At 43.8% G+C, this 67,340-nt stretch overlaps 2 protein-coding genes across 5 annotated transcripts; one reads left to right on the top strand and one right to left on the bottom strand.

Moving 5' to 3' along the window:
- Positions 1–23,684: 23,684 nt before the first annotated feature.
- On the bottom strand, positions 23,685–40,801 carry URB2 (URB2 ribosome biogenesis homolog). Of its 2 annotated transcripts, none has more exons than XM_030236083.2 (10): positions 40,679–40,801; positions 40,332–40,497; positions 39,007–39,183; positions 34,378–37,750; positions 32,805–32,965; positions 31,502–31,612; positions 30,349–30,591; positions 29,878–29,968; positions 28,172–28,311; positions 23,685–24,404 (listed from the first exon to the last, which is right to left on the bottom strand). In XM_030236083.2, the coding sequence occupies exons 2-10, from the start codon at positions 40,455–40,457 to the stop codon at positions 24,207–24,209; spliced, it is 4,620 nt and encodes a 1,539-aa protein (XP_030091943.2). In that variant the 5' UTR covers positions 40,458–40,497; positions 40,679–40,801; the 3' UTR covers positions 23,685–24,206. The 2 variants fall into 2 exon arrangements, with proteins under 2 accessions (XP_030091943.2, XP_050827938.1); XM_050971981.1 differs by having other exon boundaries at positions 40,648–40,777.
- A 73-nt stretch (positions 40,802–40,874) lies between these two features.
- On the top strand, positions 40,875–60,420 carry TAF5L (TATA-box binding protein associated factor 5 like). Of its 3 annotated transcripts, none has more exons than XM_050971982.1 (5): positions 40,875–41,082; positions 45,154–45,298; positions 49,830–49,934; positions 52,617–53,341; positions 58,204–58,358. In XM_050971982.1, the coding sequence occupies exons 2-5, from the start codon at positions 45,157–45,159 to the stop codon at positions 58,249–58,251; spliced, it is 1,020 nt and encodes a 339-aa protein (XP_050827939.1). In that variant the 5' UTR covers positions 40,875–41,082; positions 45,154–45,156; the 3' UTR covers positions 58,252–58,358. The 3 variants fall into 3 exon arrangements, with proteins under 3 accessions (XP_050827939.1, XP_030091724.1, XP_030091725.1); XM_030235864.2 differs by lacking the exon at positions 58,204–58,358 and adding an exon at positions 58,405–60,420 and having other exon boundaries at positions 40,880–41,082; XM_030235865.2 differs by lacking the exons at positions 40,875–41,082; positions 58,204–58,358 and adding exons at positions 41,144–41,373; positions 58,405–60,420.
- The last annotated feature ends 6,920 nt before the right edge of the window (positions 60,421–67,340 follow it).

The following is a 67,340-nucleotide window of genomic DNA, read 5'->3' on the forward strand; positions in this document are numbered from 1 at the left end:
CTGCTTTTACAGCAAGGTTACTTGAGGACCCAGGTAGCTGAATGATTCATGCAAGGTTGTTGGGAAAACCAAACAGAGGAGTGGGGGATGGAGTTTTAAAGCTCTGAGTTCAAGGCCCCACCAGGGACTTGCCTGCAAGTTTTACAGTTCAGATGACTGAAGGGAAAGTAATGCTTGCTGAAGCCTTTCAGCCTCTCTTACAGGGTAATAAAGGACTCATGCACTTGGTCCTGGCACAGGTCCTGTGTCCCAGTGTAGCTTTAACGATGAGGGGGTAAAGAATCCCCCACTGGAGGTGCAAGTTGGTACCAGCGTTACCCTAAGGCCAAGGCTGGAACAAAAGCATCAGAGAAACAGCACCAAACAGCACCACTTGGGCTGGAGGACCTTCCTCACCTGGGAGCTGAGAGTTATGCTGCGAAAAGCTCAGACCAGACATCAGAAAGGATTTGAGTTCTGTATAGTCAAAACCTGTGTGCCAGTGTGTCCCCAGTCCCAGGAGGATCCATCTGGCCTTGCCCATTGCCAGGAACAGAGGAGAACCCCTGCATGAATCTACCAGAAATAAGGAATTTAATGGGGACAGAGGTTTTTTGTGATTATAAATTACCCTCTCTACAAGCTTTCATGCCATGACAGACTCCTCCATTTTTTACCTTATGGGGTTAACTTTGGCTGTTCCTAATACATGGACCCAAACTACAGGCCTGAAACAACTTACAAGTCAGGGCAAATTAGGGATGACCCCGCTGGATGCCGCAGCGCCTCGGCTGCTGGGAGGCAATTCAGACTCTGCTTGCCTCGCCAGGCTCCGGGGCATTGATCGATGCCCGCTCTGCCAGCGTGCCAACCGTGCTCTGGCACAGCAGGCACTGGGGCAGAAAGTTCAGTGGCTGTGTCAGCCCCAGGAGGAGATCTGTGCTCTGCAAATGGTTTTCAAATATGCCATTCGACGTGGCTTCCCAGGATCACAGAGCTGGCAAGCTGCAGCCATTTTTCACACAAACGTGTTTGCAGTGTGCCTTCTATTTTTCCTCCCAGTAAAACTGACCAGAAGAGAAACTACACTGAGACAAGGACTAAATTGCTCTGATTCAAGTCTTTCCCATTTGGAAGGGGCATTATTGGAACAATGGACGTAATAAAGTGATTCTTGTTTACATGACTTTTCCATTAGCAGAGGAGGATTTGTGGGAGATGTAAGCTTCTCCAGACATTCAATTAGAACTGTTTAATGAAACATTATAACCAAAGCATCAGGGTATAAGAGGGTGATTTACCACAGCTTATTGCTTAGTTAGAGGAGAACACTTTAAGTGAGTGAGATCAGGAGATGGAGCCTACAGTCTCTCCCTATACATCACAGTAGTTAACAGCACACCCAATCTTCTCTGACCAGAGAAGACCAGAGTCATTATTTCCCAGACCACAGTCATTATTTCCATGAGGTCCATGGCATCCCCACTAAGTCTGCTCAGAGAAGGAAAGGCTTCACTCAGCAGTCTCTGGTTACATGGCTGGGTCCTTCAAGGGCAGCAGTGTCTGTGTTGGTGAAGGCATCATTGCTATGTAGCAATGTCACGTAGTATCTTTGGCCTGAGCAGTGGAACCTCTCTTACTGAAAAAATAACAAATGTTCGGCTAAAAACTGCAGTAATTTCTTCCCTCTCCAGCAGAGCCACTTCTGCAGCAGGGAGGTGCAAAAGGACTATCCATTTACTCTGCTACCAAAACATTGCTTACCTCTGAAGGAGCAATAACTCCCTATGGCTGCCCTAAGACAGTCAAAGTGGTGTGCAAACAAAAGTTTGTCACAGGGCTTAAACAGCAACATGACACCCACCACTTGGGACCTCATTGAAGGGATTTATTGTGCCCTGTTCTGTCCAGCCAAGCCTGTTTGGCTGCTGAGTAAAGACAGCCCTTAGCGTTTCTTGGGTCAGTGTGATAGCAGGAAAAAGCTCTCTCCTACAGCAACAGCATCATCTTACAGGGTGTGCCAGTGCTCATTGTAGGGAAGGATGCCTAAAGCAGGAGGAATTTGTAGCTCACCATATTGATGAACTTATTGACAAGGCAGCATGCTGTGGAAGAGCCCAGAGCAAAGGGAAATGGAGTCAGAGTGGGTCAGCATGCTCCCCTCATGGTCTGAGTACCAGAAGGCACAGATAGCCACCGTGCTACCATGTGGAAACATCATTTGCTGCAGGTCAGTTATTGATCCTTCACGTAGCTTCTTCTTGTTTAATTAAGTCTCTGGAGATGATAAGGGAGAAAAATAACTTCAGAAATGAAAAGTAACAATAGCTGCAGCCGAGGTTCTGAAGAGTCTTATGAATTCAGAGTGATGGAATAATAAACACCATGAGCTTCCCTTGTAGAAAAATTTTGTTCATCCATAAAAAGTCACCTGGAAGTCAGATTTGGGCAACTGCTACTTCAAATGGAGTTATAAAAGGGAGAAATTTTACCTTTGGGAGAAATTTAGTTTGGCCTTTGGACATATCTTTATACATTACAAGTTCTGCTGAGAATATACTGGATACAGCAGCCCATGGTTGGTCCTGCTTTCCCTGGAAGGGCAAAGGTGTTCTGCCCTAACACTCACACATGTTTCAGACCCTCCAAGCAAAACTTCTGGGGCCTCTCTTTCAAGCAGTTTCCCACTAGAGTAACTCAGTTCTAATAACAAACTTGAACTGCAGCATCACCAGACTGAAAAAGTCTGCATTTCTATTCTAAAAGCCCTGGCTTTTCCATGCCACTAAGCCAGCAGCACTAATAGCTGCCATTAGCTAATAGCACTTGGAACATCTTTATGGGTCAGCTGTGGGTTTGTGCATGGCATCCATATGTGATATGAGGAAAGAAGTTCCCTGTATATGAAATTAAGAGGGGAAAAAAGTGAAGAAGAAAGCAATATTGGAAGGAGAACACATACAGGAAACGCAAATGATTAGGTGACATCAACATGGCCAATGTAGTTCTCACTAATTTTGAAGGACTTGGTGACCCCACAGTTCTTACATTTGGCATTACAAAACTGGGAAATGCTGCCACAGGAAAAAATCTTAAGTGCACTAAGATGCTCTCAGAGTAAATGTATGAATAGCTTGATTTGTGTTGATGGATGGATAGACATTGTCACAGTTCACTTCATCCGACAGAACTAAGACTCATATATGGTACAAATTGATTCAGAAAAGAGAAGACTGTCACATGCTATTACTGCTACATTTGATCTTAATAACTACATACTATAAACAGATTTTGGTGCACGGCTGCTTCCAAGGGAAAAAATGAGGAGTAGCCCAGCAAGAATCAAAAGCTCTCCTGCATATGTTCCCCTTTGCACACCCTGAGCACTTTGAAGGGTGGGAAGAATCCAGTAAAATCTTGTTCTGCTTTCCCCCTTTCATCCACCTCATCATCACTGAATTAGGATACTCCTAAAGGATTTGCTAAGGCGAGGGAAAGAAGGAACTCAATCTGTGTTGCATGTGTCTCCCTGATGTTAAAACCAAACACTCAGACAGCTGTTAGTTCTTCTTCTCATGCCCTGTTTGGAGAAGAAATTCTGGGGTTTGTTTATCTCCTCATGCAAGAAAAGAAGGATGTTAGGGCTTTTCCTATATTCTCCAGCCACTTGTCACAGTTTCATATCCTGGACATACAGAACGGCTGCATCCCTAAAGAAGAGGAATTTAAATAAGGGGTATCATTGAAGAGTAAATGTAAAGCTCTCAAATGCAAAATCTAACAAAAGAGAAAGGAAAATAGGCAGTGACAACACAGAAGCCCAGGTAGCAACCTCCACCCCCTCACTCACTGCATGTCACAGCAAAGGCTGGACAGAGGAGCAAATTCTGCAGCTGGCGGCATGGCTCACTGCTGGGAGATTTTCCAGCAGCTCAGGAGAAGTGTCCAGCCTGGCACAGAAAGCCCTCCCCTGTGTTCAAAGAGATGACACTCTGTCCTTGGCCCAGCCCAGCACTTGCAAGGTGATTCTGGATGCATCATTGCCTGTCTCTTTGCCAGCAGTGGAGCAGCCTCCCATGAGGAATGGAGGGAAAAAAGACGTATTTGTTTTTATGTGATCAGTCACTGAATATATTCGCTGCTTTATTTTTCATTTTTCTCATAAAGAGCTCTTATTTCTTCCTGGGTACTTCCTGCCTACAAGAGCAGAGGAGGAGAGAAACAAGGTATAATCTGAGTGCTAGCAAATGTCACCCTTTGTAATCAGAAAAGCCCTAAACATCTTCCTTTTCCTTTTTTCTTCCTTTTCTCTTCTGAAGCAAACAATCAAATGCTATCCACCGGGGAGTGTGATTCATAATAAAATCTCTCTGTCTGATCAGCATGCCCAAAAAGACTTTTGTCTTCTTATAATTACATGGAGCACAGAGGTTTTAGCAGTGCTCTTTCCCAAGAGCACTGAACCAAGTGAAACAACCCTTTGAGTCCCACAGCCCCTTATCTGATGGGCAGCCTCATTCCCCGGTCACAAAGCAGAAGTTTAAGTTGGTTTCATTACTGTCAAGGGCAACTGGTCTGATTCCAGAATATCACACTTCTCCCCACTTCCTACTCCTCTCCTCATCCCAACACTTGTGGACACAGGTACAGCTCCACTTGGACACACTTTCCTTTTCTGTGTGGCATATCACCACTGGATCTTGGCACCTAAAGAGGCAGAGGCAGTGAGCTGGGCATCTCTACCAAGAAAAGCACTTAGCTGCAGCATGACAAGCTAGAAGGTGAGGGAATTGGAAGGACATAATGAAGAAAGCATTGGCAAATGAAAAGATGGAGTGGATAAGTGAAGAAGAAAGAGCCTTTAACAAAAATGCACAGCAAACAGAGGAATGCGGAAGATTGTTTCTATGGCAATGTAAGTAAGACCGCGAAACTGCCGCCCGCAAGCAAATGTATTTAAAATGAAACATAAGGTAACTGAGGTGACAGAGTCTGTGTCATTAATGGCAAGGCAATTTAGCATCACCAAGTCTTCAGCGTCCCCCACAGCTTTGCCACAAGATGCAGTGTGACCGCCCAGGTTTTAGCTCTGGGGACATTGTCCGGGCAGCCATGGCCAGGGAGCAGCACTCGGGTCACAGGTCAGCAAGGGCAGGCAAGAGAAACGAATCTACTCCCACATGGATCAGGCTTGTGTCTTGATCCAGCCGTGCTGACTTGAATAATCCCTTCCTGCAGTTTTTGGCAATCTTAAAAATTGAGCATTTTAGACTCCTGTTGAATCCCTGGTTGAATGAACTCTGTAATGGGATTTACTCCTCTCTCTCTCTCTCTCTCTCTGACTGCTGCATTCTCAGCCAAACCCCTGCTTGTACCTTGTCTCTGGGGCCAGGCAGCCCTTCTGGAAAGGGGTGACAGGACCGGACAGACAGGGGCAGGTGGCCCCATGAAAACAGGAACCGCCTCCTCTCTTGTGACCCCAATGCCATCAGAGGGACCAGCTCCCTGTTGAGCCCTCCCCTTAGCTTGCCTTAGGCAGCTGACAAGAGATTGTTAAGATCTTGAAGCTGTGTGCACATATCATACTATAAAATAAAACATGGTGTTCTTTATGTGGTAGATTAGGATAATTTTTAGGTCAAATAGACTGAAGTAAAACCTTAAAACAGAGGGGAAATAAATTCCAGTACAACTACCTGGCTGTATGAGCCTGTTCCTAACCTGCTTCAAGGAAGGCAAGATTATTAAAAATTAAAAATTAAATCAGCGTTTGCTTCCATATGACCTTTCTTTGAGACCCTTGTCATTCCTTCCTGGAGACATACAAGACCTTCCTCTCCAAACCAGGACTCAAATGAGAAGCCATGCATGTGCTGGGAGGCAGCTGCCAGCAGCCCCAGCTCTCCCAGACTCTCCCACTCACCCCAGCAAGCTGTCTGTGCTATACCAGCAACAGAAGCAACAGGCCAAAGATGACAGGTACACTTGTCTAAATTAAATGTTGCTGAGTGGTTCTCAAGGAAAGGGCTCACAGCAAAGTGTAAGATGTGAATTGAAGTGCAGAGAGAGTGCTTCAACAGACGTTCTTATCAGTTGAGCTGCTAGACGCCCTTTTCAGCTACGTGACATTTCGGTTCCCTAAACTCCATTATGCCCCATTTATTTCCATTTTCTGAATAGTAGAAGCTGTAACATAGCACCTCAGGCACTGGTCTGAGGCTTTGGAGAGTTGGGTCTGGCTTGTTGCTGTGCATGCATCATGGCAATGCCTTTACTGAAAGAACAAGGATAAGACATCCATGCTGCAACTAAATCCAGGTTATAAGAGCCTCATATGAGGACCCATTGAGTGCTGAGAGCTTATGGTGCTACACATATTGTTCTTGAATTAAACTCAACCTTTTTTTTTTTTTTTATGTAAGACAGGTTATTTACTCTTAGTGCTCTTATTTGTGCTATGCCAATGCCATTTATCAAAATGCAGTTGGTATCAGCTGTATTTCTCTGCTGTCAACCTGAACAAAACAGCATTGAATGGGGCCCTTTCCTTTTAATTATCTGCCTTTTTTCCCCAAAAATAATCTATATCTGGATAAAATTTCCACTATATTACTCAAGGGGTACAGAGCCTTCCCACTCTCTCCAAGATGTTGCACAGACACCACTTAGCTCCTCTGTCCGTTTCCTGCTCCGTATGGGAGAGTTCCCATGACTATAAATCAATTATGTATGCAAGGAAGGAAGCCATGCTGGTGCCTGAAACATTCTCAGGTGAGGTGATACCTGCTTTTGCTTCTCAGTGATCCAGACTTTTTCTCACCCGTACTCTTCCCTCCCGCCTTAAAAGGCAAAGCTACCCTCAGCCTGGTGGTAGTTTAGGCTGAAAGACACCTCTCCTGTTAACATCAGCTACCCCCAGTTCTCTCTTTTCATCTCCCCTTCAAGTCCAGGGTTTGTTTTGGTAGCTGGGGTTTTCTGTTTAAAAACAGTCCTGGAGGAAGCAGCCTGCTTGACAGCCCTGCTGGCTAAATCTGCTGTTTATCCACAGAATGGAATATTGTGGGCCCCAGAAGCTTTCTTATTCTCATCACCTACATGCCGCAGGTCTGCTCTGCCGAAGCACCTCTAGGGGTGAACGCACGCCTCTGTCTCCAAGCTAAATTCAGTCCCTGATCTCTTTGCAGAAACGAACAACAAAGGGAGAGAGTTGGCATGACTGATGGGAACCAAATGAATAATTCATGGCAGATCATTTATTTTGATGAATTTTATCCTCTTTTTCTGTTTGCAAATTGTCTGCAAGTAGCTTATGAACATCTCAAATGTATATGGGATTTGAAATTAACTGCTGGATACTTTCCGCAAATAACTCCAAGCTTGTAGATTGCTCATGAACCATTCAACAGAACCATCTGAAATTTCAAATTCTAGCCACATCGATTAGCTTTGATTGCTTTCGTGAGCCAGAAGCTCATCTACAGCTCTGGTGTAAATGCAAAGGAATTCTGTGGACCGCACTGAGGCGTGACTCCAGGTTGACATTGGTGTTCCTAGCCCCAGGGTCTGTCCAGAAAACATTTCTGTTCTCTGAGCAGAAGGCAGCATTTGAAATCAAGCGTCCTCAGTGACTGGCAGAGGGAAAAGTAAAACAAAATATTTTTATGTTTGCATTTATTTTACATGAAACATAAAATGCTTTGTTCTAGAAGCAATCCCTGCCAAGTAAATATCCACATCTTTAACATGCCTGGCTATCAGTCATGAAACCTGTCAGTTCTTACCTGTTTACCTGATGCATTTCCCATTAGTTACTATGACATTTCCACTTCTAGAAATCCATTCAATTAGTTTGCTAAAGCAAATGCAGGACTAGATTCACCATCAAAATGTCACAGCTCCGTGCCAGTGGTGCTGCATTGAAGTCAGGGGTGTAAAACTGGCAGGTTACAACAGAAGATTCCAGTGGGGGAAATAACTTTTATTTTAATATTTATCAATAGCCTTGTAGCAAAGCAGAACGAGAGAGCTTTGGTTGATGGGATGCTATTTTGGGAATACTCAAACCTCTCATTCAACTGGATAAATCTTGATCTATGCCCATTTAGTGAACGCTTATGTGATATTCATCGGAGCCTGGTGGTAGTTGTGCCAAATTCCTTCTGGCTTTCTAGGGAGCACCATGTCTACTTTACACAATGTCATAAATGCCCAAGCAGCTGGCAGAGCCTGTCAGCCCCCGTTACGCTATTTGTGTGGAGTACATCTGAACAAACACCCCGGCAGTGAAAGGCCAAGTCACCAGCTCCAGACTCACTCACAGTTGTCAGCCAAGAGTACAGAAATGAGTTTGTCTTAACTTACAGCCGAAAATCAGACTGCAAATCCTCTTCGATCACGTTCTCTCGCTTCAGCAAGATCCCGGCTGCTCGAAAGTCAAGACACGCTATCACGCACATCAAGACACAGCCCATCCGACCTCTGAGCGACAGCTGGATATTGGTTTTCTCCAAATTACTCTGGCTGCAAGCACTATGCAGCACAGTGAGGAACAGGGAACTCTTCATCAATGGGAATTAGCAGCTGATGCTGCTCTCTCTTTACCTTTCTACATCTCTGCGTCCCTGAAATCCCTGACATCAGACCTGCTGCCAGCCCCCGAGTACTTTTCCCTTACTGACACAGCTGTGCTTTGCCGGGCCTGCTGCATCATATTTGTTTTCTCACTCTGGTCCTATTGCATCAGAAACCCTGGGATGGAGGAGGACACAGGATGACAAACACAAGTACCCTTTGCTGCAGCAGCAACAGAGGCGGAGGAAGGTGCTGTGCCAGGGCGGGGGGTGGCATTTCCTCAGGGCAGAGTATAAATTGTGTGGCACTCCCAGCCCACCCCACATTTGTGTCAGCCTTTTGCTGAAATACTTGTAAGCTTGTCATCGCTGAAATCTTTTTGGCAGCCAAGTCTTAAATATAGTCTCTAATCACAACTGCACATGCTGTACAATCAGCCTAAAAAATGATTAACTTTTGTATAAGCTTATGTTCAAGGGGCAATTCAAGATGTGGAAGCTGGCAGCAGCTCAGGGTCTGAGACTGTGTCTCCTTGTCATGCATACCATAAAAACAGAGTATGGCAGACTTAAAAGAGAACCAAATAATATATAATGGGAAATTAAGAGGGAGAACCATGAAACAGGCTTCATAAATTAGGTGGACCATTGGGCTATACTACATATATATAATATATAATCTGATGGAACGAACTGCTGTGAAAATGCTTATTTCACCTAGGAGTCTCCACATGTTTTACTATTCAGTAGGTTTTTTTTTTCACAAACAGGAAGGTTTTTATTTAATTTTGAGAAAAAAGGCAGGAAGGAGAAAAAAAGCACTCTGGTTCATATTGTTTCTGTAGAAAGACAAGGATGGTGTGGGAGAAGGAGGCATTTGTACTTATCCAAGCCCACCACCAAGGCACCCTGCGAGTTCAATTCAGACACATCAGGGGAGATGCCAGTAACACAGCTAGTTAGGACAGTAGTCATACCTCATGACATAGCTGATCTACAGCAAGGTCTACAGCTGAGGTCCAGGAAAATAACTCCCCTCTGGAACTGGACTCCAGAGAAATCTTCACCTTTGCTTGAAAGATTTAGCACTCACCATGCTGGGAGGAACAGAGTTCGCCTTGATGGGCTTTGGTCTCTCCTGGTTCTTAATTTGCACACTATGCATTTCTGAGCAACTGGACATTATTTTCCAGGCAATCCTCTCTACAAAAATACCCCCTTTATTGGTCCATAGTTCCCACTGGTCATATTTCATATCCCAAGTCCCCAGTGCTTCTCCCTGCCCCTTGGTGCACCGAAAGTGAACTGTAAAGCAGCTAGTGTTTGAACAGCTGCCAGGAAGAGCTCCTACTCGAAGGGCTTGCTTTCCCAGGCAGTGGGTGCTTCATCTTTAAAATCAATCTGATGCATTGGCACAAGCCCAGAGAGTGCTAGTCCATCTGCTGCCTAACTCTCCCGGTTTGTTTGCAGAGGCTTGCTGTCAGCTGTTCAGATCCCTCTTTTTCCCCTCCAAGGAATTTCCTTTTTTTTCCCCCCCAAGCCTCCACCAGGATCCCATTAATCCCCACTTTACTTTCACTCTTTTAATCAGCTTCCTGAAAGCCATGGAAAGAAGCTTAGGAGTACACAGAGCAATTAACACCAGGTCTTATTCAGCTGGCATGGTGAGCGCTGCACGATGGGGTAGGTGAGGTAGGGGAAGCTCAGGTTTCTAAGTCAGAGTTTTGCACGGTCAATCCCCAAGCCAAACACCATTTCCTTGTGGAGCTAGAGAACAGGATCCTACATCCCACACTTTCCTCCCACTTACTGCAGAAAACAGTAGACTTCACATCACTCCTGGTAAGAAGCCAGAAGGCTCTCACCTGCTGCCTGGTGGTGGTCTCAGACAAACTCCCACCACTCGGGTACTTGGCTCAGACAGTCAGCTACTGCAATGAGTAAGGACTTCTGGGGCTGTGGGGACGAGAGCACTGCTGATGGATACAGCAACGTGTTCTGTGGCAGCTAGCCACCAGTCTGAGGCCATGTGCTTTTCACAATCCAGAGGGGCCTGGAGTCCCTGGGGAGGGACTTTCCAAGCTGCTTGACAGATTAGCTGCCTGCTAAAGCAGAGCCAAGCCTGCTCCAACAAAATTTGGGATGGCATCCATCACTTAACACCTGGCTGAACTCAGGTGTCTGCTAAAGGAACAAGTCTCTGCACCACACTTGACTTTCTGTGTCCACCCCTACCATCCTTCACCACCTTCTGAAGGCTTCATCGAGGGAGGAGACCATCTCCCAGGCAGGTTAGATTTAGGACTCTTCAATCCCTTGAGTGGAGCCCAAGTAGCTGCAAGAGCAGGATGCAGCTTGTGCATGCCCTGGCTTACTCCTGACCGACCCCTGGCCATATTTCTCTGGGAAGAGCTGTAGCCAACCCCTTGTCCCCTTGCCAGTGCAGAGCAGAAGTGAAGACCAGCATGGACAGGCACTGGCCTCAACCCCACAGGGCAGCCACTGGAGGATGGCATTGTTTTCCCTTTAGGACATCCCAAGGCTGCCAAACACCTCCCTTGGACAGGAGGAGACATGGGGCCAGCTATAGCAGCAGCCAGTTCCTCTCTCTCCACACCTCCCTTCGGTGGCCACGCTGTGTGGCACAGAGCTGCAGCCCAGGCTGCAGCACTCCTGCTGCCCCAGCCCCCAACAAAGGCAGCCATTCAGCCCCAGTCTCTAATGCTACACATGAACATCCACCATTGTTGCCAGCACTGCAGCCCAGAGAAATTAAATGCAAATTGTCTTTGTTCCCGAGCACAGATCACCATTTCTTCAGCCCTGGGAGCCAAACAAACACCCTCTGTACTCCCCATTTTTTCCCTGCACGTCACCTGCTTGTCAGCTAATACAGGATTTAGCCTTGGGCACAGCCTGTCCACATGCAACAGCGTACAGATAATCTTCCAGGGCTGTAGCTGCACATGGATCTGATACACTGGGATGCATCTCAAAGTAAAAACACCAAAGATCAGTCAGGAGGTCAACAACGATACATCTAAAAGGAGAAGATTTCCTGCTTGTAAGGGCAAGGCATCACTGCTTTGAAGACTGTCCATCCACAACTCCTCCACAGCAGTGACAACAGTGGTACTATGCCTCCAAACCTCCATGCAAGAAAAACTGCTTCTATTGCCATTGTTCCTTTTATCCAGAAATAAGAGGATAAAATTGAACCAATGGACTCAGGCTTGAGAACAAACAAAATTTCCCATGACAATAATGTTTAAAGGTAGGAAATAACTTCCAGAGGATACTGAGAAAGCCCTGGTTTTGGAGTAGTTAATCCTGTGACAGAAAACAAACAGCATGCAAAAACTCCCAACTTTTGACAGAACAGGTGACACGCCACGTAATTTAAAGAGCTTGGTCTGCCAGGATGCTTCTGATGTAACGGAGACATCCATCTGTGAGACCCCTGGATACACAAATGCCTGGATTGCCATTCAACTGGACTTCTGTCAAATCCTCTGAACCTCTGCCTACTGCAGCTCTGTCTCCTTGTGACTGGATGTCAATTACCACTGAGACTGTTCAGTGGCATGGTAACAGCGATGTGCCCTCCACTCACGGTTCAGACTCTTGATTAGCTGCTGCAGCTCAGGAGGACACTCCTTATCAGCCAAGCTGCAGCAGCACACTGCTCACACGCCCAGCCTATCACAAAAGTGAGATACAAATGTGTTTGCTTAAATCTTTTTCATTGTGGCTTATGCAAACATGCTTCACCTCAGGTTTGGTCACAGTGCACTCACCTGCCTGAGCCTCCAGCTCATAGCAGGTTGTGCTTTTAGATCCACAAATCTCAAATTCAAGCCTAGATGATGGTGATGCCTAAGGCCATGATTTACTAACAGAGGGCACAGAGCTGACAGCAAGACTAAGGTTTGGATTTTATATCTCCATGGTATCTGATCAGCTCTATCCACTCCCTGCTATCACTTACCTTTGTAAAGCAACAACACTCAGCTTTACAGTTTGTGAGCAATGAGGGAGACAAATCTCTAGTTTAGAACAGGTGAATCTCCAAATGGCTGATGCATAAAACAAGAAGCTTAATTTAAAACAGCTAAATATGGGATTTTCCCCCACACTTAGAAATCTTCATCACCTGCACACTACCTCGTTATCTTCTTCAAAGACACATAGGTATTCTATCTCTTAATGCAACGAGGGAAAACTCCATTTCCATGAGTCAGTTCCTGGTAGAGAGCACTGAGAGCTGGATAGTCCTCTGCCAAGAGGAAATGATTAAAGGCAGAAATCAGCCAAAACCATATGGTTACAAAATGTTGGGGTTCCCCATCCTCCCCATAAGGGCAGGGCAAAGTTCTTGCAGATGTTGAGAATCTTTCCTTGGCTCACAAAATGCAGATGAGTGCATCTGATCAAATCTCAGCTGTGAAAATACCCAAGCCAAGACAGGAGGAGCTAAAGGATGAACACAGTAGCATCTGGCTTGATTCAGATAGCCCATCATCAGACTGGCAAATGGCAGAGCTTATAATTTTCATACCACTGCAGAAGACCCCCAGAAGTTGTTGTCAGCAGAACTGGAGAAAGAGATGGCATTTTGGAAGGTGCACATTGAAAATGAGTTAAAAAAGTCGAAATGTTCAGAGCAGGTGAAGCTGCTCAGAAGTTTGCTAGAGAGGTTGGCTTCACCTCAAGTTGCCTTACCCACCACATTCATTTCTCAGACCAATTTAAGTTCTCAGAAGACTGATAGTTATGGACATAGTTACCACATCTGGCTGGGGCAATATTTCACCCTCAGTACTGAGCTGCAGCTTCACTTTTATTTAACAATCACAATAGCAGCCCACATTTCTGGAACCTAAGGAATGCTGTAGAGCAAGGAAAAATTATTTCTGTAACCACTGTGCAAACAGAGGAAGTGCATGAAGGGGTGAAACACAGCAGATGCTGGGACATGGCACCTGGGAAGGAGGACAAGGACAAGCTGCCTGACAGGGGTGACCCTGCCCAGGACTGAAGATCAGCACCTGGGCAGGATGAAGACTCAGGAGCAGAGCTATCCACAGGAGCTGAGCACAGAGCCACCTCAACCTTTGCTGGGTCAGAGAGCAGTGGAAGGCATTCCCTGTAACAAGGCTGCAGCACCAGGAGCACATACCACATCCCAGCTCGTGCAGCCACAGCTGGATAGGGCTCCCCTCGAGTGCTCAACACCTTGAGAGGGAAAAGTGCCACATCCTGTGGGAACCCAAGGCAAGGATAATGCAACCACCCGTACTGTAACATACACCACACAGTCTTCAAGAGCTGCTCTTCAAAGCTCTACAAGGCCACTGCTCCAGCTGTCATCTGCCAGCTGCAAGAAATTTGTCTCACTGTGGCCCTGTTCACCTGCAGCCTACATTGGCTCCAAAAGGGAAGACTAAAAGCCCTACCATGGCAGGGCTTTTTTGATTTAGCTTTTTAGCCTTAACTTTTCCCATTCCATACTGAAATTCCCATCCCAGCCATCTTTGAAAAAACAAAATAAACACATTCTTGAAGTACTATGAATAGAAACAGCAGGGCAGACCTTGATTTGAACTGAGTTGCACTGGTGATTTCTTCCAGGGAGCTTTTGACTTTAACAGTTCCTACTAGCTTTGAAACAAAATCCTGAAGCAGACCTGCATCTGAACTTGTGAATGTTTCCTTTTTAAGTTGTCCCAAAAGGATGGACTCCCGAGCTGTCTGGTTCCTAAACAACGAGGGTATCATCACTGAACCTTGAAGTAATGAAGCCTTAGTGGTTTATCTCATTCACTGAACAAGGCTTAAAGCTCAGTTCTAGCTACAGAGGCAAACTGCATTACAAGCCCTTCAACCATAAACTTTATTTTTCTCTGGTCCAGTTTCACTCCCTTATTTCTCTTTTGCTGCAGAACAATTCCCATGTTGCTCTAAGAAAGAGAATCCATTCTGATGTGGAGTCCAAGGCAAGGCTTTAAAGCCAAGGCATATCTGTTTTGCCACCAAAGGTGTAAATAACTGCAGTACATCTGGCTATCCTTTGGCCAGCTTTAAACAAAGTGTTGGTGATGGCAACCCTGAGGTGCCAGGGTAATGAGAACTAAAGGGAAGACATCACTCCCATAACCTCCAAGGCAATTAGTGGCCAGGACTGAAGCTTCACTGTTGAGCTTTGGCATCTGTGGGGAAACAGCCAAGGGCTAGTTTGCCTGCTGGTGCTGTGCATGCCTCCATCTGCAGCACACACATAGTGTGGGCAGAGTGGGAGCTGTGACAGGGCTCAGCTCCACCTGGGGCATGCAGGACCAGCAGTGCCCTGGCATTCCAGAGGCAGCTCCTGTTGGTTGCATTGACCTAGCTGCATCTCCTTCAGGTACTACCTTGAGTTTCACCAGATGTGTTTATCCTGCCTGTGTGCCAAAGACAACTGTCCCACAGCAGGGACAGAGAGAGCAGAAGTGTGTTACCTTCTCTGCATCTCAGCATGTTATTTTTAACCATCCTCTCCAGGGCTTTGGGGTAATAGATCAGGCTTGGAGCTGCAGGGTCTGAGTCAAGACCACAGCTTTGCTCCACTGATGCTGCCATGGGGAAAACAACCTCCAACTGGGTGCAGAGAGATTGATACAGCCCTGCACTGCTCTGGTTAAACCAGCTGAAGCTTCTCCATCCCAGGGCTGTAGGAAGCGATCGTGGCGGTGGAGGGGGGCACCATTCCTGTCACAACAAATAAACTCCAGTCACTTCTCAGTGCACATGTTCATCTCACCCAGTCCCTTTGCAGCCTGCCTGCAGTCCATGGCAAATTCTAGACAGCCAAAGGCAGCAAGGGGAAGAAATGAGCTCCTCTGACAGCCAGGCAGGTGGTTAGGAAGGATCCTTCCATTCCCATCACCCTGTCCTGTCACAAACACTTCTATTTTAAGTCAAGGTTTTATTCCTTCAAGATTTCAGACTAGGTTAGCTCTTCCAGTACAAGAGGATGCTGACAAACATTTCCCTGGTCTGACAGAATCTGAGCAAAGCTGTGGGCATGTCAAATCCACATTAGCTGAAAGAATTCTTACCAAAAACCTCAGCTTGCTCCACTTGGCCAGCCACTTTTCATCAAAATGGCACAGGCAGACTCCTTGATCCCTAAACTGGGAATTAAGAGATAGAAGAATGGTGCTGATTCTCCATGTTTATTAAAATCTACATTTGAGACTCAGAGCATTTATCCTGCATGCTATTAGCAGTAACATTTTACTCCCTTACTGCTGTATGGAGGTCAACGTACTCACAATCTGCATTGCTGGAGAGCAGCTCCTGGCTATGCTGGTTTTGGGTTGGTTATTTTTTTACAACTTCCTCCACTGCATTAAAGAGCCCTTCCAATAACTGGTCTGCTGCTCTGCAAAAGTATTTGCATACCAGAATTGAAAAGCCAACTCCTGGTCTCGTTTCTGAAAGCTATGGTTCATATACAGTGGCTGGATTCACATTTAAAAAGAAAATTCAAAACAACACAATCAACCCAACAAGCTTAACCAATAAAATATTAATAAATTTTATGATTATTAACATTATTGGTATTACCTTTGGTGTTATTTTTCTTGGTGTTGATACTGGTTTAATAGCACTGCTGAGAACCTCTAATTAAAGCACAAATAGAACACAACTCCTGCCCTGAAGATCTTAATGTCAAAAATTTGGCTTCATGGAAGATATGTTGCAACCACCCACAGGTTATTGGGTTCACTACAGCAGTAACTACATCAAGCTCAATCGACTGTGATGTGATACACAAGAAGTCTGGCAAGATGATCTAGTAGTCCCTCCTGGTCTTAAGCTTGTGAATCTAAATAAACAAGACAGGAAGAAGACAGAGGTGAAATCACTTGGCAAATGGCAGAGCACTGCACAAAAATCACTAAATCCACAGTGCAGCATCCCAGCCACTAAGTCACCGAGTCTCTGAACTTTTTCAGGAGCATGTACTTTTTCAGAGAAAACCTTTTACATCCTTCCGCCAACATTTACTGTAAGAGTATGAGCAAAACTGCATGTGTAGGATAGCAACCACACATCATGCATTTGTGTGTGCTTTAAGAGCAACAATGCTTGAAGGATAAAGATGGAGAAGGATTTAATTTGCTTTAGAGGACAGCTTTCAACACCTTAAACTCCCTGACATGACCTTCCTCCACCCCTGCAATTCACTTGCTGTGAAACACTGCTAGATTATACCTGTTCTCATAAAAACACCTAAGATACAAGCATATATAAAAGGCAAACATTCACATAGGCTTTCTTCACCTTGCAAGTGCAAGCTATTTTCATGTTCTCCTTTTCTGCAGATCCCAGTCATCCATGACCTCCTTTTTCTTTTTTTTTTTTTTGTGTGGCATTTGCGGGTGCTAGCATAAATGTTACATAGATGTGCGATTCCATGTAGCTTAGGGAAGACAGAAGCAAGAAAGCCTGCACAGCTGTCAGCTGGGAATTGCAGGGGAGGTGGAGTTACACCTAGAATCAAATTGTTCCTCTCCTTTCACAGCACAGCTTAATTTGCCTTGGTCTCCTGTTCTCACCTCCCTGTTCTTTTTATGTCTTTGCTCTTAAAGTTATTAGGAAAATTATTCATTCAATTGCTGGTAGAAGCTGCCCAAAGATAAATACATTCAGCTTAATAAATCTAGTTAGCAGGATGGAAGGGGAGAATGCCTAATTAATGCATTAATGATTATAATGCCCTTTGAAGATGAAAAGTGCTGGGAGTTCTAAGGGCAAATTTCTGCCCTCTGAAGTCCCTAGGAATCATGTGCAGAAGCTCGCTCTAAACATTACCACTGCTGGAGCGTGGCAGTGAAAAAGATGCATGTACCTCAACCCCTCCTCAACATCCCAGACCTGGATGCAGAGGTGAGCACATCTTCCAGACACTGCCTGCATTTAGACAACACAGCTGCACAATCTCCTCCAAAAACAGGATCACAGGAGTGCTGCTATTGCAGGGAAAGGCATGTGGGTCAAAGGAGCCTCCCAGCTGGTGAAGTTTCCATGGCTCAGAAACAAAACTATTTCTACTCCACAGGTTTATCCTCATTCAGACAATACAGCACAAGCTGAGCTCTGAAGAACAGATTTACCTCTTGCTGCAGTAAGAAATCTTCCTTTACAGCAAGGGAAAATAAGTTGTTTAGAAAGCCCCTTAGATGTCACTGCACAAACAAAATACAAGCTGCTAATAACAGGTTTCTTAGTCACACTTCCTTTGCATGCAGTACCAGGAGGCACATACTCTAGGCTCTCTGTATTATGGGCTTAGGTTATGAAAACTTTCAGGAGCATATTTTAAATTTCAGTCCGAAGGAATCAGGTACTAGCCACTGACATTTGCATAGCTGTCTCCTGAAAACAGTGAATAATCTCAACAAAGCCCAGAAAAGAGAGTAAAATGCAGACTAAAAAAACCAGTAAGATTCACTTACATTTTGTAAGTAGACAAAAGGGGCAGAAATTATGCAGTCAGTCAATATATTTTCTGGTCATCACTGGGGATACTGTGGATCAGCTAAATAATGCTGTATCACTCATCTCTGTAGCAGTTTAAAAAAACATCTCAGCTGCCTTAGACACCCACAGAGCATTAAAAATTCTGCAAACTTCACAAATCTCTTATGGGGAAGACTCCTGCCAAAGAAGGCGAGGTCTCAGCAAGTAAAGCACACAGGTGACTGCACAGGTGCCACACCAAAGCCACCACAAAACCCCGAGCTTTACTCCCAGCCAGGGGTGCCCAAAACCAGGTGCACTCCTGAGCCTCGGGAGCAGGAACAAGCAGCAGCCACTTGCAATTGGGCAGACCAGCTGTGCTCAAGTGGCAGTGGTTTTTTGCCAGGCTAAAATCATCATCTGCTTGTTCTAGTGCCTCTCCTCAAGTGATAAACACGGATGGCTACTTTCCCTTCAGGGGATTATGGGCTGACAATTACTGGATGTGATAAATCAGCCTTCCCTCCATGAGTTAATACACTCTCTGATAAAGCTGAGGCTTTGTTTGCAAAGACCACATAATTTACCAATGGCACTACTGATCAAATTCTCTGTTTTGGATTTGTCTCTTATGCCCCAACATGAATTTTTTTTTTTTTTTTTTTTTTTTTTTTTTTTTGTAACACAGTCCTTTACTCTTCCTTTCTTTTCCTGGAATATTAACAATCCCCAAACCCAAGAATACTCTTCCCTGGGGTTACTGGAGGGAACTCCCACGTGCTGCTCTAAAACTGGCACAAAAAACTAAACACAAATCAATCACTTCTTCCTACAATGTTGTTTCTTCTCCCACCCACTGTCTCTCACACCTGGCAGTGTGTTGGGACAGCGAGTGCCTGCTCACAGTTCACACTACCGCACACGTGGTGGCCTGTTGCCCAGAAAGGTTTCTAGGTGCTTGGTGCAGACCAAATAAAGCAATGGATGTTTAAGATGCACTGGAAATCAGGAACAGCCTGGTTTTAAAAGCTGCTCTGCTTTCAGCTACCAGAAACCTCCTTCTGCCTTGTAAGCTGCTGATTCCTAACCAAGCCATCTCAGCAGAGTCTTGATAGTAGACTGGATGCATCCTAGACCTCCATTCTTGCTCTCCGTTCCCACAGAAGAAGCAGCCCATGGTTGTCATCCTTAGGACAGCAATGTCTCAGCTTTGTGCACATTCCTGAGCAGCCCAAGCACAGCTCTTTGAAAGCCTGGAGAACCAATCCCTCAAGCAGAGGCTATAAAAATAAAAGCAGGGACACCTGAACCTAACAGAAAACTTGAATGAACGAATGAATGAATGAACAGGGGACCTGTCCCCAGTTTTCCTCTCTTTTATTCTTTGTTTCCTTTCCAAATCCTCTCTGCCAGCTATCAGCAAAAACACCCTGTCTTCTGGTTGTGGGGAAGAATCTGAAAAGACATTACAGTGACCTCCCAGCTGGAAAGAGGGCCCAGGCCCTGCAGCAGCCTCCACAAGAAGACAACTAATTCAGAGCAGATCATCTGTGGAACTTCTTCCAAGAAGCAATTCTGAATCCAACTTCTACAAAATGTAATTGAAATAATGACAACTGCTTTGGGGCAGAAATTGGTCTCCACCAATCTTAAAAGAGAAGCCTCAAAAGCACATGTCAGAATGAAGCTGTCCTGAAATAAACAAGTCTACACCTAGAAAGGATCAAGCAGTCACCACTTGAAAGCCACGGCAGATCTGTTCCTCTTGCCACTCTACTCTTGCATTAGAAGATTCCTACAAAAGACAAAACTGCTTTGGTCAATTTTGTTTTCTACCATCTTCAGATATAGGTACAAAAATGTGAGTATCCTTCTTTGGAAGTAAAGGGATGGCAACACAGCACAGTCACTTGGAGGGAGTTCATTTATTCTTCCCAGATTCTCTTGAAGAACTGCCAACAGGTTTGCTGGAGGGCTCTCCTAGACTAAAACTTCTGAGAAGGTCACAGGGACATGCTTTCTTTCCCAAATTTTCCAGATTTTAAAGTCGATTAAAAAAACAAAAAAAACTTTCATAATTTTTAAAAAAGATATGTGAATACAAATCAGTACTGCTCCATGTAAGTCAGGTTTCACTTCCCCTTGTCTGAAACATAAATATTACTGGTAGGTACAGTAAAAGGAACCTTCCTTTCTGGAAATTTTGACTGCTTGCAGAATACATCACTGATCATTCAGCAGCAAATGTCAGTACTGCCTACAATGGCACTTTTGCATGTTTGTCATTGAAAAAAAAATCAAGCAGTCATTTAGTTGGAAAAAAAAAGTTCTATGTTGAGGAATCCACTATTTCCCCAGGGAGATTGCTCCAATGGCCAATTGTTCTCTCTGTGAAAAATTTTCCTCTTGCGTCCAATTGGAATGTTCCCAGTTTTACCATTACCCTTTTTGTTTTCCATGTGATTCCTTGCAAAAAGGGAGTCATCTTCTTTGTAGCCACCCTTTAAATCCAGGAACACAGTGATAAGGTCTCCCTCTAAACCTTATTTTCTCAAGGCTAAACAAACCTAGTTGTCTCAGCCTTCCCTCACATGGAAAGCTTCCCCATCCTTTGATCAGTACTGTAGCCTTCCCTGGACCTTCTCCAGCCTGTTCATATCTCTTATGCGTAGCAAGGAATAAAATTATTCCTGACAAGCACTGAATAGAGTGGGATAATGACTTCTTTCCTCTGTTGGTGATGCCCTTGTTGATGGGATTGATGACTTTTTTCCTCTGCTGCTCCCCACATGGGCAGATCCCAGCCTGTGCTGGATTCTTGGATTATGTTTTCCCAGGTACAAGACCCTACGTTTTTCTTTGTTGAACTTCACAAGGTTTTGTTAGCCCAGCCATCCAGCCAATCCAGGTCTTCTTGCAGCTTGGCTCTCCTGTCCCAAGTGCTCACTTCCCCACTCAGTTCAGTACCATCAGCAAACTGTGGCACTGGAGACATTTCAGTAATACTGGTGTAGAAATCTCTCCAAGTACTCCTTTATTCATATTATTATGTTTTAACCCACAAAGGCAGCTTTGGAAGGAGCCTTCTGTTATCCAGAAGCTCCAGAACTGCATCAAGTCAACAAATAGGAAGCTACTGATTCATTTCAAGCTTAAAGGAAAGTACACAGTCAGTACATAGTCTGAGTACATAGTCTCTTTAAAAAAGGTATGATCAGGAAAAACAATTTTTTAATAAGTAACACAATTTCTAACATCTTAAACTGTCTCTTTTTTTGGCATTTCTATCCACAATTTCAAGGTAAATCAAGTATTAAGCCCCACTGCCAGGCAAGTAGAAAAATCAGCTGATTTTCACAGCAGCTACACAAAAATAAGGGGTAAATAAACCCAGCATGATTTTTGTTGGTCTTGACTGTTCTTCTTTCCTTTCCTGTTTCTTGCTATTTGAGCTAGTTTTGGCACAGCCGGCTTGGGCACTGCCCATGCACCAGGAAAAACACCACACACAGAGTCACAGGCTGAGCCAGTGGCACAGCCAACAGGACTCCGAGATCCCAGCCTCCGAGCTCTGCCTACGGGAGGAATTTCTGTCCATGCTGCAGCAAGAAAAGAGGAGATGTGCTGCATCAACAACTGGAAACCTGGCCAAGAGTATGTGTTGCAGAAGCCTGTAAGGCCTGGAGATTCACACGCACAAAGCAACACTCCAGTGAAACAAAGGTCGTGATTCCTGGCCTTTACCCGAGACGGTGTTTCTTCCACACCCTTTACCTTCCTGAAGAGCTCATAAACTAACGCAGCCTGGGAGGGAGGGCTCCAAAACTGATTTCAGACGGTGCTTTGTACCCTGGCAGGATGGCCCCATCGTGTGACAACAGAGGAAACTGCACCCACGTGGGAATGCACTCGGGAGTACAAAGCCTGCTTTCTCAGCAGGTGGTCCTCTGCCAGTGATTTAATTCATTCTAGCTAAAAAAAAAAAAAAAAAAAATCCGGAGCAGTTCTTGGACAAAGACCTGGGATTAGCAAGTGAAAGACAGCCTTCCTTTTAACCCCTTTGCTACTTCTACACAGAAACGCTGCTTTGTGCTTCAGAACTCCATTGCTTTGCATGGAGCAGGAGGGGGAATGTGGGATAAGTGGCAGTTGCACAGGGTGTTTGAAATAAAGGTTTAATTGTGGCAGGATTTCAGATTTTCATTCATTCAAGCACTGTGCCCTTTTGATAGCGGGGGTTTGTTAATTCCATCACCCCTGTACATCTAAGTCAGTTACACATTTTCATTTCCAAACCAAGAGGGTAAAATTGCTAACAATTTAAAAGTTGGTATTAATGAAATAAAACTGATCTCAACTCAACTAGTTTACCTCCTCTGGCTAGCACTATTTACTGTGGTCTGCACTCAGAAGCTTTTGAGCTGTGTGTGTGGCTTGCACCATATGGCTGCATCAGGGGAGCCTTGACACTCACATGCCAGAGATGCTACCTCACTTCCTTCCTCCCTCACTTCCTTCCTCCCCCGCTCCAAACCCAGCTCTCTTTTTTTCTGCTCTTCTTTCCACATCCTCTCCCAGTGCTCAAAACCTTTCTTCATTTTCCAGTGTACAAAGGCCTCCACCCTGGAGACCTCCCCTCTTTGGTGTCCCTTTGGATGCCCCCAGCTCCTACATGTTTCCCTTCTGGGACATATGTCACTGTCCCATTTCCTGGTGGGGCAGAAGTAACTCCCCATCGCTGGCCCACACGAAATAAAATACAGAAGTGGCCCAGTGGTGCACAGGATCCAACTTGGACAGAGTTAAATTGCTTCATGGCAGCTTATGGTTTGGTTTGCGTTTGTGACTGGAAAAGTGTTAATAAAATAGCACTATTACTTCTGAACAGAGTTTACAGTACCAAAGCTTTCCAAGATGCTTTTCCAGGATGAGAGGAGGGTTGTCTCCAGTCCAAAGGATGAAGTCTGGTGAGCCCTGGTCACCTCCCTCATCTGAGCCACATGGAGTCTTTTGCCCCAGACAAACTCCATCCTTTGGACCTTGCTATGGAGGCAGATGGACCCAGAAAAGTGCTAAGCAACATTCCAGTCTCCCTCTGCCCACCTCCTATTTACAGATTGAAGCAAATAATCACATGAGAGTATTGAGTTCTTTCTACTACCTACATGTATATGTGAAGACTGTTTTACCACTTAAATAAAAATTAGATCTTTAGCATGTATCATAAAAAATAAACTTCTGTCATTTAGCTAATGAAAGGGAGTTATTTGATAAAACTTAATAAAGCTTCCTGTCAGAAGCTGAACTGAGCTGCAAGAAGTCAAGGGCTTACTCTTTACCTAGAGTGAATACAAAGCAACAAGGCTCAGCTTAGACCAAGAAGAGTCTCAGATAGTAATAGTGGTAATTAACATTTGTCACAAGCTAAACAGTGAGTGCACTGAGAGTGACCACAGCTCAGATGACTAAGTGTAACTGCTTAATGACAGTAAATTGAACAGAGCTCCAGGTAGTCAGTCTTTTGGATTATCATGACATCAGAGGTAAATACAGTTGGGAAGTAAATTCAATAGCTCAGACCAGGTTGCCCAGGGCTGGCTGGACAGCAAAACTAATCAAGCAAAGAGATACAATCTTCCAAATTTTTTACTTCTGCAGGTTTGCACAGTAACCTACTGTACAGCTGTATAACATGGACAAAGTTCTTCAGTTACAAAATGTAAAATAACAGGGTACAAAAATAAGCACTTTAACTGCTTTAATTCTGCTTACCATGTAAGCAAAACCAGGGGTTATATCCCTCACTGGCTTTTAGACCAGACTGTTGCTTCCACAGGAAAGCACCATGATGTGCCAAAGCCTGACATCTGCTGTCAAACTGCAGCGAGCTCCCCAAGGGTCCCAGAGAGTTCACCAGGGGCCAGCAGAGGCACAGCAGTTCTGCCATTTGTGGCACAACACAGGACCAGAACAGCACAGCACATCCTCGCTCCCCAGTTCCCTTTTTTCCCCAGGATGAAGTCTGGCTGGATAAAGATAAATGCAATCCATGTTTAGGACCCTCCTCAAGTTTGATTTTACTCGTTATCCCAAACCAAACAGCAACTGAGCATCTTCTGAGCACTGCAAGATCAATTCATAACTGATTCATCATGCAGTGTACTTTTCCTCCCCCTGCTTCTTTGCTTTGTGGTAGTGGTTGTAATCACTATAGAGATCCTTGAAGACCTGCCTCACGCCTGCTGGGAGCGATGCATTTAAGAACTTGATGTCCCGTTCAATGCAAAGGTCAAGGATGTGATATATTCCTTCTGTGAGATGTGTCTTCACAGCTGGATGCAAAGTCACCTGCGAGAAGAACAAAATTGCCTTAAACTTGAAGATGGAAAGGCAAGAGAACACCACTTCCACAGTCAGTATATATTAATGCTGACATTATCCTTTGCATCAGACCATCTGGATCAGCCCATTAGATAAAATCCAAGATTTTGACTTGTGCAGTATTTTCCTGAATTTTGCAAACATGTTTTGCAAAACAAGCACAGCCCTTGCAGTAAAATCCTCAGGAGTACTATACACATTGCTGAGGTGGCAAAGACACTAATCATCCCAGAATCACATGGACACTCCTCAGCACAACTCTAATAAAAAAACCCTAAAATACTTGCCTTGGATTACACATTTCAGTAGATTCTGTATGTCTTGTATAGGCTGTATGCTATGATGTCAGTTTCAAATGAGCACTTCATTTACATTGGGTAGAAACAATTTTAACTTATCACTTAACAATTTTGTATTTATCTAACAATTTTTTTCTGAGTACTTCAATGTGCATGCCTTAATAAAAGAAGTCTTCAAATATCTCAGAAATGTACATTTCCTTAATCTGTTTTAACACCAAGAATCAGGTACCTTGCCTGAAGTCATATAGAAAGTTGGAGGAACATAAGAAATGAGTCAGGACTCAGCACCCTGCTCCTGACATTACCTCTACTCAATCCCACAACCAGCAGAACTGCCACTAACAACCAGGAAAATCAGCACTGACTCTGGAGCCCTCTGCTGCTCTAGGCTAATTGAAATTTGTCCTGTGCCCACAAATCACTTGCTAAATACTTCACTGCCCAAGACAGTGCTGGCCTCTGGCATCATTGTGTTATTTTTGCTGCAGAACCACGTCTTATCTTTGCTGAATCCCAAAATTAGCTTTATGCCTCCAGATGTGAGCCTCTGCACTCTAGGCCTAATGAAAATCACATAAAAAGCCGTCATTAAAATTCAGGCCTCTTTCTTCCTTAGGCAACTCATAAACTTTCTGCTAATGAAGTGCACTCCTCATCACTGTGACAGGCTCCTGCTCTCTTTCTGCCCTAAATGTGGAACAGCTAATATGTTTTGTTAGATCCACTAATATAGCAGGGAAAAACACATAGCAGGCATTAAGGCACATAAGACTTCCCTTAGATCTGTGATCCTAAAGAGTTTGCACGTGCAAGGGGTTGTAATTTTTCCCTTCTCTGTCAGTTGATCAATTGGTTTGTTTACAACAGATGCTATTTCTCCCTACACTGTACAATCCAGTTGGAGAACAGCTGAGCGTCACAGCTCCCAGTGAATGCACTGGGCTGGGTTCTCCCTTCCTAGGGCAGAGGAATGACTGCAGAGAACATGGACAGGAAAACCCACAGCTATTGACAATATGGACCAGATGGCCCACTTGGGATAAGCAGCTATCTCAGAGCTGCAGTTAATGGAACTGCATCCCTCACATCACAAATTCATCTGGACCCAAGCTTTTTTTGGGCCATTCTTGCTTTGCAGTTTCCTATAAACACCAATAGCACCATGGGAAGCAGAGCCAAAGATTTAAACAGCTGCCACTACTGGCTGGCAGTTAATTATATTTGTAAGTGGTTTATGGCCTATACAGTTAGCACAACCAATTTGTCAAGCATTACAGAGCTCTTGATGTGAGACATTAAATGTGTGAAGAGGTATTCAACTATTGCTGAATTAAGCAACAGCTCATAGGCAACAAGCAGCAAGCACTGTCAACAGTATGAAAGAGATGCCACCCACTCCAGTTAGGAATCTTTCTAGATTAATACAAAATAATTTGTGATATAAAGAGGAGGCACTGAGGGAGCTGTTACACAACCACTTTAGGGGTAAGTGACTGCTTAGGCCAGTAGCTTTCATCAGTTCTAGTTCACAGACCCTTAAAAGGGTTCCAGTAAGTGTGCAGATGCCTACAGAAAGACTTAAACCTACTAACATGTTTTTCTCAGTTATCTTTGATGGACCCACAGGGTCTTCATTTCATTTCTTCAGAGAGAAAGCCACTGATCCTGACTTGGAAGAGATGAATGGTTAAAAGAGCTTTTCTCTCCCTCTGCAGAGCAACATGAAAGATGTGTACATGCCCCATTTAAGACAGGCATCTGAGGGCCCTCTTTCCTCTGATATCCATCAATTCTCAGCAGTCTAATGAGCAAATAAATCATCACCTACTTGTGATCTATCTATTCTGTCAGACAGAAAACATTCCTTTGCCACAGTGTCTAGAGGCTCACTACACCAATTTCCCTTTCCACACCCAAAGGTTCCATGCATACATTACTGATCTGTGGTTTCAGCTATCATCCATCACTTTCCATTTCCCAGTGAACATCTTGCACAAAACTTTCCTAGACATCTCATGAGACTGTGTACTCCCACTGAGACAAGTGTCCTTTCAACTTAAAAAGGTCGTTTGACAATTCAAGTCAGGCTTTCAGACTTACATTCAGTGATGACCAGATTACAGAATTCACAGATGGCTAAAGGGAACAGAAGCTGCCTTAACAGCAATTTTCCCTTTGCTGAACTACTACATTCACTATGTAAACAATAACCAACTAACCAGGAACAGTAAATAATATGGCTAAAATCTGACATCTCCCATTGTTTTGCTCCCCCATTCCACCCCCCAACCAAAAAAAAAAAAAAAAAAAAAAAAAAAAAAAAAAAAAAAAAAAAGAAAAAGAAAAAAGACAGACAACAGAGAAGACAGAGAAGTTTAACCTCTGTAATAACCTTCATGGTTAGTTACACTGGCTACACCACAATCCTTCAGAAACACAGCACCAGTGAGGATGTTCTTTTTGTAAGAGGGCCTAAAAACAAAGACTACATTTCCTTTCTGTATTTCAGCCCATGCCCAGGCCAGAACCACAAATAATCAGTTTGCAGGTACTTGCACCACAAGCAGCATTCAAACCCTGGTGAAATCTACACTGATTGGGCTGAAGAAAATGACAAGCTGAAGTTATCTCTGGATGAGAGAAAACACTGATCTGGCATCCATAAGAGTAGAAGTAGTTGCTTTCAGTAAGGATCAGAATGATATACTTGGTACAGAAGGAGAATCACTGAAAAGCTAACAATTCTTGCCTTGACAACATTTTTTAAATTCACTTAATCATTTACAATATATAAAAAATTTTTTTCCAGGAGAATCTTCCACCATTACTTTGCCAGATTTAACTGCTATCAGTCCTGGACAACTGAGACTATTTGGGAGATAAACTTAACTACCAGATGTATAAGGAAGACATTTTTAACAGTGATAACATATTTACACTGTTTATTTTTAACAGTTTTAACACGTTGTCCAGTGAGTTGGTGGATATCTCATCCCTGGAAACCTTCAAGGCCAGGTTGTATGTGGCTATGAGCAACCTGATCTATTTCAAGACGCCCCTGCCCATTGTAGAGAAGCTGGACTAGGTGACCTTTCAAGGTTATCTTTCAACCTTTTAACCCAAACCATTCAATGATTCTGTGAAGAAAAGCAACACCCAACTTGGCACTAAACCTAAACAGCTTTGTACCTGGGCACTGCATTGTTTTAGCTTAGAAGAAAAAAGCCACAGCCCATACCTTTAGAAAATTCTCCAGGAGTTTGGTAAGAAAGATTCTCACAAACTCTTGCATAATACAAAAGCCAGGATCAAACCTGCATCTCCAAGAGGTATAACAATTGTAACTTCACAAATTTAACAGAGTTGCCTTTGGAACAGAAACTCCAAAGCTAGGACAATACTATGGCACTTTCAAGATGGATGAGAACATACCTTCTGCAATTCAGTCACATAGTGAGCCACAATGAAGGCAGAAAACACAGTGAAGTCCTCCATTTCTGCAGCAATGTAAGTATACATCCGTTCCACCAAGTGTGCACATTTCAGTATCATCTCAAACTCATCCATGTTGCCTAAAACACAAATTGAGACACAGCCTGGCATTTGAGGCTTAAAAACATTAGGAAAAAAAACCCAAAGAATCATTCATTCTTCGATAATCCTTGAAAAACATGAGGCCAAGGACAGCTTGCCTATTTTATCATCTTTTCTTATCACGCCACAGCTAGAGGCCCCCCACAAAACACAAAATACATCTCTTAGAGTAGCTACTTTGTAAGAGCATACTGATTCCAATTTCATGTGCACTGCAAGACAAAAATTACTTGTTATAGATGTTGCAGTTACAGCAGTTACAGTCCCTTCCACAATTCAGTCCCAACTAGCACTGTGGAGGAGATAATGAGGAGACAAGAAGATTGTATTCCCTGCCTAGAGAAAATCAGAAGATGTTTCTTAGAAACAGCATAGTAAGAAAGCTCTTTGATGAGATCTATTATGTGGAATATAGCAGCAAAAGCTGCATCACTGGATGTATCTAAAGTGAGACTGGTGAGATCAGCTGAGAATTAACTCAGTAGGCAGAGAATGAAGAGAGCTAGTACAAACAAGGGAGAAGGGAAATCCAGAAATTACTTCCCTGTTATCTGTTACAAAAACAGTACAATCCTGCAAAGATAAACAGCACCATTTTCAGCTTGAGGATGCCATGTACCTCTAAGCTTCATATGATGATTACCTTATGCAAATATATTGCAGAAGCAAGAAAATTCTCCAAATCTGGCACCAGTTTAGCATATCTTCTCTATCACTGAGCCTCAGCTAATATATTCCTCTACAAAGAATACATACACTTATATTTGCCCACAGTTGTGGGCAACACATCAGCTGAGATAAATCTGAACATGGCACAGGCTGTAGAACATCAGCAGAAAGCTGGGATACAATCAGTTTCAGGCCATGAAGTCAACTTCTGTCAAAACTCCACTATTAATGACAGATATCTGTGTCCTGACCATCTTAATCATTGTGGACATATCTGACGTGTCTACTTTGACTATGTAAACTTTTAATAACTTCCAGTAATAAGCCTGGATTTTTTCCCTTCCTCTTAGGATATTTAATTACCCTTATTCCAAATCCTTGGCCATACAGATATATAAACTAATCTCAACTGATGCTTCAGATACACAGAGTTATTATACTTAGCATAGAATGGTGACAGCTCAGCACTGTAGTAAACATAGTTCCAATCTCAAAAAATTCCATTTAGTAGTATCCATTTGGGATTATAGCTCACACATATTAGCATGAATCACTAGAGCTCACAGCCACCATGCTTGCAGACACAGGGGTTGACAGGAAGAGCAGAAATTTGGCACAGTAAGCCTTACTGCTTCCTGTCTACTTGCCAGCCAATCAGTGACGAATAACTTATTCACCAAAAGCAACACTGTCTGCATGCAGCACCCCAGTTACCTTCCTTAGCCTACAACCACAAAGCTCATCACCAGTTTTTCATAAAGGACAGGTAGGGATGACAGTTTCAATGCCACAGCCAGGTTTTGAGAACTTTGTCCTGCTCAGCATCTCCTCTTCCAAAGCATATATATAAAGCAAAGGTGGAAAAGATATGGTACCTCTGTCTCCTTTCTGACGCCCTTCATGCATGACAGAAACAACCAGACGATGGAAACTGCTCAGAAAGGATGGTGCTGCTTTCAACAGCACCTGAAAAACACATGAAATAAAAACACTTGACAATACATAGTAGAGGGAGTGAAGAGGGTAGAAACTATCTTCTCATTCTGCATCCTGAGCCATTCATGCTTCTAGAATCAATCATAGAAAAAGAAACATTTTCTCCTAACCTAGCATCCGATGCTCATAAGCAAGCCACTGCCAAAGAACAACAGTGCAAGCACAAGCAAAGCAGGAGAACAACTGAAATTTTGTGATTTTGAGATTCCCAGCCTTTTAAATGATAAGTAGTACAATGCACTGTCATACTATCAAGACAAAATATTTCAAAATCATATTAAAAAATTCTATCACTAATATGTTTTCTCTTTCAAACCTTTTCCCCTTCTCCCACCCCATCACAGATATACCTTTGGATGACACTGCACAATAGAGAAGAGCACTTCATGGACCCCCTGGAAGACACCACAATAGTCTTCTGTCTTCAGATGATCCAGAGGGACTGTTAGAAGAATGCTGAATGCCAATGAAACGTGATGTGGATTCACAAGAATCCCTTCTCCCTGCCTTAGCAGAGCTGCTACAGTCTCTAGAATAGGCACAACTATGAGGGAAATCAGTGTCTGGTCCTGACAGGCCTCTTTGGTTTGCAGCTACAAGACAGGAAACAGACAATGAGAAATGCATTAGCCACTTATCATTAGTGTTGGAACACAGAGAACCCTAATGCTCTGACTGGAGTCAATGGAACCAGATCTGTGCTAGCTGGACAGGCAGGGAGACTCCTGCACCTGAGCCATTTTCATGCACTTGTGCCCTGTGTGAGAATTGATGCATTTCAAAAAAACACTGCTGTGAGCACTGGGATGGCAACTGGAATGGCAACTATTCCCCAGCCTCCTGAAAACCAGCACCTCTTTGCACCTCTTCACAGGAATCCAATGATGCAGTTCACTCTTTTACATGCATGCAGATCTATCAAAAGGGGCAGAAACTGCAAGCTTATGATTCCCAGGTACTGCAGAACGAGCCACTGATAAATTCTTGCCTAAAGATATCATCCCGAGAGAATAAAAACCGACATCACTAGCTTTATATGCTGTACAAACAAAGGGCAGGAAACTTGGGTCTGATTAGTTTCAGTTAACTTTCCCTTTCATAATTCAGTGAATTTATATAATTACTTTTTCTATAAGCACTTGTTTTGTTTTTCTGCTGTTGGCTTCTGCTGCAACACATGGCTGATGGTTATCTTTTCCTTTGGACAGGAGGAAGGACAGGAGACAGACTCTCTACTCTGCAGTTTAAAAATTTTCGCCCAAGCACCATATTACACAGTGTAGTTCCATAAAATTACTGTGTATAAGAAATGGGTGACTGCACTCACAGGAGATTTACTTGAGGAAGGAGGAGAAAAAGGGTCTACACAAAAAGTTCAGATGAATCTGGCATGGATTTGTTTAGTTTTGTTCCTGTGTGCATCTGTGCACATTAGCTGTATCCACTAGAGAGTCTAAGAGATAGGAGTGGTAGGTAATGAAGTTACAATAAAGAGATACTTACAGCTAAAGCTGTGATCATCTGCGGGCTGGCAAACCAGAAAGCTTTCCCTTTGTCTCCACTTAATGGGCAGCTGAGCAACAATTTGGTTAGCGTAACAGCTGACAATACTTCCTGCAGAAAGCAGACGGATCATCAGTCAGGGGTACAAGGCACACTGGCTCCTTTCAAGTACAGAAGAGCTCTTTCAAGGTCAGTGGCACTTTTGAGAATTACCAGAGCCTTGACTCATGAAAGGCTTCCCACCAATACCTCTCTTTGGAAATCCTGAAGAAAGCAGCAGCTCAACAGAATTCAATGCACTGAGCAGCACTGACCCAAATGTATACTTTATGCCAGATTTGCTTCACAATCAACTTACTGTACAAAAAAGCTTACATGACTTTTAAGAAAGGAAAGCCTCCTCATACAACTGCCACTAGATAAGAGGGAAGCAGAGGCAATACAAGGATACCGGTACACTGTAAATTAAGAATGCTGCTTCTGGCAGCAGGGGTTTTTTAATTGCTCGTTGTTTATACAGACTGATACAAGAAGCATATTGCAAGCCACATTCAGGTGGCAGGAATTATCTGTGCAATTCAGGAATTCCAGATACACTTGCAAAAAGATGCATCAAAAATTGATGCAGCACATCCACCTCTCTTCTGACAAATAAAACAGGGCTGGATAATCCCACAAATTTAATCCAATTGTCATTCTCAAATCACTAGGCTTTCTATGGAGCATACAGAAGACTTTTTTTTGCCAAAAGTGTTCCATACATCACCACTGGTGCTTAAGCTGCTCTGAAGAAGGGCACATAATTTAAAAAGATACTGAGTGCTATCTGGGTATTGTTGAGTAGCCTTTAGAGAAACGAGTACCAAAAGCACAGGTGCAGTTTTGGTTTTACTTAAAAGAGCCTTTAACTTTGTAAAAAAAGAGCCACAGACAAACACTGACTGCTGGTATCTGTTGTGCAAGAGCTCTGAGCAGCAAGTAGGAAAGAGCTTTTAGCATGGCCTGTAACACCACAGCTGTGTGATTTTTATTGACAATATATGGACTTGAGACTGCTGAGTCCTTAAGATGGGCAGAAAGTTTTTTGAGTAGGTTTCCATGATCTTTCCACCTCTCAATTTATATACAGAACATAGTACAGTCAGAAAGCCCTTATCTATGTAAATTAATTTGACCTGATCACTGAACATAAAGGAGAAAGAACAAAACAATATTTAACAAATGTCATTCAGCCAACAACCCTTTTTTCAAGACACAGCAGACTGCAGAAGGAAGCTGACAACACATTAAGCTCATGCCTTACTTTAGCCTTCTGCTGCCAAATATTCCTCACTTCCAGTCCCTGCAGCACCAGACTCATTATGGCATAAAACTCCTCATCAGAGCAGCTTCCCAGCACCTGGACAAGCACCTCTGTCAGCTCCATCTCCATACTTCGGATCACCTGGGTTGTAATTGCAGGACCTGCATATTCAAGAGACAAAAGCAATCAATTCCCAAGACAAGACTTCCACAGGTAAGAACGGGGCAAACTGAAAATAAAACAGTTCTGGAGGTACCTTTTTAACACTCAAATACATAGAGGGCTTGCTACTTTACCTTTCTCCCCACTAGTGCAATAACTTGATGATCTCAACTATATCCTACCCTCAGTTTCAGAGCAGTCATCATACCAATAAGAAGTCTTCAGTAATACAAAAAGACTACACCAAAGCACCTGCACAAGCCAAGGGAGCAGGCTAAACAAGCCACAAGTCTTTTCTACAAATGGTGGCCAGAGATCCATCACAAATCATAAAAGCATAAAGCTTTTTCTGTGATTACTTAATGACAATACAAACACTGAGATCACAACTGCACTTCACTTGAACAGCAGTCTCCAAAGCAGGGTTTGCACACCCCAGGGTGTGCACAAGACAATTAACTGGGATGTGGAAATTATAAGTAAAATATCTTTAATACAAAAAGGTATTTTAAATAGTGTTTACTTCATCTTTATCTCATGCTTTTTAAACATTTTCTGTGTGTGTGCTTTATAATATACATAGTGGAGTAGCACAAGTATAATTTATAAGTAAGCTATATTCAGGCTGTGTGTTCAATTTCTTAGGTTTTTTAAATGATAGGTGTGTGCAATCAAAAATGTTTGGAGCCACTGCACCAGATCATGCCAGTAATGTTTGACAAATTCCTGCAGTTTGAAGAAGTCAAAGAGAACAGTTATGCCTGCTCTGTGTTCATCTCTCTTTCTGAATGAGACAATATAAAGGAGCCATGAGGTCCCACAGCTGGCAGCAGATGGTTTTCATGTAATTTCCAGCTCTGGCTCTTTATTTGGTGAGGATAAAGGAACCAACCTGCCAATATTCCACGGAATTTATCAGAAATACCACATGGTGTTCATCATCCCTAACAGTTAGGTAACTTCCACTGTTCTATAAATTCACATACCAGATACAAAAACAGATGAGTATTTTACTCTAAGATCTGGCCTGGTGCAGATCAGCTGCCTCAGTGGTGCCTACTATAACAATTACACGAGCAGGACACTGCACTTCAGCCCTACCTCCAAAAGTATTACCATATTCCAGTTACTTTCAAAACGTTCTACCAAGGATGAGTAACTCAGGACCTCAACTTTATTTAAAGATGTTAACATCTATCAGAAGTTTATTACCAAACTAGATGGTGGCTGTGGTCCAGGTACCACAATAGTGCCTCCTTGAAAATTTTCCTGTTATGCATTTAAAAACGGATAGCCTGCTGTTTTAACACAGGTAAACAAATGCAGACTTTAACAGAAGTTGTATGCTTTGCTAAATGGCTTTTAACTTGCAAAATTAGCAAAGGAGGTGGAGAAAGAAGACTTTTCATACCAGAGAGAAGTTTTTTTATAGCAAAAACAACCATGACTGCAGTTTCTTTTTCAGGATACAGCTCTGGCACCGAGCAGAAGACAGTCAGGAACTTCAATGCAAACTGAAGGAACTGCAGATTACTCCCTGCACAGGGTAGCTCTTTCAGTATCTGAGAGTAAAACTCTTGGTACAGTTTAACACGAGGCCGCTTCAAAAACCCACTGGGCTCCTTCTGCCAGTCCTTCTTGACAGGATGGCTCAGATCTGCTTTGAGGAGAGTAGTGACAGATGGTATAAATGCCACAGGCAAAGGCTGGTTTGGGGTGTTACACTGAAGACCGTGTTCAACAGTTCTGACCATCTGCAGAACCACTGGCTCCAGCAGAGCACACAGCACATCCCCAGAATGCAGCTTCTTTTCTGGCAGCTGCTGGAGGTGCAGTGTGACAACATGACAGAGTGTGGTGAATGCTGTGAGCAGCAACTGCTCAGCTGCGGGATTCCAGTTTTTCCAATCTATGCTTTTGGCTGTATCTGTGTCTGGCCTGCAGCTCACCAGGAAAGACATGAACTTTTCCAAGTTGAGCTTCACACTTTGTCTTCTTTCAATAATCATCTGAAGAAAGTTTTCCAAAAATTCTTGAACTTCCTGGACATACTGTGCCCAAACAGGAACAGTCAAGACATCAGTGAAGAATTTGCAAGCTGTAAGCTGGGAGGTCATGACAGCCTCAAGAACATCACTGGCATGTAACACCTTAAGAACAGAGTTGGAGTTCCTGCCCGCTTGCAGGCACCTCAGGAGGTGGAGGCAAGTCCTTAAAACCTTCAGCAATAACAACTTGCTGCAAGAGACACTAGCCCTGGTATTAACTAGCAGGGACAGCAGCACCAGAAAACACCGAGTACAGTCAGAGGGAAGAAAACTGTCTAACTTCAGGAGAGAAACAATCTCTAGCAATGCCAGGCATCTTTGTAGCTGACGTTCTTTCAGGATGACAGGGCAGCCATTTTTTGCTAACAATACTATACATTGGGCAACTTTCTCCAGTGTTTTCCAGGACAAGCTCAACTCATCCTTCTGCACTTTGTTTTCTGATGGTACTTCCAAGGGGTCAACACTTTTGCAAGAAACCAGAATTTCTTCATGCCAAGGAATATTGGTCAAAGTCAGCTGCTGCAGTGGCAGATCTAGTGAATCCCTGGTAGCAGTGGGCAGCACCATAGCAAACTGCTGAATAAGATGGGTCAGAAAAGCACAGTGCAGGACCCTCATTTCTGGTAGAAGAGAGCTGTGGATCAAACCAAGGGATATCTTTGCAATGCTGATGGAAGGCTCCTGGTCCGTGGCAGCTTCCTGAGCTTCAGCCAACATCAACGTTTCTAGAAGCACATTTGCAATGTACTCTACATCTTTTAAGGAAATATATGGCAACAGGATGGTCAGGTTGGACATGACAAGGTGCCAGTGTGCTGTGGGGTAGCTAAGTTCAGTTATCGCGCTGATATCTCCATCCCACGGTTCAGATTCTCCTCTGCTCATGGTGGATCTCCCAGACTCCAGGATGAAAGCTGCAGCATGCTGCAAGGCCTGTAGGTCAGCTTTGGTCTGCATTAACATCATCTTCATTTTCTGAAGTGTGAGCAGCTCTAAGCAGTATTTACTAGTGGAGCCAAAACTACTTGCAAGTTCCATAACTCTCCTCCAACACTGCTCCTTCACACCAAGCAGAAAAGCTGAAATGCCCCAGTGCCTTGCAGCAGATTCAGTAACAGCAGTTTCAGCTGCTGGAGACACGTATTTACTGCAGCTAACACCAAAGAGAGCGTCTACCTCAACCCAAGTGTAAACAAGGAGGAGAGCAGCGTCACTGGCCTTTCTTAGCCAAAGCTCTGACTTTTCTTCCTCTCTCCTAGGAGCCTGCAGCAGCTCCATCAGTGGCTGAATTATTCCCTTCTGTATGTCTGCCATCAAACGCTGAGTGCGAAGCACCACAGGGGAAGGAGTGACATCATCTAGGCTCCTCATGTTGAACAGAAAAGCATGCAGCACCGAGCACACTGACATCAGCTTCAAGGCCATGTCAACTGATCCTTCAACAGCTGGAATGATAAGGGTCTGGCATTTCTCCACAAAGAGATACAGAATGTCCAGAATCTGATTGGGTGGCAGTTCAAGAAGGCACTCACGAAGCTTTGCAGTCAGGCCAGCAGAGAAGATGGATGGCCTCAGTTCATCAACAGCTGGCCGGCAAATGACTGTCAGCACCTGCTCAAAGAGCCGTGGGAACTGCCTCAGCTTGGAGTAAATCTGGAATATGGTGCTGATGAGAGTCTCCTGAGGCTTCTTTGTACGTGGCTCAGAGGCCTCTGCATCAATCCAAGCTGACGACACCAAGTCATCCAGGTCTGGCTCTACTATAAGGTGGTTTAATGACATCAGGAGTTTGAGACACCTGAACCAAGCAGGGATGGAAGCTTGGGAGTGCGTCAGCAGCATCTGTGCTAGCTTCCTGTAAAACCCAAACTGCACTTCCTTGTGCCGGATACGGTCACTGGCGACATTATAGATATCATTGCTGAGCACCAAGTTCAGAAGCTGCTCCAAAGCCAGCAGTTCCATGCTCCAGTCCACAGGGAAAAGGGTATCACTCTTCCCCGCCTCTTGCAGGTCAGAGAGCCTGAGACAGCCAAAAAGCCTGCTGAGCATGTGGAAACACACAAGGTGGTTTTCTGCCTTACAGTACGAGTCCAGAAAGAGCTTATATAGCAGGGACACTGAACCAGCCACAACAGCTCCGTGGAGGGCAGGTTCACACAAGTCACTGCCCAGCTTGGTCTGCACTGTGTTGACTGGTAGCAAAAGAGTTTTCCAAGCTCCTTTCTTCTTCTCCTGGGATTCTTGCTCCGACAGCAGCTCTTCTTTGTAGGATGAGAAAAGCTCAGGCTGAAATAACCCAGCCTGCAGCAAAGTCTCTATTTGGCTTCGTATTTCTCTGCTCAGGTGCTGACACACATGGTTATCATCTGCTTGTGTCCAGCTCCTCACAGTCAGCAAGTGCCTCAAGAGCAAACATGGCTGGAGCAAGTGACTTGTCACTCGCCCAAACACACGGTTTGGGTTGGCTTGCTGCCTCTGGATCAGGAGGTATTGAGCAAAGGTAAGCTGGAGGACATTGAACAACTGGGAGCCCACAGCATCATCAGAAGCCAGCTGCTGACATGCTAGCTTGGACAGCTTGCTGAGGAGATCAACCAAAAGCTCACACTTTGCTGTGTAAATTATGGACAGTGAAGGAGTAGAAAGGATGCCACTGGAGCAGCTCAGCACAGTGCCAATGTTCTGCTGTGTTTTCTCAGAATAGGCTTCTGATAACCTTTTGTTTATAATCTGAAAAAGGAAACAAAAACAAATCCCAAGAAACAGTCAATTTAGCATACAAAAATAAAGCCCATCATAACGAACCAACAACACCTTGCTGTGGCTGCAAGCCAAAGGGACATGCCAACAGCTGCTGCTGGGCCTGTCACATCACAGGCTTCAAACTAGAAGCTCCACTGTCCTTGCATTTGTTTGCAGCACCAGATGAGTAAGGAAGCCCTCATGCACGCTATGGGCAACAGCGTAAGACTATCCATACTTGATACTAATAGCTCATCCTGCAGAAATGGAGTAGGGGTAAATTTCTTCCCTTCTTGAATGGTCCCCAAAATTATGCTCACAACAACAACAAACCTACACACAATACACATCCCTGCTCTGATACAGGGAGCTTATTTAGTTAGAATTTCCATAACTAAATATCATCTTTATATTTGAAAATGAGACAGTTTCTAGTCCTGATACCTGGAATGTGAAGGACTATTCTCTTTTCTCTTTGAGGAATACACATTTCTAGAGAAATTATGTTGCATTTCTCTTCCTTTTCTCAAACTTTATGCGTATTTCCCTGCTGTTTTCTCCTTCAATCCACTTTTCACTCATTCCCTTTTCTCACCTTCAGATAATGTCTGCAAACAAACTCAGTAACAGTTTACAAATCTGCATCTATTTTGTTAAAAACCTTTCCTGTCTCCTTACACCTTATTGCGGGTGATTCATCTCCTCAGTTGCAACAGTGATGGACTAAAACAGACCCTTAAATTCTTCCCACTGGATGAATCTCTCTACCACCTCTGTCCCTGGTGTTGAGGGTACTATACCTCTGACCTGATCTTCATCCAGACAGGTTTTCACACATAGACCACATTTAAATTTGCCACATATTTTCTGCATTTTCTGCATAACATCTCTGAAGCCCAGATTTCATCCAACCAATTCTCCACACTTCACAGTTCAATTTCTACATGTAAAGACAATCTTTTCTTGCTTCCCTTCAATCTGATCAAAACTAAAAGGATCATTTCCCCAGTCATTTTCACTGCCTTTGCAGCCACTCACTAATTCTGCCATTTTTAACCTTAGCGCTGCACAAATACAAAATGTATTGCAGGACAGAAATAGAGAAACTTTCAGTTTCAGGTCCTGCAAACTATCAGATTAATACATATTTCATGCAACATCTGACACTGTGAGGAAGAGGCAAGTACTGTAAGACATATATATTGCTATCCAGAATTTTATCAGATATCCACAGTCATAGTTACCTCTGCAACTGAAAAACTGAGACCAACTGTCTTCCCACTCTTTAAGAGATCCTGTAGTCTTTTACTATGGATAACATTGTCAAGATATGCCCAGAGTTTTTCAACAACTTCATCCTCCAGTTCGTGTTTCTTGTTGTAGTTGGAAACCAATGCTTGGCTTACCCAATCGAGTAAAACCTGTTAACAGAAGGGAAAACATGAGATCTTTAACAACTCCCAAGCAAAAACAGGACAAAAGCAGTACCTCCTCACAGTTAAAGCATTTGTACCTTGAAAACTGTGCTACATTCAAGCAGAACAGCCTCTGAGTAAGCAAAGAAGTCTGGTCCCAAAGGTTTCAATTCCTAAGAGCTTATGCTCTATACCAAACGTTAGACCTGTGCTTGCATGTAGCATCCCAAAACTTTACTCTGCCAACATTCTAACAGTTGATACTGGTTGCAAATGTAGTCTCTTAAATCAGTGCTCAGAGAATCAGCTGGTTTTCACTTTCTGACAGTTGCAATTCCACTTACATACTTCTCTTCATATGTTTAAATTCACTGCCTAGAAATTCAGGCCTAGGAATTTAGATGGATGCAAACTGGAAAAGATTGAAATCTACTAATTACTATTTTAAAACTGAAGTTGTGGTGTATGGCTAAGTTTAGTATTCTAAGTAGCTGAAATAACAAGAACCCAAACCACATATCTCAGATGTGCAAACCCTAGGCCCAAAAGTACTACTAGGGCTGGAGGAATAGGACAAGACACCCCTAACCCAGAGAAACACTACACAGACCTTCAGCAACAGGATGAAAACAAAAGACTTAGGAGATTGTGGGTTCCATGAAGAGAAAACCAAACCACCTTTCAAATAGCAGTCCATGAATGCACTGTGTGCTCTTTGCTCATGCACAGCAAGTTCTGAGCACCAGAGAACACACACACAGCCTCAGTCAGTCCTCTCATCCTCAAGTTCTTAACTATGCCCAAAAGCATCTGAATTCGGAGCACCCTGTACTGGACATAATACCAATGGCAATGACAGCTCTAAAGACAGTGACTTCTCCTGTCTCTGGGAGACAGAACACAGGCACTACCCTGTCTACAAGAAAGTTTCTTCCATCCTGCACGAATGCAAGACTTAGTGCTGAAGCTACCTTCAATACGTTGTAATAAAAACATTTTCTATAACGACAAAGAAATCAAGAGCTGATCACAATCCTAAACCAGTGTTGTACTTACAGTGCTAACCGCTTAGCTAAATCTGCATTTTAAGAACTGATTCATCCACAGCAGCAGTCTGCCATCGGTATCACTGTTCACCACCAAAACGTACTCACTTGCTCCTTATTAGGCAGGACGCACTGGTGAGAAATCCACGCGAACCGGGCTAGTTTGAGTTTGTCCTCCCAAGAAGTCTTGGCGCTTTTGAGCTTCAGGTAAATCCCGGAGTAGATGGCTGCCATGGGGGCGGCACGTGGGACCAACGAAGAGGCAGACACGGGTCTGGAAGAGACGCCGAGCAAGGAGAAGGCGGTCGGACGGGCAGCGGCCCCGCACCCGGCACTCACCCGGCACTCACGCACGTGGCACCGCTCGGGGCCCAAGCGCCCTTCCGCCCGCCAGCCGCCCACGGCCCCGCTCCCCAGCGCCCACCTCTCCCCCACCAGCTCCCGGTCCCACTCGCCTTCCCCTGCGCTCGCAGGGCCGTCACCGCCCGCTGCCCGCTCCCGGTACGGCCGGGCCCTGCCCACTGGCCTCGGTCCCCGCAAGCCGCGCCAGCCGAGCGCCGAGCCCGGGAGGCGGCGCGCTGGGGCGAGCCCGCGCCCATTGGCGGCCAGAGGGCGCTTGCGCGGCCCCGGCCCCGCTCCCGCCCGCCCCGGCGTGTCAGCCGGGCCATGGAGCGGCCGCCGCCGCCGCCCGCCGGGCCCCGGGCAGCACCGGCCGCGCCACTGGCACCGGCCCGCAGGGGAGGCGGCAGCGGCGGCGCGCCCGCCGGCAGCGCCCGGCTCCGCTGGGTGCAGTGACAGCGCCCCCCGGCCGCGCCGGTCCCCGCCTGCTCCCGCCGCCTCCCGCCGCCTGCGATGCTCAGTGAGTGGGGACCGGCCCGGGGCCGCGGCCCAGGGCCCGCACGGGGGGGCGCGGGGGGCGGGGCCGGCGGCGGGAGCAGGGCCCGGGCGTCCCGCGGGCCGCCTCGTGGCCGAGGCCCGCAGGCCCGGCGCGGCCGGCGGCTCCCGGCAGCTCCCGGCAGGCCGGCGGGGGCACCTCGGGCACGGGCGCGGCCCTGGGGCAGCCCCGGCCGCGGACGGGGCCGGGCGCGTGCCCTGCGCCTGGAGGTCGCTGGGGGGCCTCTGGTCGTGATACCCTTCTTTCCCTTGGAAAGTGCGTGGGTTTAATAAGCGTCTTCTTATCGCGCCATCTCTCTTCCCTTTTTTTTTTTTTTTTTTCCTCCTTTTTTTTTCTTTTTTTTTCCTTTTTTTTTTTTTTTTTTTTTTTTTTTAAATATTGACAGGAGAAGGCTTTAACTTTGGCGTCCCTTCAGCGAGCGCCCTTCGGCCCGCGGAGCAGCCCCAGGACGGGCGCGGGGCCCCGCAGGGCTCCCGGCCCCGGTGACCCCGGCAGGGCCCACAGGCGAGCAGTGCCTGGTGCCGCGGCTCCGCTCGGCCCAGGAAGGGCCCAGCGGTGGCTGAGCCGGAGCCCAGGTGGTGTGAAGTGGGTTGGAGGAAAGCGTGTCCCGCAGGTCCCGCCGAGGACATCGGTGAAGCGCTGCTTGGCACCGACTTGGGGCCGCGGGGGGGTCGGGGGGAAACAATGTGGGATTGGCAGAGCGTCATTCGTGGATGGTGAGCCAGATCTCGGTCCAAATGCAAATGGATTCATGCTCTTTCAAAATCACAGCTGTTCCCTCTCTGCCTCTTCACATGAATGCCACTGCTCAGGCAAAAGCCTTCTCCGTAGTTCCTTGTATCCTATTTTGCACCACCACCGTGCTCTCCAAGTCAACTTGTCATGTTTACTTGCCCGTTTTTATGAATTGCAGCCTCTGCATATGCGACATCCCTTGGCTCTTAGTTCATGGTTATCTCCATATCAGTTTATCCTTATCTCGTTTATTCTGAAATTTTGTGAATTTCAGATTATCCTAATGTGACAAAATTAAAAATTGAGACCTATTATTGTTGGTAGGCCCCACATTTCACCTGTAGTGATAAAGGATAAAAGATTATTTTTTGCTGTCCACAACTGAGGCCTGAGACAGAGTTCTTATTACAGAATATTCAAAAGATGCTTTTGTTTTATGCTTTTATGAGTTTGGGGGTTGGGTGTTTTTTAACTTAGCTCTCTGATGCTCCCAGGTCTTTCCTCAATCTGTTGGAAGAAAAAGACTGTTGTCCCAGTGTCAGGACAGGAATACAGAGTCTTTAAAAGCAGTGTTTCCTGTGCTAGTTTTTAAGTTCTTTTTAGTGTGTACTGGGATTATTTCAAGGCTGTGGAATCTGCCTAAACCTGTACCAGAAATGTAGCTTAGGCGGGAAAATAATTTCCTTGGCCCAATGCTTAGTTCACACCTAACTTCCAGCTTTTCCAGGAAGGAGGAATTTGCAATGTGTTTTGTGTTATTAGCCTCTACTCTAGTTTTTTTTCCTCAAAAAAAAATTACCTTAACCTTTTTTCAGTGCTCCAGTTTGGAACACTGCAGAAAATGCTGCATTGTAGCTCTGCATTCTCACAATGTGATCTTTCTTCTCTCTTTTCTTAACTATTTTGCTTATGAGTAAAATTAGTTAGCAGCATTAGTATTTATTATTCTCTTTGGCTGTTCGAGGAGAATGAGACAACTGGGACTTCTGAACAATTTTTTCAAGCTTTATGCATTTAGTGAACAGGGAACTCTATATGCTTTCAGTTTGTTACATATTTTGGAGTTTATCCTCAGTTATGAGAGCTAGAATCTTAAAATTGATTGGAAGTTAAAAATGGCAGGCTTGTCCTTTTATGCCTTTAAATTCTTCATTGTTGACCTGTTGTGAATTGCTGTAGCTTGAACCTTGAACCAGGCTGACAACATTTTGGGAGGCCATTCTTACGTTTATTTTATGCTACACTCTAATTTTGATAAAAGGCTCAGTAAAGAATATTTGTAGGAGCGTTGGTTTTGCTCTTGCACTTTTCATGAATGCTTTTCCTGCCTTGGTGACATTGTTCTTTGTAATGCTGAGTGTGAAGTATTAAGGCAAAGTGATGGAAGAAGCAAAGAGCTGAAATTAGAGTATGGGTGACACTGTGTCTGATGCTAATGAGTGTTTCTTGATGAAGACACATTTCCTTAAGATAGTTCCCATTGTGTCACCTGGGAGTAGGGAAAAAAAATCTCCTTGAGATACTGCTAACATCCCCTACTGTGACTGCAGTGGAGAGTACATAGGGGAGCAAGAAACTGTACAGATTGCATAAATGCCTCAGTGTGGACCTGGGCAAATCACTTGCACATGAGTCCATGCTGCTGGCTGAAATGCAGAGCGGTAACAGTACATTGGGAAGCTTAGTTAAGGGTGTTTTTTATGAGGGTGCTATGTTGCTAGTCCATCCTTGGGTCCACTCTACTTGGTCTTGATAAGAATTCTGTCTTTCCTACAGTTTTGTACAGCAGAAGTGTTACACTTGAGACAGTGTCTCAGATATAACTTCTTTAATTGCAGGGAAGATGAAAAGGAATTTTGCTTTTGGAGTGAAAGAAGGTGTTGAAAACTTTTTATTTTAATTGGTCTATCTGAAAATGCTTTGAAAACTCCCACCTGTTGATGCCCCTTCCCCATGCTCAACTGTTACTTAACCTGTAGGAACAAATGGGAATCTTTTTAAGGTTTTCACCCAAGCATGTAGATTTGCAATTCCACATATCTCTTGAAAGTGAACTACCACTGAAACCTTGCATCCTCATCCACTTGCACCTAACTTCACAGAAGGGTTACTTTTCTAACAAGTGGAATAAGGACTAAAGTGTGCATGCGTATTAGAAAAAAACTCATATGTATTTTTAAAGCTGTCCTTTTGGTAGAAATAATGGTTCTTTCAAAAGGAGGAATGGCATCCTTGTCTCTCTCAGAGAAGATGAGTTTCGTCACATTTAGGTGGTCAAACCAGGAAGCACTAGCACTCGGGAAACATTAATGTCATTGGTAGTGGGGCTGTTAGCTGTTGAACTATCTCCAGGCAGGCTTTACCTGGTCTTGTGATAGGAAAAAACCCCTGTGGCTTAGTTCTGTTTAATTTCAAGCCTTACAGGTTATCTAAACTTTTGTGTAAAGTCGATGGCTATTGTGAAGGATTGGTGCAGTCAGCGATTACCCAAATAGCAAGGGAACTATAGCATTCATCTTACTGAGGTTCCTTTATTACAAGCCAAGGGCTAAAAGGTAGTGTTGGGCTCATTTTGATTTTGAGGTACTTCCAAGCGGTGTTTGTGAGGATGGGTTCCTAAATGTATATTAAAAAAACCCTTCAAAGGTTATTTCTGTTTCAAACTTTTCTAAGAGGGAAGCCTGGATAGATCAAGGCAAGTGATAAAGAAGGCTCTGCTTTCTCCCTCTTTTTTTTCCTGGAGACCATCTGACTCAAGTGCCAGAAATCTGGCTCTAAGCTTTAAGTTTAGCCAATAAGCTTTTGCTTCATGGACTCTCCACACAGATTTGCTATATAAAGCATTATGTTTCCAAAATTTCCATCTTTGTATGTTAATTTCTCATTCCACTGAATCTTCTGGAGGTTTTTTTTGGTGGTTGGTCAAGCAGAGAAACCAGAAAATGACTAAAGATTACGCTAACTGCTGCTGTCAAAACTCAAGGAGGAGAGATATTCCCTTTTTATGAGCTGTTTTTAACAAAAATGCTTCAGTTCACCATTGTGGTTTTAGTCCAGAATCCTCAAAACTATTTTTGATTATTCTGTGAAATCAGTCAAATTAGGCAGCAAAATATCTTCAGGGATCCACAAAATGTCTGGGCCATAGTACTGAGAGGCAAATCCCTGAAGGTTCTGTTTTATACCTCAGCAACAAAAATATGGAGATGTTTGTTTTCTATCAGTATTAATGCAGCTACAGTCTAAGTTGATCTCAGCCTGCCCTGTAAGAATCTCATCACCTCTTTCTTTCCTTTTGAGGTCATGAAACGCGTACGCACAGAACAGATTCAGATGGCAGTGTCCTGCTACCTCAAGCGCCGTCAGTATGTGGACTCGGAAGGTCCCCTAAAACAAGGGCTGAGGCTGTGTCAGACTGCTGAAGAGATGGCAGCTAATCTCACAGGTAATCCTGTCATATTTTCCGTGACTACTTCTTGGCAGAGTTGTGACCGCGTGTGCTGGCAGCTCTATGAATTTGTCTGCACATGGGGACATTTCTCCTTTTGAAATTAAGAAATTTCTCACTGTTAAGTTGACGTGAATTATGAACTTTGGAAGAATGAAAATGTGGGTGGAAGTGTAACAAGGTGACGTTCATAGTCAGTGAAACATCAGGCTAAAATACCATGTGAGGGTAGTGGAAAATACATACGTTTTATCCCAAATAATGTGAAGTCTGGTGAGTAGTGGTGCTTTGGAATGGAAGGGAGAAGAACCTAGATGAGAAAGGAAGTAGAAGCAGGAAATTCTGTTGTATCTTTGTACTCCAGTAGAGTTATATCATGTGAATTTAAAGTGATATGGCTGTGTCTTTTTCTGGCATAGTCAGCTTTGTAGTTACGAGAGGTCTGCTCTTGTCATTTGGAAAAAGCCCAAAACCTTCAGTGGATGAGAAAAGGTATGGAGGGATATAAACTTTCTTCTCTTTCTTAAAGACTTTTAAATCCTGCCACGCTGCTTGCTTTCCAAATTGTGTCTGTGACAGTTGTCATTGTGATTATTATTTTTGTTTCAACAAACTCTGTTGCTGCTTGAGCACATAGAAGTATTGAAAGGATGAAAGCTATGTGGACATTACAGAGATTAAATTTACTTGTAAAAGTAATAGAAAATACTGGGCTGACATTTTGGGTAAAAAGGCAAGGAGAAACTTTTTTCTCTCAGTGAAACTGCTTAGATTATGACAGCATCTCAGACAAAGGGGAGTGGTGGAGTTACTTGTAATACGACTTAATTTGACAAAATATTAGTAGCTATTTAACTGTGTTTGTAGTTAGATAAGGCTGGATGCAGGAACAGGTAAAATACTCTGGTAAAATACTCTAAAGGTATTCCTTACCTTTACGTCTTAGTACTCTTCATTTCCTCTCTTTTTTCAGCCTAACTAGCAGAAGTTTATTGCAATCCCTGAAAAAGTACCGGGGAAGATGGGGAAAGAATGAAACCAAAGTAAACTGCTGAATTGTTTTTCAATGGGAGATTTTTTTGTGAGAAGTGGGTAGAAAGGCCAGTGTCGAAACATGCTCAGAATATGATACCAGCCATATGAGGAGGACACAGAAGTGTCTGAAGTAGTGGAGATGAACTGGATTACAAACCCCTTGCATGAGCACATGGCCTCATGCAAAAAAAAAAAAAAAATCTATAAAGAGTGTGAATGAGTGTGTGTTTACATTTTGTCTTTTTTACTGAAAAAATAAATATTCCACAAAATATTATTACTAAATTTCATGTTAGTCTGTATCCTCTTGCCAGTGCATGGTTTTTGTAGATGATCATTGAGAATTTAGTCACCAGTTTTCATTGGAACTGAAAATGGGCTGCTCTCATGTGTTCAGCTGCTTACTACTTCTTGTCAGATGTGCTTGCAGTGAGCTGTCACTGAGCATTCTGCAGTTCCAGCAGTGACTGTTAGAAAAGTAAACCCAAGCTTGTTACTTAATCTGACAACAGATGCTGAAAATACTTTCTGCTGCAGTCATCTTAGTTTTGCAAACTGAGTAAAAACTGAGCAGATTGCAAAGCCTGCAGTGCTTTATTTTGGGGAAAGTGATCAGATGTGTTTTTCTGAAGATGTTTTTGCTTTTTCCTTAGCAAAACTCACCTTGTTTTTTATGTTCAGCTCTATTGTTTGACTTTTAAATTAGCTAGCCTGTGAGAATGGGAGACTTGGAGGGGACCTCAGAAGATGATCTGGTACAACCGTTTCTGTGGGAGAGGGAACCCAGATGAGATGATCTAGAATTCTGTCTGATTATATCTGCAGTAAAATACAGCACAGAGCTTCATTGTGATTATTCCATATTTCTCTAGAAAACAAGAACAATGACTGAGGAGGAGTGAGTGACGAAGGAATAGGTTCCTCTAATACTGCCCATAGCACATAAGAGTATCTGAAACAATGTACGATTACACATCATCATACTCACCTAAAATAGGAATCAGTTGCTGTTACACAACATTTACAGTAGTCCCACATTTGTTAACTGGAAGCAATTCTGCTGGTAGCCAACATACAAGACCAGGAGGGTACTGTCCAAATCCCTGAGTTAGGAGTGAGTTCCTTTGAATTTCCTGTCAGGTCGCATAGCTGGCCACACATACTGGATGTGGAGGAGCAGATATTTCCAGTAGATGTTCTTATGGCCAGTGGGAAAGATGGAAAAGAAACTGTGGTAGGTTTATTAATGTATTAGAAAGATACAGCTAGTGTTTTATTTCTACCAGGTGGAAAATGTGCATGAAATTTTACTCCTGTTTTGGAATCAGTTGACTTCTTGATCCTTTTTGCAGTTCTCATTGGTTTAAAGTTTTGGGAAGGCAAAGAATTAGAATTTGTTAGAACTGTCTGGTATGTAGGGTTAATTTACCATTTTCTGGATGGGAATGAACTCTAGCATCGTTACTGAATGAATAGACTATAATGGTTACCCAGTCAGACTGTTTCAGGACAGGTAGACAAAGATGATACTCTGCTTTCTGAAGCATGAAGTGCACCTTAATTTTGGAATTAAGTTGTTTATGCAGAGAAAGTTGTGCCCTGGAGAAAATATCTCATAAAGTCTAGGCCTATGAGTTGAGCTTGCATAGCATGAACAAGGTGCCAGGCCATTGCCATTCCTGTAGAAATGAGGCCACCAGATCTCTGTGAAGAGTTGACTGTTACATGTAATCCTGTGATAGACAGCATAAGAGACAGGCCCTCGTATTTCTGTATTTCTTGGCTTTTACAAAGACTTGTATGGGTGACATTGGAAACTGTCACTAAGTATTCTTGAGTTACTATGTGTGCATATGTGCAGTTTACCTTCTCATGCTGAATATTGATTATATTCAGTTTTACATCCAAATAGCAGAGCCTTTTACTTTAGGTATTGTTATATGAAAGTGGAATTGCTACCATCTTTGAGCTTCTGAAGCAGCCAGGCTGTAGAAAGCTCAGTGCAGCTGTGCCTTTGAGCAAGTTATATTCGTTTATATCTGAACTGATTTAAGAGATGATATCATATTGGTGCTGGAATCTGGTTTTGTTTTGATTTGGTTTTTTTCTTTTTTCCCCAAGAGAGGATGATGAGCTCAGTCATCTATCTGTTTCAAGAGCTGAATTCAGCTTGCCAAACACACCTCCTGTATTTACATAAGCTGAAGGAAGGTAAACCTGTGTCTTACCAGAGAGGAAGAGAGAGAGGAGTGGGGGAAGAATAGCGGCAGGCTGCCTGTGTACCATGTGCTGATCTCTTTCTAATTAGAGGCATTGAGATGAGCTGGAGGCTGGCCTATCTCTCTTTAGCGTGTGAACATTTGATAATGTTTATAGACTTCAGGGCTGTCAGACTTGTGCCTCTGTGCATGAGCCAAATGCTGGAACAAAAAGCCCCCCAGTCAATCAAAAGTAGAAAAGCAGAGGACGGAAAGTGGTGCAGGGCATGGAAGACCAAAATAAATTGAAGTGAAAGTAATAAAAATAGGGGGTTTGGAGGGGACGAGAGTTATGATTTGAAAAAAAAAGAAACTGAAAGGAAAGTAGTGAAACTCCTTGTGCTCTATTTAGAACAGCAAAACTTGGGTTTCTGATGACTGGCATTTGCATGTGCTTGGGGTTTCTTGATGCATGTCTGTAAACTTGCACAAAGTCCCTTGTGGATTCCAGGCCATTAGCAGAACAGCAAAGGTTCGGTGCCAGAGAAGGAGAAGCCAATTCCCTTTAAACAATTTGGAACCACTTTTTCCAGAATCTGGTTCTGAAAAAGAGTTTAACAAGCCCATAACAACTGAACTTGTGGTCACTTGTCAGCTACCCCTCAACCAAAATCCTCAGGGAGGAGGACACATTTTGGTTAAAAAATACAAAGTGTTTGCTTAGACATTCAGTGTTTTCTCTACCACCTCTGTGAGACTTAATAAATTACAATAATTTGTTGTTAATTATAATCACCAGGACAAGAAATTTGAGAATCTGAAGTAGTGTCACTTTAGACCTGTTTGTGATGGTTGGTGGGACTCACTGAAAAAGAAACTATACTTTGGAGAAAGTTATGTGTTGCTTTCCTCATCTTTTCTGAGTGTAAAGTTGTAAAACCACAGTTGTAAAACTTCTAAGGGGTCTCTGATGGTGATTACACTGAACTTCTTGGGAATTTAAGGTTGTATTTGAAAACTTGAATATGTGTTCTGTGTGGAGCAGGTGAGTTGCTAAGATTTTTAGGGTGGGTTTTAGCTTTCAGTTTATTTTCTCCTTCATTATCTGTCTAGGTGGTTAGTGCCATGTTTAGATCCTTTGGACTATGTCATACCTGGATGGTTTAAAGATTAAATCTTTTAATGCAGTCATCTGAGTGGCTGCATACCTTGGATTTTATGAGAAGCTTTGTTTTCAGACACACATGTAAAAATCCTTCAATCCTTATATAAGTTTTGCTCTTTTTATTTCGCAGTCCAATCTGAGTCTGGTTGTGCCAACGTCGTGTCTGCAGCTCCCTGCCTGGCGGAGCCACAGCAATATGAAGTACAGTTTGGACGATTACGCAATTTTCTGACAGGTAAATCAGGAAACACAAAAGAAAACTGACTTTTTTTGTCATTTCAATGAGTAAAGGGTGATGTAGTAAAATTTGAAATCATGTCTCTAACAATATTTTGATTTCTAGTTTTGAGATTTTTGTTAAAATAGAAATATTTCAGTTTTTCTTTTCTGGTTGGTTTCTGTATGCTGAATAGCTTTAAGTTTTGTAGATGGCTGGCTCTTTGCCCTTTCCCATTCAAGTATTTGCCCTTTGTAGGTCTTCTAGATAATACCATGTCTGTATAGGCCAGGAAAGCAAATCAGTGTTCTAAGTGAAAGGCAAGTAACAAGAAAAGACTGTAGTTCTCCGTTGTATTCTAGTTTGAGGTTTTTAATTTCATCCATAATTGGCTTGTTTTAATGATGGTCTGGATTTCCAAGGGAGAATTTGTTCCCATAAATTTAGCTGTACTGGCTTTGAGACTGGAGCAATACAGCAAACTAAAAAAATTCTTACTCCATAATGATGCAGAAGTCAAATAATTATTTAATTTTTTAATAATTATTCTATAGGTTTTTTTTAAACAAGTACTCTTGGGAATGTCCTTATTTTTTCTATAAGCCCCCTACATGAGAAGAAAAAAGAAACAGAATTTTTAAAGAATAGTACCAAGGAAAGTGAAGTTGTCGCACACAGTCTTTGTCCAGTGTAGGGATTTCATCCCAGTGTGCATAACATTGGGATTATTATTTCTGATAGTTTTGGAAAGGAAGGGAGCAGGAAGCCAAAGGCAGAAAATAATGAATTATTGGAGCCTTGTCATCTACAGCAGTTCAATACCTTTGCACTTTAGTATTTAAAGTAAATCCTTATGGTTTAATAGATTTTTACAAGTATGATAGCTCTGTTGTGCTTGGTGAAATGCTTAATGCTTGATGAAGTGCTAGGTTTTGGTATTCAGGTTGACTACTTTCATCTTTTTTGTCCCTCTTGCTCTAGTTTGATATCTTACACAGATGAACTACCTCTGTTCAAGGGAGTAGCTTGCCAACCAGCCACAAGGCACAGCAGGGCACTTCCCATTTCTGTGATGCCTGCCCCACTGAGGAGTGGGCAGGGGATTAGTGACACTGCATAACTTAACCAAGTAGTCTCTTGTTCAGCCACCTGTTCAAAGCAAGATGAGTGTTTGATCAGGTTGCTCAGAACCTCTTCCAGTCAGGTTTAGAAAATCACTCTGGAGATTGCTGTGCATCTCTGGGGCCCTGCTGCAATTCAGTGAGAATTTCCCTTGCAGCAGCTTGCCTGTTGTCCTTCCACTAAGGACCTCTGAGAAGAGCTGGCTCCTTTTCCTGTATAATGTCCTACTGGGTACTGAAGGCAAGCAGTTGAATACCCTCTTATTCTTCAGGCTAGACAGATCCAGCTCCTGTAACCTCTTCATATGTTCCTAGGGAACATTTTCTTTGTTCCTGTTTCTGCCAATTTCCCATCTCTTCCCTTTTTCCCCTACTACAATGTGAGGTCCTTCCTCTTGTTTCATTTTTGGGCTAGTGCACCTGGAGAAAAAAAGAGACCTGCTGACTGCTTACAGCTTTTACTACATGCAGACCATTGTTTTCACTGTCTTTGGCCCAGTTTCAGTGGGACAGGAAGAAGAGTGATGCTCAAGTATGCAAATATGTATGCGTACTCTGCACTCCATGTGTACTCTGTAGTTACTCCTGTAGAAATGAGGCAGAGGCACAGTATGGACTAGAGAAAGTCTGAAAGAGTGCTCAACACAAAGGAAAAATAACCTAATGGAAAGGGAGAAAAGAGATCCTGCGTTGGTGAGTGGCAGGAGGGAAGAGCATGTTGAAAAGCAGCAATGCTTTTTGCATTTTGAGGATCAGCAGTGCGTATTTGTTTTCCAGTAATTCGGACCATTTGGTCCTGTGGTAGTAATTCATTGTGGCCCTGTTTGTTGCTATGGTGTTCAGCAGGCTCCACTCCTCACAGCTCCCTGCCGCTGGCAAACAGCCCCAGAGAAGCTGGGGAAGGAGGGGTGGAGCTGTTGCACAGATCAGCCTCTGCAAGGTACAGCACAGCCTAATCGGGGTTTGTTACACTGTGTACTAGGAATTACTGCTGGGATTTGCCTTGGCAGAGAGAGAAAAGCATGTACTTGAGCAGGCACAGAAATAAAACAGGAGCACAGCATATTGCAGTATATTTTGGAAACTGTAGCTTCCTTTCCCCTGAAGACAAATCAGTTCCATCCAAAGCACCACAGTCACATTTTACAGAAGCTGAGAGGAAAAAAAAGCTCAGGCCAGATAAGCTAGGTAAATCATTTTGGCTTAAACACTTAAAATACTCTTTACTCTTTTTAATTAAATATAATTAATACATTTTAAAGTTCAGTTATCACAATGAGCAGAGCGTAAAAAGAGCAAACATTTTCTTTTGAAATAAATGGGAAAATTGAACTATCATGTATTTTGTTTGAAATATCTGCATTTTGTTCTGACAAGGTACCTCACTAATGTGGCAATCTCTAATGTACCTCCTGTAGATGACAGAAGTTTGCTTAGATGTGCCAGCAAATGTCTCTTTTTTGCTTGCTTTCCAATGTCACTGTCAGGCTTTCTCAGTAGTCGTCCTTGCTCTATTTTATTCCTAGTAGGAAGTGGTTTGAGAAGTCATTCAAAGTTTGTTGTTGTTTTTTTTAAATAGATTCAGATTCTCAGCACAGCCATGAAGTGATGCCTCTTCTATATCCCCTCTTCGTCTACCTCCATCTGAACATGGTCCAGAATGGCCTAAAAAGCACAGTGGACAGTTTTTACAGCCGCTTCCATGGCATGTTCTTGCAGAATGCCAGCCAGAAGGATATCATTGAACAGTTGCAGACTACCATGACTATTCAAGATATCCTGTCCAACTTGAAGCTCCGGGCTTTTCTGGACAACAAATACGTCATCCGCCTTCAAGAGGACAGCTACAACTACCTTCTTCGCTACCTCCAAAGTGACAACAACAACGCCCTGTGCAAAGTCCTGACCTTGCACATTCACCTGGATGTGCAGCCTGCCAAGAGGACTGACTACCAGCTCTATGCTGGTGGGAGCTCCTCACGCAACGAGAGCAACGGCCTGGAACCCAGCGATGTGCCAGCTTCCATTCTGCAGAACGAGGCAGCGCTGGATTTACTGCAGGACAGCATTAAACGTGTCAAGGACGGGCCCCCTTCCTTAACCACCATCTGTTTCTATGCCTTCTATAACACAGAGCAGTTGCTGAACACTGCAGAGATTTCACCAAATAGCAAGCTGCTTGCTGCTGGGTTCGATAATTCATGTGTGAAGCTGTGGAGCCTGCGCTCTAGGAAGTTGAAATCTGAGCCCCACCTTGTTGATGTGTCCCGCATCCGTTTGGCTTGTGACATCCTGGATGAGGAGGTTTGGATACCCTTTTTTCCCCCCTTCTTCCCCTTCTACTGGCCTGCTTTGAACATGGATTGTTGAGTATGTAGTCATGTCTTAGGGAACTCTGAGGCCATTGCACAACCTGCCTGCCTTGATGCACAGATTTGATAACCTTCTGTCATCCTTGTTCTTCCCTGCAGTCGTTGTAAGTGGTAAACTGAGGTGCAGTCTGTGCTTAGGTCATAGTTTGGGGTGCTGGTCCCCCTCCTCCAGCTGTTCTTGAACAGAGGACAGTAGGCAGGCAGCCCAGAAAGGACAGGTGACTAGAGTACACTCTCTTCCCTGAGAAGCATGGAGCCTTCTTTGGGATGAGAAGTAGCTCAGAAAAGCCAGGCAGAAGGGTGGGGTGGAGAGAAGGGCAGATGCAGAGGAAGAGCAAAATATAGACTAAGTAAGGAAAAGAGCTAAAGAAGTCTGATGAGATGCCTATGTGCAAAACTGTATTTCAGGTGTCACCTTAATTTACCAGTGGTCAAGAGTTATGAAAAAATTATGCAAAATATCTCTGTTAAGGAATCTGAAGTGTAGAAATTTCTGAGGTTTCCTACTCCAGAATGCTGGAGACAAGGAAAGGGATGTGTGTACTGTTACTTCACATGCAGTGCTAGGTGGCATCTTCTACTTGACTTTTTTTTTTTTCCCCTTTCTAGTCACACCTTTCCTCTCCTCTCCACACAGCTGCCCAAGTAGCAAGTTATGTCTGGTTAGAGATCAAAATTTTGACTCTTCTGCTGTTTAATCACTCTTCTTCTTTAAAAAAAAATAAAAAAAAAAAGCAAACCAAAAACCTAACTCATTTGTTCTTGTGTTGAGTGTTTAGCAAGAGAGACACCATTTTTTCCACTGTTTTTTCTTCTAAAGAATACTTAATGGTGAGGTTTTATTTATTTTGGAAGAGTGCCGAGAGCTTGGTGTATTTAGGGATCTGTGATTAGGAATTGCTTTGTTAAACAGCTTGAGAAAAGAGGCAAGCATCAAGGTGAGACAGCACAGCAGCATGTTCACTGTTTCCCAGGTTAACCCTTTTTGCAGAGTGAGCAGGTAAGTGGGTCAGACTAGCCCAAAATAGAGTTATGAACTCGTTTTCATTGTAAACTGCAAGAGTTCATAGGGCATGTGACTGTGGATTGTCCATCGTAGAAGCCAAATGTCAGCACCTGCAACAGAGGAAAATTTGGTAAATTGGCAGGTCACCTTCTTTGGCTCTGGACTGTGGAAAAGTGAGATATTGCCAGGTTATCAGGAGTGTGTGTATTAGCTTTTTTTGGCATGTAGTCATAGACTTGCTTATTGTACATGTATTAGGAGACAGCCATGGAATCCTGAAATTCATGGAATCCTGAATGCAAATAGCTTTTGGTGGCTATTTGATGTTTTCTGCACAGTTCTGACACAAAAAACTGGTCAAAAACCAGCACAGATCAAAGTCATCATTGCCCTGAATAATTTCCACCACTGACAAAACAAATAGTCACCTGAGCAGGAGTTCAGAGAGGATACCAATACCAGCCTCAACACAAATTTGGTTACCAAATGCAAACGAAAGCCCCTTGACTACAGGGAAATAAATTCAGTTATCTGGGAGCCCTAAGTGGAAATACACAGGCACCCACAGCATTGCAGGTGGGAACAGGACAGCAATTGCTTTGATGCCATGGGAGAGGAAGCCAAAGACACCAAGACCAACCAGACCATCTTGACTGGGCTGCAGCTCAGTGTGAGCAGGGGCTGTATTTCAGATTGTCACTGCAGTCTGATCAGTAGCAATTCACAGGGATAAAGCTAATTCAGACTTTGACAAAGAACAAAAATTCTGAATGAGCTTTGACATTACTTCTGTGAGTTCTATGGAATAACTTGTGAGGATGTTAAAATTCGGTTTGGTTGATTTCTGTATTGTATATTTACCTTGGGATAATGTATTTAAATAGTAATGCATTAAACAAGTAGTCTTCAGCCTGTTTTTTTTTTATTTTCTGCAAGGAAACTGATCCTTTTATGCAGTCACAAAGGTCTAAAATCATGCTAGTTTCAGTGGATGTTGTTCAGGGTGGCACTAAAGGTACTCTGGGTTTATTAATTATTCTTGTAAGGGCATGTGTGTATATATATGTATATGTAAACCAGGTTGAGACTTAGCAAATGTGTTGAGACTTAGCAAATGTGTTAGAACAACAGTTTTTTCCTAATCCATGTGAAGCCTTTGTGTCACTAAGGTTCAAAATCATCTTCTAGATGTAGTTTTACTAAATTTTGCTCAGTGTCATGCTGCAGTGTACTTCACTAGTGTAGCCTTGCTTCTTGCAAATAAGAGAGGCTTATTATTTGGGATACATTAATTCTGTTTTCTTTATAGTAGCATGTCACAAATGCCACTTTATAGTCTCTCTTACTTTGGGTCCAGTATAAAAATGGAGTTTTGTAGCTGTACAAATGGAAGTATTGTTTGTCTCTTTGCAATTTTACCATGCTCATTGCTGGTACTCCATAAATCAGCATCGGAAAATAATGCTCTGTTCCAAGCCACAGCAGTGCCAGCCTTTAAATCCTGTGAAGACTGACTTGACCCCATTTAGCTCTGCTTCTAAGGTTTTTAAGTGGCAGTGGTCCTTCAAGTGATAATGAGTGGGGATAATGCTGACACCTTGTAGTGTCAGCATCTTGATGGCAGATGGGAGGGAATTCTGGAAGGAGAAGTAAAAAATGTCCTGTAAAGTGTAATATCCTTCTTCATCGTTCCCTGTTAGGGTATCTGCTATAGGCAGAAATGAGGTCTTCCCTTTTGGCATCTTTAGAGCACTGCAGGATGAGAGAGATTATGACACCCAGGAAAACCTGTTACTGGTTAGAAAAAAAAAAAAAAAGGGGAGGATTGTGAGCTTATGGTTTGTTTCTCTTTGAGGCTATCACTGTTGCTTTTTGAGGCTTGGTGACTGCACTTGCAGCTGCCTTGCTAATCTGGTCAGCAGACTAACTTGGATAGGGAGGAAACTGAAAAATGTGGTGACTCAGAAGCATTATAGATGTACTGTTTTCAGTGAGCTGTGACAGGAGTATGTAGTTGTGTTAAGTGGGTGTCAAATAGAAAGATAAGATTTGCTACCTGTGACCATATAGGAGTATGAGTTTCAACGATGCAGAAGGTGTTATCAAATCTCCTGGTACGGTAATACAAGGAGGGAAGAGGAGGTGCTTGCAGACAGCCCATGTAGCCTTGTATTTGAATGCACAAAATTAGGTACCTGGACTTGCAAAATTTGCAGAAACTGTAGTACAATACAGGCGGCTTGAATGGGCTTCCACTGGTAACTTGTCAGGAATCTTATGGTCATAATTAAATAGTACAAAATTCTGCAGGTATCAGCCATTCTCCTTTAATGTGGCAACATAGCTTAGAGATGCTGTAGATTCCAGTAAGCCATTCTCTATCTGAGGTAGAAAAGCAATTTGAGTAAGAATGGTGCTTTGCATGCCAGAGCCTGCAGTTTCTCTCAGCCTCACCTCCATAGCAGAGAGGAAGTTGGCTTCCAGCTGCATCATAATGCTCCCATGGGCACTGCCTATGAAGAGAAGCAGCATTGCTAAAGATGGCTTGCTGCCTACTACGTACCATGCTGTTGAGATGGAGAAAGGCAAGGAGATGGCCAAGTCAGAGTTTGCTCACCTCCAGCATGGAATTTGAAACCACTGGAGGAGAAGCTTATTGCTAAGCCTGAAGCCATACTGTCTGTGGGTCCTGAGGTGTGGGAGTTAGAGCGCTGCTTACAACACACTGACTTCTGCTGCTCTGACTTCTGCTGGTTGTCAACAGTCCAGCAGCCCTGGGGAATTGGGTTTCCTCTCGGGGCAGGAAGTGCTCCTTCTGCAGGAAATAGGCCAGTTCAAGATGATAAATGATAAAAGGCCTGCTCACAAACAAAAGGATGTTGTGTTGAATTTGATGTGCAGAGATTGTCTGTGAATGAGTGTTACTGATTCAGTACTGAGGAAGAGTGTCTTCCTGACAGCCCTGAGGAAGGCTGGTCTCAAGCTACTACGCAGCTGTACCCTAAGCAAGGGTTATCTTGTACTGTCGGTGGGACCCCAGCTTGTCAGGCAAGGACACTTCTGAGATCTGCTGAAACCTGTGTAGTCTGTAGCCTTAGACTGTCAAAAGGTGCTACCTGAGTAGGCTTTTAGAGACTCTTACCACCCATCAGGAGATTCCTTTAGCTCAGCTCACTGAGTAGTCTTTAAACACAAAAGCCTTTACATGTTGCCTATCTGCCCTGGTACTTGAATTGGAGAATAACAGATAGAAAGGTATCCAGTGCCATTATTTTTGTGATCGTTCATCTTCTCCTACACCAAAATAGATACATTGGCCTAAATAAGCTGCATATATTTGCTATTTTTGAAGGCTGTTCTTGGAGGGTGAGGATGTGACAGCATCCTGATGGAGTTTGGAGGTAGAAATAGATGTTAGAACCTTGCTGCGTTTCTGTTCACATGTGGGATTGAGAAAGAATGTTAAGCAGACAGCTTGTCAAATATTCTTTGTCTTTCCATCTCCTGCCTTTTGTTTAAGACATCTGTGATTGTTTCCCTCTACTGTGAGATTCACTTCCAACAATGACCACACAAAAAGAGTTGATGCCAAGATCTGCTTTCAACATCTTAGCCAAATGTTTTTGTAGTAGAGTAGGTAGAGACTATGCATATGTTTTTAGCAAAAGGAAAAATGTCATTAAATATTTTTTCCCCTCTGTGCCTGCAGTCTCAGGTTAAGATGCCTCTGGACTGAGCATAAGGCTACCAGAATTAAAGTAAAAGTCGTATCTCACCATCTCTTTCAGTATTCACTTGTAGCAAGTGTACCAGCAATGTTGGTGTCTCAGAGTTGAAGAAATTGTGCCACATCTAAAGTAAATAAAGTAAATAATCTAACTTCTTCTGTATTCACACCCTCCTGGTTTCCTCGTGGAGGTTTTTAGATTTGTTGAACAGATAGATAAACATGCTTTCCTTCCTTGTTTCTTTTTCTTCTTCATGACCAGGAGGAAGAGGATGACAACGCAGGCACAGAAATGAAGATCCTGAGAGGACACTGTGGACCTGTGTATAGCACAAGGTTCCTTTCAGACAGTTCAGGACTCTTATCTTGTTCCGAGGACATGTCCATCAGATACTGGGACCTCGGAAGCTTTACAAACACTGTGTTGTACCAAGGACATGCCTATCCTGTCTGGGATTTGGATATTAGCCCCTGCAGCCTGTACTTTGCCAGCGGTTCCCACGATCGCACCGCACGGCTCTGGTCGTTTGATCGGACGTACCCGCTGCGAATATACGCGGGCCATTTGTCAGACGTGGACTGCATCAAGTTCCACCCCAATTCCAACTACTTAGCGACGGGCTCCACAGACAAAACCGTGCGCCTGTGGAGCACTCAGCAGGGCAACTCGGTGCGGCTTTTCACCGGGCACCGGGGCCCCGTGCTGGCGCTCGCCTTTTCCCCCAACGGTAAGTACCTGGCATCGGCAGGTGAAGACCAGCGGCTGAAGCTGTGGGACTTGGCATCAGGAGTTCTTTACAAAGAACTGAGGGGGCACACAGACAACATAACCAGCCTTACTTTTAGCCCTGACAGTAGTTTAATTGCTTCAGCGTCGATGGACAATTCAGTTCGGGTCTGGGACATTCGGAACACTTACTGCAACGCCCCTGCGGATGGGTCTTCCAGTGAACTGGTTGGTGTATATACCGGACAGATGAATAATGTACTGAGCGTACAGTTTATGGCCTGTAATCTTCTTCTAGTGACTGGAATTGCACAAGAAAATCAGGAACATTAATTTTGCTTTTTGGCTTAGGGAAGTGGGTGGGTGTCTTGTATGCCAGAGTCCATTGCAAACTGAGATTACTGACTGTGAAACACTTCTCTTCCTCTGCCCCCTTGAAAGGCACGTTCAGAGTGATGCAAATGCTTTAAGATGTCACAAAAACAACTGTGTGTGTTGAACAGAATAAGGAAAAAAAGGAGGGTTGATGAAAATGCATACACATTCTAATTCTGTACTTTTAGGAATGGGAAAAAGGGGAGTAAATCCAGTGACTTGAGGAAACTGAAAGCCTGGCCCAGACAAGTGAAACTGCCAACCAGATAAGCTGGTGACCTGCACTTAAATATTCTTCATTGATTGATGGGCACATCTTATCTACTGTTAATTTGGCTTGAGTGTGTGGAGAACTACTGGCCCAGTGGTTTTTGTTTTGTTTTGCTTTTGCTTTCCTGGTATTGCAGAGGACCAGCATTTTTAAGACCCTTCTATTAGAAGAACATTATGTATTTTCTACAGTGAGAGTAGTCCTAAGTATTTCAGCTCCCTATAGCACTTCCGGAATATTTTGGACTAAATAAGTAGAAAATACCCTTGTTCTTTTTCAGTAAGGGCAAGGAAATCTGACCTCAGTTGGGGCCCATCTCTGCATTGTTGTTTGGGTTTGGTTCCTGGTACTAGCTGTGATTATGTGTATTTATGTTCCATTAATTAGGAAATTTTCTGACTCTGGTTGCACTGTGTTTTGAGGATGGGAAGATAGTGGGGACAGAGTGGTGGCTTTAAGAATAACTACCAACTTGCCTTGTCTGGAGGGAGGGCACCGTAGAATGGAAACAGCCAAGTCTGGACTCCTAATGGAAACAGGGCATGGCAACCCACCACTGCACCTCACAGAAAGATTTCCATAAATGGAAGTTGGCAGTCTAGGGAGAGGAGGATGAGGAGAAACACACAAAGTGACATGGGAAAAAATAGTATTACTAAATTATTGTGTGTACACAGAGGCAGCTCTGCCAGTGTTGGATTTTTCTCAAATGTTGCAATACCAGTTTCATGAACATTTTGTGAGATAAATCATCAGCATTTACAAGGATCTGCAGAAAAAGCACGTTCTAGTTTGTCATTTGGAGAGATTAAATATTTCTGCTTTCTGGAAAGAGTTATTTTGTAATTTGTTTTCTATTAAAAGCATTTAGTTTAAAAAGAAAAATAAAAATTGTTTGGTCCCTTTCTGGGAAGTTCACTCTGACTTGTATGAGAAGACGAGGGCAGCAGCTTCCCCTACACTGCATGAGACAGACCCACTTGGAGGCTGAATCTGCTCACTTGGTGCTGATTTGATGTCACCCTATTGTTTTCCACAGAGCTGATGGGACACATCAAGGTGTGGGATATTGATACAGCTTTGTAGGCCAGCTGATATATATAGGGAAGATCTAGGTACACCTTGAGGTTAACACTGTGCACCAGAAGGCCTCATTCTGTAGTACTACGTGACCTTTACTTTGTGATTTGATCTGTCAAAATGCCTCTTTCAAGCAGATGTCTTCTAGACAGGCTGTGGGTATTAAATGATTATTCCCATCAGCTTCCCTCAGCCCTGCTGGATTTTCATGAGAAAATTCTCTTGAATGTCTAAACAATCTATGACTTCAGACAACAACTCACAGTTGCTATTTTATTTTATTGTGTATTTACAAACTAAACTACAAAAATCTTTTACCAGAAAAGTGTTTGACCTTTCTGACATTAACACTGGCATGTGCTGCAGCTCAGTGCTGGGAGTACCAGAAACCCCTCTGTACACCTGGAGTTGAATGGCACTGCTGATCTGATGGCTGCATATCAGAAGTGTAAAGCAGCCTAATCCCAGACCAGGATTGGGCATGTTGAGGAAAAATGTATGAAAGAGTTGTGTTGCTGAGGCTTTGTGCTATGCAGGTCTCTAGAGAGACCTCCTTCAGCTCTGTTGAGTCAATACTGCTCACCAGACCAAGCACATGGTATTTTTCAACCTGCAATAATCCCTCTAATTGCTTTGAGTGGTTTTGCTGGATTCTGTAGATTCTAGCCCAAAGATTTTATTGTGAAATGACTATTTTGGCTGAATGCCTGTGTGAATACCCAGGAAGGATATAGCCCACCAGTGCTCATTGGAACTCATTTTGCTGTTTGTTGCCATATGTCCTGAGCAGTCATTAGATTTAGAGCAGCTGGAGTTTTGGTCCTGAAGGACAGCAAACAACAACCAAAAGGGGAGGGGAGAAGAGGAGGGAGGAGGAAAAAGTAGGGGGGCGGAAGTAAGAATGAGATGGGCTGCCAACAAAGTTTCCATTTAATATCTTACTTCTACAGCAATTGGGCTTACTACTGCTTGGGTTGCTCTGAAGTATTGCATGTAGAAGTGACAAGGGTAAAGAGACTTCAGAAGCAAATCCTGTTATATGCACATAGGCTAAAAAATGTAAAAGTGGAAAAACAGTCATTAGTTACATGCTTCAAACATATAAGCAGCAATTTACTGTGTGGAGAGTTTTTGGTGCTCTTTGAAGGAAGCTAGGAAATAATCTAAACTAAAAAATGTCTGCAGTTGATTGACAGGCTGAATTTTAAGGCAGAATTGGGTGGAAAGTATGAGTGGAAGGAAGGAATACCATAAAGTCTAGCAAAATTTGGACTGTAGTCTCTATTAGCTATCTAGTTCAAAAAGAAGTATACTTGCATGGACCACTTTCTATTCTAAATATATACCAAAAACCACAAAAGCACTTAAGTTGACATAGTTAAGCACTCAAATGTTAAGAAACATCATAGCAGGATCTTGCAGTTTGTGTGTCCATGTGTAACATAGTTCTCAGTTGGATAACTGGGTCCTCCTGCCGCTGCAAAACTTTTTACTTCATGTGCCTCCTGGATGATGCACAGAGCACAAGGTACTGCATGGTACCAGCTGGTGGCTGTCAGGAGATACTCAGAAAAAGATGACAAACGGACAGCGGTCTTTTCCTGGTTTACAGAATCCTGTCTTCTCACAGTTAGGTGTGCTGGGATTTGGGGGTTTGTAATAGTAGACCCCTGGCACTGCATGCTATGTAGCTGCTGATGCACTTAGTTTCATCTAATATATATTAATCTCTTTTATTAATCAGCTATATACTTCCACATCATTTGCTGCAGCAAGAAGTAACTTGCACAGTTTGCTGCAGCAAGAAGTTATACGCCTTGATTTTATGAGGGAGGAAAAAATATTTCCTTGGTTTTGACATTTTCTATCTGATAATTTTGTTCTGTTCCCTAACCTCTTGAATTGAAAAAGATGATGAAGAGCAAAACCCCTTTCCAGGGTGTAAGGTAGTCCATGCCACAGCAGGTATAGACAAAGCTAAGGTAAAAGTCCATGCTTAGTCACTGAATACTGAGGAAAGAAAAGGGTATGTGCTCTAATAAATTGCTACACCCATTCACAGGTCTATACTAAAGTTGCCCTTCTCACCTTCAACACAGGCATCTCCCAGGCAGTGTGCTGCCACCCTGTTCAGTCTAAATGTCTTCATTCCTGAAACGGTAAAGTTCATCCTATTCCTCCCCATTCTTGTCACTTTGTGAAAAGATTGTCTCTTAAAAGTGTTTTTAGGGTCTGAAAACATTTTTAATGATATTTCCATTAACAGGTCCTTCAGGTTCGCCAAGAAAAATAAGGATTTCAGGCCATGTTGTTAACATTGCTTCAACAGTGGCTGCCTTTTGTTAGACCTCTGGGCTCTGTGGGTTCTTTAAAATGTCCTGAAATGGCCTTTCTTCTGAGTGGTGTCTAGTTGCTTATGGTAAGCCAGGCTCTAAAACTGTATCACTACAAAACACCAATGTGACAGTAAAATTAAGTGCCTGGATATCCCTTGCCATAATAGACTATCCTGGCATGTTGCACATCAGCTATGGAGTTTTTTTTTTAAAAAAAAGTATTGGATAGGAGCCCAAACTGACTGAAATAACAATGTTCACCCTGCTCAGTGTACTTCAAGTACAAATTACTAATAAAACTTTTCCTCTGGACTGGTAATTTTTTGCAACAATTTTAAACCTCTGTCTGGCTTTCTATTTCATGGACACTGCTATACCAACAGCACTGAGCAGCAGGTGAACAGAGAAGGTGACACATTCTAAGTGCACAGTTTAAGGCAAGTTATCTACTGTGTGTTATCCTGAAGAAGTGGGACAGCGAAGTTGTTGGACAAGGAAGCTGTAGAAGTTATTTCTATAGCTTGGTATTACAAGTGTTACTCTTGCATGAAGTTAAGGGTTAGGGGAGGAAAGAGACAATTTCAGAAGCCTGCTTTATCAATAGCCCTGGTTTCCTACCTAGTCCAGGTCTTTGCAGTTGCTATTAGGATAAAATTGTATTCTCTTTGCACAGGTTTGTGATCTTCATTGAAGTTGTGGTCTTCTGCTTATAACAAACCTGGTAACAACAATATTTTAGCATATACGGATGGGAGATCAGCTAACAGCAGGGCTTTATAGTGTTTGGTGCTCTACAAACACATGGGCAGTGCTCTTCTGACACTTTGCCTGAGAACAGAAGGAAGTAACTCCATCCTAATCCCTCTACCAGGCTGCCAAAGGGAGGAGGTATGCTGGAATTGCTATCCCAGCTCTGGAGAATGGGATGGGAGGCAGCTCAGGAGCCATGAGTGTCAAGGCAAGACAAGGACCATGATGGTATCCAGTTCTGTTCTTTGCTATCACTCCTTTCCCCAACGGAGTAGTGATGCTTCTGTTCACTGCCGCACATCGTGCATCAACACTTACTCCAGCAGCCCTGGTAGGGCAGCAGTGGGGCTGGTCTGGTCAGGCAGCTAATTTAAATGATCACTCTGCATTCCTTGTAAATGGCCTGTAAATATCAAGCCTGGGGTTTGGGTTGGAGTGTTTCTTGTTTGTTGTTCTTTTTTTGTTCGATTTTCATTTGCCTTTTTTTTTTATTGTTTTGTTTGTTTTCCCTGTAGCTTAAAATTATTTAATAGAGGTAGGCTGTAGCAGAATGAATTGCCTGTTTCCATCTGAAAGAAACCTTTGATCATGGGATATTCTTTGGGATATTCAGGGCTATCTTGAACCCCCTGCCCCTAATTTGGAAGCTGCCAGATCAGATTACATTTTTACACTTAGACAAGCAGGCTACCTAGACAGCAGTGAGTGCTGTAGCTCTGTTCATAGATACAGCAATACCCCACTGAAATATCCAAAGGCTGGATTGCACATGAATCTTGGGAAGTTCCTGGAAGGAACTGAGGTAGGTGGACACAAAGGGGAGAAAGGCTGCTAGATAACAAACCACTCCTGCCAGAAGGTGTTTCTTGTTCTCTGGACAGCAGTGATATTACCTGTGCTCTCTGATGTCTGCCTTCGGCCAGCCCCGCGCCTGGCTTGGCAACAGCCACTGATGCTTTGTAGCTCATGGAGAGGGACAGGGCAAATAAGGGCAGAAGCTGCTGTGTGCTGCTGCAGTGATAAACTGGGGTCATGCTGTAAGACAACTCCAGACAAGCTAGTGCCAACTGCATGTGGAGAATGGCCATTTGTCTGGCATCCAGAAAAGCACAACAAAAAACTCATGTACTGACAAGTTGCCCTTTAGAACTAGCATGGATCCTTCCGGAGCTGCATGTACTTCAACACCAGGAATCCGCCAAGCCCTAAACATTGACTCCCAGGGACTGGAGTCATGAGTGCACGTGTCACTTTGTAGTATTTTAGATTAACACATCTCAACTTCAGCCCATTACTGCAGTTGAAACAAGGCATGTTTGTACAGCTTTTTTTTTTTTTTTTAATTGGTGACTAGCTTAGCTGGAGACATGTGCAGGACTGCTGCTGCTTTTTGCCGGTTTTGCTTAAGGCAATAGCAGAGCAATCTGCATGCAGTTAACAGACTGGAAAAGAATAGCCAGAATTTTAGGCACTGTCTTCCCCCGTGGCAACTCCACTCCACTAGTGCAAATATTTCATGACCATTTAGGATGACTATGGAACCATCTGCGAGTTTGGAGGTGGTTGTGTTTTTATATTTTTTTTTTTTAACCCAGAAATAAAGCCTAAACCAAACAGAAGTGTAAAGCTGTGTTGCACCTAAACTTTCTGGTGCCTTTGCTAGACAGATCTCCTTGTTGTGCAGGAGGTGGGGAATACTTGGCTTTCTCTTTTCTTTTTAAAATTATTTATCTGTAAGTCTCACTTCCCCAAAGTCTCTCAAGAGAAAGCCCTCATCCCACAGCCCTCATCCTGCAACCAGCACAGGATAGACACAAATGCTGAGAACCTGCCTTTCTGAAGCACTGTTTGTGTCTCCATGGATAGTTTTATTGCACAAGAGAGATCACACACCTCAGTGGCATCTACATGCAGAGATGCTGGAGCCCCACCCTGCGCACCTCACTGCTCGGGTACACTGAGAACTGTATGCTTCATTCAGGTTTAATGTCACAATGGAAATGTTTCATTTTCCTTTAAACAGCACTTTGAAACAGCATGTACTATGGGATTTAAATGCTCTGTTGCTTTTGTATTGTTTGCTTCACTCAATGCAAAGACTTTTGTCCTGAAGTGCCAGTTTTTCTCTCCCTGAAGATGCAGAGAGGCTACAAAACTATTTCAGTAACATGCAATAACTAAATAGAATTTAATGTTTGCAGTTTAATCTACAACATCTAACCCCATCAACTTTCACACACCCATCAGATAACCTGAGGACAGTACAGGTTTGACAGCACCTGAAGCTTCACTGCTAGACACAAACAAGAAGGGTGTGCCCTTCTTGTGGTGCTTTCACCTGTATCCTCCCCTGCATTCACTAGGTCTCCCGTCTGCACCTTCTAGCACCCCATATGGGCCAGTGCTGCGGCAAATCTGGCAAGGCCCTGGCCCTTGACATCACACCCAGGTTTGAAGTTTGCTCTGTCCTGTGTCCCAGACCCCATTTAACCCCCAGCCCTCCGAGATGGGAGGCAGCCACCCTGGGTCTGGTGTGGGGGACGCAGTGCTGGCCCCTGGGGCACACCATGGCACACAGCCTGCAGTGGCGTGAGGCTCCTCGGGCCACAGCAGGGCCAACTCACCAACCCTCTCACTAAAATATACTATTTGAGGGCTCCCCATTAACAGCATTGTATAGTGTTGCCCCAACACTACACTGGTAGTTTTCCAAAACTAGGCTGTTTAGCCTACAGAGGATGCTCAGGGGTGACGTTATCGCTTTGTACAACCACCTGCAAGGAAGGTGTAGCCAGGCGAGAGCTGGCCTCTTCTCCCAGGAAGTCAGCGACTGGACAAGAGGACGGAGTCGTCAGCTGTGCCGCGGGAGGTTTAAAGTTGGGCATTAGGAGGAATTTCTTTACAGAAAGGGTTATTAGACACTGGAATGGGCTGCCCAGGGAGGTGGTGCAGTCACTGTCCCTGGAGGTGTTTAAGGAACGACTGGATGTGGCACTGGGTGCCATGGTCTAATTGACACGGTGGTGTTTGGTCATGGGTTGGACCTGATGATCGCAGAGATCAAACCAATTGATTCTGCCCCTCGGTTTGGGAAACGTGGGTTCGGTCGGGACGATCCCACCGAAAGGCGCCGCCCGGGCCCTCTCCTGGCCCGCGGGAAGCGGCCACGCGCTGCACTGCCTTTTCCAACCGGAGAGAATTACTCAAAAAAAAAAAAAAACCACCCGCCCTCAACCTGGGCATGTGGGCATTGGGCGAGCGCAGCCCAGGCTCCACCGCCCCTCACAGGGAGGACGGCCCGCCCGGCTCGGCCGGTCCCCCGGGAGCTCGGCGCGGGAAAGCGGCGCCCACAGCCGCGCTGCGCAGGCCGGGCCCTGCCCCCTGGCGGCCTCCTGGCCCGGCGCGCCGCGGTAACACCGGCCTGGCTGCCGTGAGGGCCCTCGAGCGCTGGGAAATGGATACGGGATTTCGGCTCAAGACACCGCTGAGAGGAAGCCTCATTAATGTGTGTAAATAGCTAAAGGGTGGGTGTGAAGAGGATTCAGCCAGGCTCTTCTCGGTGGTGCCAAGCAATAGGGCAGTGGGCAGAAACTGATACACAGGAAGTTCCACCTGGAACAGATTGTCCAGAGAAGTTGTGGAGTCTCCCTCACTGGAGA

Source organism: Serinus canaria, chromosome 3 (assembly GCF_022539315.1).
Source record: "Serinus canaria isolate serCan28SL12 chromosome 3, serCan2020, whole genome shotgun sequence".
Classification (NCBI taxonomy): domain Eukaryota; kingdom Metazoa; phylum Chordata; class Aves; order Passeriformes; family Fringillidae; genus Serinus; species Serinus canaria.

Bases quoted from the DNA above. Each gene is read 5' to 3' on its own strand.
- URB2 (XM_030236083.2), bottom strand. From the start codon at position 40,457: ATGGCAGCCATCTACTCCGGGATTTACCTGAAGCTCAAAAGCGCCAAG. The intron at 39,184-40,331 runs GTGAGTACGTTT...TTCTGTTAACAG, and splicing joins TCCTGCCTAATAAGGAGCAA to GTTTTACTCGATTGGGTAAG. The intron at 32,966-34,377 runs GTATGAAAAGTC...TTGAATATGCAG, and splicing joins TATAAAAAAACTTCTCTCTG to GTCCTGCAATTACAACCCAG.
- TAF5L (XM_030235864.2), top strand. From the start codon at position 45,157: ATGAAACGCGTACGCACAGAACAGATTCAGATGGCAGTGTCCTGCTAC. The intron at 45,299-49,829 runs GTAATCCTGTCA...TTTATTTCGCAG, and splicing joins GATGGCAGCTAATCTCACAG to TCCAATCTGAGTCTGGTTGT. The intron at 49,935-52,616 runs GTAAATCAGGAA...TTTTTTAAATAG, and splicing joins ATTACGCAATTTTCTGACAG to ATTCAGATTCTCAGCACAGC.